The sequence below is a fragment of the Rhinoraja longicauda genome, chromosome 18 (genome assembly GCF_053455715.1).
Source record: "Rhinoraja longicauda isolate Sanriku21f chromosome 18, sRhiLon1.1, whole genome shotgun sequence".
In the NCBI taxonomy this organism is placed as follows: domain Eukaryota; kingdom Metazoa; phylum Chordata; class Chondrichthyes; order Rajiformes; family Arhynchobatidae; genus Rhinoraja; species Rhinoraja longicauda.
Genome location: NC_135970.1, coordinates 43,221,049 through 43,289,503, shown reverse-complemented (window position 1 = coordinate 43,289,503; position 68,455 = coordinate 43,221,049). Strand labels below are relative to the sequence as shown.

At 46.5% G+C, this 68,455-nt stretch overlaps 1 protein-coding gene across 1 annotated transcript; it reads right to left on the bottom strand.

Moving 5' to 3' along the window:
* Positions 1–29,319: 29,319 nt before the first annotated feature.
* On the bottom strand, positions 29,320–40,624 carry olfml1 (olfactomedin-like 1). The gene is made up of 3 exons (XM_078414888.1): positions 40,505–40,624; positions 34,012–34,294; positions 29,320–30,125 (listed from the first exon to the last, which is right to left on the bottom strand). Exons 1-3 carry the CDS (start codon positions 40,622–40,624, stop codon positions 29,320–29,322), a joined length of 1,209 nt encoding a protein of 402 aa, XP_078271014.1.
* Between the last annotated feature and the right edge of the window lie 27,831 nt (positions 40,625–68,455).

Below are 68,455 nucleotides of genomic sequence, written 5' to 3'. Positions count from 1 at the left end.
GGGTGGGGGGGAAATGGGCAGCAACAGTAAGAAATAATAAATTCAGAGAAATTAAGCGGGAGGAAACATTTTCAAATAAAAATAACAACAAAATGTGAGTTGATAGCTGAGATATATTCTGCATTTTAATGGTTTAATTACACACACTGTTCCCCCACGACACTGATTACACTGTGAGAGGCAGGGCCAGCGGCGGCATTGCTTACTAAAATGGCGGCCGTTCCGCTCCTTTGCGGACTCCATCAGTATGGGCGATTTCAACGGAGTGGTCCATCTTGCTCCTCTAGTATCTTTGGCCCAGACCATCATATAAACAAACCCTTTCCATTGACTCCATCAACACCTCACGCTGCCTCGACAAGGCCAGCAGCCCAGACCATCACACAAACCAACCTCCCTTCCATTGACTCCATCTACACCTCACGCTGCCTCGACAAGGCCAGCAGCCCAGACCATCACACAAACCAACCTCCCTTCCATTGACTCCATCTACACCTCACGCTGTCTCGGCAAGGCCAGCAGCATAATCAAGGACGAGTCGCACCCTGACCACTCCTCCCCTCTCCCATCGGGCAAAAGGAATATATGAAAACGCACACCTCCAGATTCAGGGACAGTTTCTTCCCAGCTGTTATCAGGCAACTGAACCATCCCACCAACAACTCCAGAGCGATCCTGAGCTACTATCTAACTTATTGGAGACCATCGGACTATCTTTGATCGGACTTTACCTTGCACTCAACATTATTCCCTTTATCATGTACCTGCACACTCTGGATGGTATGATTGTAATCATGTTTTGTCTTTCTGCTGATGGCTAGCACACAACAAAAAAAGCTTTTCACTGTACCTCGGAACACATGACAATAAAATAAACTCAACTCAACCCAGAGTCACCGTTAGTGTAGGACAATAACTGCAGATGTTGGTACAAATCGAAGGTATTTCACAAAATGCTGGAGTAACTCAGCGGGACAGGCAGCATCTCAGGAGAGAAGGAATGGGTGACGTTTCCGCATGGGCCTCCTCCAGTGGAGGAACAGCACCTCATATTTCGCTTGGGCAGCTTGCAGCCCAGTGGTATGAACATCGACTTCTCCAACTTTAGATAGTTCCTATGTCCTTCTCTTCCCCTCCCCTTCCCAGTTCTCCCTCTATCTTCCTGTCTCCACCGATATCCTTCCTTTGTCCCGCCCCCCTGACATCAGTCTGAAGAAGGGTCTCGACCTGAAACGTCACCCATTCCTTCTCTCCTGAGATGCTGCCTGACCTGCTGAGTTACTCCAGCATTTTGTGAATAAATACCAGAGTCACCATTGCTGATCTCAGATCGGCCTTCCTGAGAGTGAACCCATGGAATCGACAGAGTTGGGAGAATCCCTGGCCATATCCTCAGGACCGGCATAGACCACTGGGAGGAATATTCATGGCCACCTTTAATTTCTCTCCTCTCCAATCTGCGGCACCCACCTGCTTTAAGCTGACCACTATCATACCAGCGTCAAAAAATACAAGGTCACTTGCCTTAATGATGGCCGTCAAACATCGTCGCTGTATCTCTGCACACCAGATAATAATAAACCAACCCAGTAATCAGGGATTAGGAAATTAGAGAATAAGGGGTAGGCCATTTAGAACGGAGATGAGGAAAAACTTTTTCAGTCAGCGAGTTGTGAATCTGTGGAATTCTCTGCCTCAGAAGGCAGTGGAGGCCAATTCTCTGAATGCATTCAAGAGAGAGCTAGATAGAGCTCTTAAGGATAGCGGAGTCAGGGGGTATGGGGAGAAGGCAGGAACGGGGTACAGATTGAGAATGATCAGCCATGATCACATTGAATGGCGGTGCTGGCTCAAAGGGCCGAATGGCCTACTCCTGCACCTATTGTCTATTGTCTATTGACAGCGATTCTGGAAGACATGGAGATGTGGCATTTTGGATCAGGACCCTTCTTCTGACTGAATTTAGTAAGGGGGAGAAAGCTGGATAAGAGCTGAGTGCGGGACAATAACTATGCACGCTCACAGAGCATTTCTGTTCCACACAAATAATCATCCTCGCCATATCCATACACCCATATACCCATACACCCATATACCCATACACCCATACACCCATATACCCATATACCCATATACCCATACACCCATATACCCATATACCCATACACCCATACACCCATACACCCATACACCCATACACCCATACACCCATATACCCATATACCCATACACCCATATACCCATATACCCATACACCCATATACCCATATACCCATACACCCATATACCCATATACCCATACACCCCTATACCCATATACCCATATACCCATACACCCATATACCCATATACCCATATACCCATACCCATACACCCATAGACCCATATACCCATAAACCCATACCCATATACCCATATACCCATATACCCATACACCCATATACCCATATACCCATACACCCATATACCCATATACCCATACACCCATATACCCATATACCCATATACCCATACACCCATATACCCATACCCATACACCCATATACCCATATACCCATATACCCATACACCCATATACCCATATACCCATAAACCCATACCCATATACCCATATACCCATATACCCATATACCCATACACCCCTATACCCATATACCCATATACCCATACACCCATATACCCATATACCCATATACCCATACCCATACACCCATAGACCCATATACCCATAAACCCATACCCATATACCCATATACCCATATACCCATACACCCATATACCCATATACCCATACACCCATATACCCATATACCCATACACCCATATACCCATATACCCATATACCCATACACCCATATACCCATACCCATACACCCATATACCCATATACCCATATACCCATACACCCATATACCCATATACCCATAAACCCATACCCATATACCCATATACCCATATACCCATATACCCATATACCCATACACCCATATACCCATATATCCATATACCCATACCCATACACCCATAGACCCATATACCCATACACCTATATACCCATACACACATATACCCATATATCCATATACCCATATACCCAAATACCCATACACCCATACACCCATACACCCATACACCCATACACCCGTACACCCGTACACCCATACACCCATATACCCATACACCCATATACCCATATACCCATATACCCATACACCCATCGACCCATATACCCATAAACCCATACCCATATACCCATACACCCATAGACCCATATACCCATAAACCCATACCCATATACCCATATACCCATACACCCATACACCCATATACCCCTATACCCTTATACCCATATAACCATATACCCATATCCATACACCAGCGGTAATTTCACATTTCCCAGTTATCCCACCAACCGACAATGTTTTGGGATGTGGGAAGAAACCGGAGCACCAGGGGTAATCCTATGTGGTCTCAGGGGGACAGTGCAAACTGCACAGGATTGGACTCAGGTTGCTGGAGTGGTCAGGCAGCAGCTCTACTAGCTGTGCTGCCATGCCAGGCCTTTTGGGCTGGCATGATTAGCTTCTTTCTGCGCTGTAAATTTCTATTACCTCCACTTCTGGCCTTCCGTACACATCTGGATCAACCCAGAACCAAGCCTCGGATCCCTAACTCTCTTCCCCAAAACCTGAGCACCGACCCCCTCTGACCCCCCTCTCATGTCCTCTGTAACCCAACTCACCCGGCCCTTCAGCTGGCTCATTGCCAAAGCTTTCTGACTGCCGTGGTTTTGAGTGCTGTGAATTATGATGCTATCTTCAAAGCATTATCTAAGGTCAAGCTGTTGTCATTATTTTCTATTCATGAGAAAGTCAGTCAACCAAGGATTCAGCATACTCAGGGTGGCATGGTGGCGCAGCGGAAGAGTTCATAACAAGAGGAGTTGAGTATAGGAGCAAAGAGGTCCTTCTGCAGTTGTACAGGGCCCGAGTGAGACCGCAGCTGGAGTACTGTGTGCAGTTTTGGTCTCCAAATTTGAGGAAGGGTATTCTTGCTATTGAGGGCGTGCAGCGTAGGTTTACTAGGTTAATTCCCGGAATGGCGGGACTGTCATATGTTGAAAGACTGGAGCGACTAGGCTTGTATACACGGGAATTTAGAAGGATGAGAGGAGATCTTATCGAAACATATAAGATTATTAAGGGGTTGGATACGTTAGAGGCAGGAAACATGTTCCCAATGTTGGGGGAGACCAGAACAAAGGGCCACAGTTTAAGAATAAGGGGTAGGCCATTTAGAACTGAGATGAGGAAAAACTTTTTCAGTCAGAGAGTTATGAATCTGTGGAATTCTCTGCCTCAGAAGGCAGTGGAGGCCAATTCTCTGAATGCATTCAAGAGAGAGCTAGATAGAGCTCTTAAGGATAGCGTAGTCAGGGGGTATGGGGAGAAGGCAGGAACGGGGTACTGATTGAGAATGATCAGCCATGATCACATTGAATGGCGGTGCTGGCTCGAAGGGCCGAATGGCCTCCTACTGCACCTATTGTCTATTGTCTATTGTCTATTGCTGCCTTATAGTGCCAGAGACCCGGGTTCTATCCAGACTACGGGTGCTGTCTGTACGGAGTTTGTACGTTCTCCCCGTGACCTGCGTGGATTTTCTCCAAGATCTTTGGTTTCCTCCCACACTCCAAAGATGTGCAGGTTTGTAGGTTAATTGCCCTGGTAAAAATGTAACATTTCACTAGTGTGTGTAGGGTAGCATTAGTGCGCGGGGATCACTGGTCAGTGCGGACTCGGTGGGCCGAAGGGCCTGTTTCGTGGTGTATCTCTAAATTAAACTAAAATACTTGACCTTGAAAATCTCGGTGTTGTAGCAGAAAGAAGTCTGTCCCCATAGTCTTCCAGAATGTCTATAAACCCCAGCCTTGAATTGTTTTAATGGAGCTTAGTTTAACCACGGACTTAAATTCTGTGTTAAAATGCATTCCTGCCAACTAGTCGTAAAGTTACAGGCATGGACCAGGACCAAAAACAAATCTTTAACCCTTTAGTTTCAGAAGAAATTGTTTATTTTGCATGTTCGTTACACCAGATGCACAATGGCCTAACCCTAACCCTACCCTTACCCCTAACCCTAACCCTAGCCCTAACCCTAACCGTGCATTAGGTGCTGTGTGTGTGGAGTTTGCACATTCACTCTGTGATGGCGAGTGTTTCTTTGCTGTGCTCCAGTTTCCTGCCACATCTCAAAGTCTACGGGTTTGTAGGTTCATAAGTTCATAAGTTCATAAGTGATAGGAGCAGAATTAGGCCATTCAGGCCATCGTGTACTCTGCCATTCAACCATGGTTGATCTATCTCTCCTTCGCAACCCCATTCTCCTGTCTTCTCCTCATTATCTTTGACAGCCCTGCTCATCAAGAATCTGTCTATTTCTACCTTAAAAATATCCACAGCCTACCATGGATGAGAAAGTGGGAACTCGTGTGTGCGGGTTGTTGATGATTGACATGGAGTGATGTAGCAGTGCTTGTTTCCATGCTGTGTCTTTAAAGTATTGGTTATATCAGTATAATAAAATATCAGTATTGGTTAATTAACAGAGTTATGGTGAAAAACTTTTGACCATTGATGAAATACCAAACACATCCACATATGATTGCCATCAAGAACCAGACAGTACATCAGAAAAAGGCACAACGTGTTGGAACTAACTCAGTAGGTCAGGCAGCATCTCTGGAGCACATGGATAAGTAACATTTTGGGGTGGGACCCTTCCTCAAACTAACTGTGGGATGAGGGTGGTTGTGGGGTGGGGGTGGTTGTGGGGTGGGGGTGGTTGTGGGGTAGGGGTGGTTGTGGGGTGAGGGTGGTTGTGGGGTGAGGGTGGTTGTGGGGTGGGGGTGGTTGTGGGGTGGGGTGGTTGTGGGGTGGGGTGGTTGTGGGGTGGGGGTGGTTGTGGGGTGAGGGTGGTTGTGGGGTGGGGGTGGTTGTGGGGTGAGGGTGGTTGTGGGGTGGGGGTGGTTGTGGGGTGAGGGTGGTTGTGGGGTGAGGGTGGTTGTGGGGTGGGGGTGGTTGTGGGGTGAGGGTGGTTGTGGGGTGAGGGTGGTTGTGGGGTGGGGGTGGTTGTGGGGTGGGGGTGGTTGTGGGGTGAGGGTGGTTGTGGGGTGGGGGTGGTTGTGGGGTGAGGGTGGTTGTGGGGTGGGGGTGGTTGTGGGGTGGGGGTGGTTGTGGGGTGAGGGTGGTTGTGGGGTGGGGGTGGTTGTGGGGTGGGTAAAGAAAGCTGGGGATGAGGAGGGGATGGATAAACCCTGATAGGCAATAGGTTGATACAAGTGAAGAGTTATTGAAAAAGGCGGATGGATGGACAGAGGCCAGAGATGCAAAGACTGAAGGTATGACACAGAATAATTGAAGTTGCCAATTGTAAAGCGAGAGGAAGGAATGAAAGAAGAAGGGAGGGGACAGGGAAGGGTAGAAATAGGTGCAAGTCCACATGGAGCACAGGGGAGGGGCATACAAAGGGAGGAAGGATTAGGGGGAAGAAAGGAGAGATAATATAGTTATACTTATATAGTTTCCAAAAATTGCAGAATTTGAATTACAGACGTTGGAGATGTAAGCAACCCAAGCAGAATATGAGGTGCTGTTCCTCCAGTTTACGTGTGGCCTCACGCTGGCAATGGAGGAGGCCCACGACAGAAAGGTTAGTATGGGAATGGGAAGAGGAATTAAAATGGTTACCGTCGCCCTTGGCATGTGCAGAAGTGTTTGGTGAAACCGCCGCCCTCTGACCACAACAATAGACAATAGGTGCAGGAGGAGGGCCATTCGGCCCTTCGAGCCAACACCGCCGTTCACCGTGATCACGGCTGATCATACACACATTTCACTCGCTCTTGGAGTCACGGATTTGTACAGCACAGAAACAGGCCCTTCAGCCAAACTTATCCATACTGTCCAAGGTGCCCCAACTAAACCAGTCCCATCTACGCACATTTGACTCTTGTCCCTCAAAATCTTTCCTATCCATATACATGTCCAAACGTTTTTCACATGTTGTTATTGTCTCTCAATTACAACACCCTGTCAACATGCACCAACCACAGTGGTGTTTCAGAGGCATCTAGATAAGCACAAGGTCATGCTGGGAATGGAGAGATATGGATTCTGCGCAGTCAGATGGGGTTAGTTTAATTTGGCACTCTCTCTTTCTCTCCCTCTCTCTCTCTCCCCTTCCCCTCTTTCCTCCCTCCCTCTCTCCCTCTCCCTCTCGCCCTCTCCCCCCCTCCCCCTCCTCCCTCTCTCTTTCCATCTCTCCCTCTCCCCCTCTCCCTCTCTCTCTCATTCTCCTTCTCCCTCTCCCTTTCTCTCTCCCTGCCTCTCATAACTCTATTGAACTTTATTAGCTGCCTCTACAATCTTTGCTTTGCAAGTGAAAGCAAACCCTGCCTGTTTATTTTTCCCTGACGGTCTAACCTTGGAGTTCTAGTATCACCCCTGTAAATCTTATTTTTTTGCCCCCTCTCTCAGGGCCTCTCTATCCTTTTCACAATGAGAGGAACAGAAATATGCACACATCTCCTCTGAGTGTGCAGGTTCAGGACAAGTTTAACATAACGTCTCTGCTTTTTATCCTATCCCTACAGAAATAAACCCTTGGATTAATCAAAACCCACACACTGTTTCAGCTGAGATAAGGGCAGCTGTATGCTCCAAAGCAATCTCTGGACATGGCTGTCTGATGGATAAGGTTTCTAAACATTATGAATAATGGCATCTGTTTATGATCACTTGTGTTTTAAGTTCACAACACTTCAGACAGATGCCACCAACTATTTCATCCTATGGTTTTGTGAAGGCAGTAGATTTTCACATTTGGTTATTCGGGACGGCTGTTCTAACAAACATCCACAACTGTTGAGCTCTCTCTTTTTTCTCTTGCTCGAGTTCAGTTCTGATTGCACAGAGAGAGGGTTGCACAATTAAATATCTGTAGTTTGATTGAGGTTTGCTTCACTTTTCTCAGTGTACTGCTGATGAAAGACAACCTTTTGCAAGCTTTTGCATCGTGTGAACAAGAGAAGAGTACAGAGCAGACAGTAGTTCAACCCTACACACTAGGGACAAGTTACAGAAGCCAATCAACCTACAAACCTGCATAGCTTTGGAATGTGGGAAGAAACCAGAGCACCCAGAGAAAACCCACGCGGTCATGGGGAGAATGTACAAACTCCGTACAGACAGCACTCATAGTCAGGTTGAGCTCGGGTCTCTGGCACCGTGAGGCAGCAGCTCTACCCGCTGTGCCACTATGCCTGATGGTCCTTGGTGATGTTGGTTGCTTGGTGGTGAGGCTGGTCTGTGTGATGGACTGGGCTACATCCACAACTCCCTGCAATTTCATGAGATCTTTGGCAGAGCAGTTCCCAAACAAAGCTGTGATGCTTCTCATTTGGATTATTATCCAGACATTTGGGTTATCGAGCTGGAGGCAAGGGTTCAAATCCCATCGTGGCCACATATGAATTCAATTTAATTAGTCTGGCATTAAAATGGTTTAGTTTAGTTTATTGTTACATGTATTGAGGAGGAGTGAAAAGCTTTTGTTCGCTGTTAACCGATCAGTGAATAGACAAGACATGATTACAATCACCTGATAAGGGAATAACGTTTAGTGTAAGGTAATGTCAGTAAAGTCCAATCAAAGGTAGTCCGAGGGAAGTGTGTTTCAATGTTCCTGCTCTCCGTCAGCTTTCCCTGGTTCAGCGCTAATTAAATTATTCTGGGCAGGTTCTGATGGAAAGATCTTTACTTGGGACAATAACATGGTTTATCTTTAGTGCATCTCCACAGTTGCAGTTGGCCAACGATTCCTGGTTGTACCAATTAGTACCTGTTTGACATCATGAGCTCTTTATTTAATTGATAACAGACATGCCTTGGAGGCAAGAGAGACAGACAACTGGGAGCACACAGATGGTTGGGATTAGATCTGTCCATATGAATCAACAGTGGTAAATGGTTTAAGATGCTCTGTGGATGGTGAACTCACTCTGGGATTTAATCTCTAAAGGCGTTGATGGGATTATCTTCCAGATTGGAGACGCAAGAGACTGTAGATGCTGGAATATGGGACACCAAACAAAGTGTGGGGTGGACTTTGGGCGAGGGATAGGTCAGGTTGACGCACAGAGTCTCTTGCCCAGAGTAGGTGAATTGTGGACCAGAAGACATAGGTTTAAGGTGAAAGGGAAAAGATTTAATAGGAATCTGAGGAGTAACTGTTTCACACGAAGGGTGGAGGGTGTATGGAACAAGCTGCCAGAGGAGGTAGTTGAGGCTGGGACTATCTCAACATTTAAGAAACAGTTAGACAGATACATGGATCGGACAGGTTTGGAGGGATATGGGTCAAACGCGGGCAGGTGGGACTAGTGTAGCTAGGACATGCTGGTCAGTGTGGGCAGGTTGGGCCGAAGGGCCTGTTTCCATGGTGTATCACTCTATGACTATGGCTCTAACTCAACAGATTGAGCTACATGTACGGAGGGAAATGGCCAGTTGATGTTTCAGGTCGAGACCCTTCATGTGTATTGAGAGAGCAGAGGGGAGATAGACAGTAAAGAGAGGTGAAGGGAGGAGAAATGTTGGGGTATGAGTTGGCAAGTGATAGATGGATCCAGTGAGGAGGGGTTGCATTGGTGAGGATCCTTGCAGAGCTTTGATTCATTGTCCAGATCAATCAACAGTTTGGTTGCTTAGCTAAGAGAGCACATCCCCTCTCACAGAACAGAGCAGTTTACTCAAAGCACACTGCTGGAGGAGCTCAGCGGGTCTGGCAGCATCTGTGGAGAGAATGGACAGATTAGATTTCAGGTCGACCTGCCAACTTACATTTGAGACACCTCGCACTCTCTTCACCACTTCAAGACCTTCCAATTCCCAGGCCCCCGTCGCCTCATCGTTTCCATGGATGGCCAACACCTTTGCATCTCAATCCCTACTCCTCAAGGCCCTCTGGTTCATCCTTCGACAGAGACCCAGTCAGTTCTCCTCGACCAATTCTCTCCTCCGCCTGACAGAACTTGTCCTCCCCGTTACAACTTCTGTTTTGACTTCTCTCACTTTCTCCAAGCCACAGCAGTGGTTACCAACAGAGCTATCCTGTGTTTTTGGTGCTTCTGTTGAACAGTCCTTGTTCCAAATATATCCCAACACTAGGGCCCAACTCCTCCTTCACTCTGCTGATGGCCACACCAGGGCTGTCTTCTGCACCTGTGCAGGACTTCATGATTTCATTGACTTTAATTTTCATCGGTCTGAATAAGGGGCCAGACATACTGCAAAGACATTCAGTGCATGTTTGTAGGTTAATTGGCTTGGTATAATTGTAAATTGTCCCTAGTGTGTGTAAGATAGTGTTAGTGTACAGGGATCGCTGGTCGGTGCGGACTCGGTGGGCCGAAGGGCCTGTTTCCACGCTGTATCTCTAAACTAAACTAAACTAAACCCAAAATGTCATCTGTCCATTTCTCTCCACAGATGCTGCCTGAACTGCTGAGTTCCTCCAGCACTTTCTGTTTTGCTCAAGACTCCAGAGCCTACTGTTTCTTGTGTCTCCATAGCAGCTTCTAGAGTCTCCCTACCCTTAACATTGATTTCCTTCCTCATCGATGCACAGTGGTTGCAATATATGCTGCATGTAAAATGCATTGTAGTTGCTTGTCTCTAATGCTTGTATCTCCATCACCTAAGACATGCAAGGACCATCCTTGTGGGATTCCCTCTACATCACCCTAACTGGGAAATTCATTTAGCTTACTTTAGTTTAATTTAGTTTAGTTTAGTTAATTATCATGTGTACCGAAGAACAGTGAAAAGCTTTTTTTTGCTGGCTAGTGAACAGACGATACATGATTACAATTGATCTGTCCACATTGTACAGATACATGATAAAGGGAATAACGTTGAGTGCAAGATAAAATTCAATGAGGTCCGATTGACCATAGTCCGAGGGTCTCTAACGAGGTAGATGGTAGCTTGTTGTTGATATTGTCTTTGTATTGTCTTTCTGCTGACTGGGTAGCACGCAACAAAAAGCTTTTCACTGTACCTCAGTACACGTGACAATAAACTAAATTGAACTGATTGGATGGTTCAGTTGCCTGATAACTTCTGGGAACTGTCCCTGTTCGTGCGAGATATGTTTAATTCCTTTAACTTACATTTTTGAGCTGCTGTGGTAGATTTGAACTCTCGTCACCAAACCTGAAGAACAGCTCTCTATTACATCAGTCCTGCAACACTATAGTACTCTGTAAAGAGCTTTGTGGACTTTATGTGGAATTAAAGGCGTTGGTTCAGTCAAATGTGGTGATCATCTGCCCCCTACTGGAGACTGCATCAACTTCCAACACTGCACATTCACCTCTGGTATTCTATTCCTCTTTGGGAACTCCTGCAAATATCGAAGGACCTTTGAAAATTCTGTAAATGTCAACATATTCCTGGGCTCAACACTAAGTGCTGGAGGAACCTAATGGGTCAGGCAGCATCTGTGGAGGGAATGCACACGGGTTGTTTCAGGTCGGGACCTTCTTCAATTCAGACTGATGGAATTAAGTTTAATTTAGTTTAGTTTATTTTAGTTTAGAGATACAGTGTGTAAACAGGCCCTTCGGCCTACCGAGTCTACAACAACCAACGATCCCCACACATTTACACTATTCTACACACACTAGGGATAATTTTATATTTATACCAAGCCAATTAACCTAGAAACCTGTACAACTTTGGAGTGTGGGAGGAAACCAAAGATCTCGGTGAAAACCCACGCCAGTCAGAAATCCTGTAGTCAGGATCGAACCCAGGTCTCTGCCGCTGTAAGGCAGCAACTCCACCACTGTGCCATGTGCTGCCCCTAGTGGTGAGAATGGTGGGGAGAAACTTGGAAAAGAGGGTTTTTTAAACTGGAGACACGAAAAACTGCAGATGCTGGAATCGAGCAAAACAAAAAGTGCTGGAATGAACAGCAGGTCAGGCAGCATCTGTGGAGAGGGGGACTCAGCAGGTCAGGCAGCATCTGTGGAGAGGGGGACTCAGCAGGTCAGGCAGCATCTATGGAAGGAATGGACTGGGGATATTTGGGATTGGGACTCTTCTTTGGACTGATGGAATAAGGGACGTGAAGACTGGTAAAGAGAGGTACGAATGGGGGCAGAGCCGAGACCTCCCACCTCGACTCCATCCAGAGACCCCGACAGCCCTTTCAGGTGAGGCAGAAGTTCACTTGTACTTCCTCCAACCTCATCTACTGTATCTGTTGTTCTTGGCATGGACATGTATGGTCCTATACATCGGCAAGACCAAGCACAGGCTTGGCGATTGTTTCAGTCTGCCTTGGCCCACGTGATATCTCGGTTGTCAGACATTTTAACCCTTCTCATTCCCAATTGACCTTTCTGTCCTGGGTTTCCCTCACTGTCCGAGTGAGGCCACATGCAAATTGGAGGAACAGCACCTGACATTTTGTTTGGGCAGCTTACAGCCCAACAGATGAATATTTATTTTCCTAATTTCAAGTAGCCTTTGCAGTCCCTCTCTCTCCACCCCTCCCCCACCCCAGTCACCTGGCTAGTTCCACTATTTGCATCCTTCGTTATCACCTCTTCCACAGCCAACAATGGACCATTGTGGGCTCCAGCTTTCCTTGGTCATCGGTGCCGGCTCTGATTTGTTCTCCCTCTGCCCTGGCTCTCAGCCTGAAGAAGGGTCTCGACACAAAATGTAAACTATTTCTTTTCTCCAGAGATGCTGCCCGACCCGCTGAGTTACTCCAGCCTTTTGTGTCTATCTTCCTCGCAAGTGATAGGTGGATACAGGTGAGGGGTGTGACTGGTAGAGAGCTGGAGTAAATGACAAAGGCTAGAGAAGAAAAGGAGACAAAAAGGGTGTTATGAAGGCAGAGATGAAGCTTGTGGGAAAGGTCAATAAGGTCAATAAGGTCAATAAGGTCAATAAGGTCAATCCAATGGAGGGAGACAGAGGAATGAGAAGAGGGGGAAATAAAAGGGATGTGGGCTTGGGGTTGGAAGATGTGTTTTCCATCCGTCACTAAAACCTGTAAAAATCAAAATATTTCCAGGGACGTCCTTATCTTGTCGGCCGGTGGGACCGGAAACCCACCTGAAGGCTCGTCGGACGGCGTAACTGGGAGGGAGGGAGGTGGGGATGTCAGGTGCTAGGAGTGAGCCAGAGGGACAGTGAACTGGCGTAATGCCTCCAGCACCTTCAACGCTGCCTGCAGGAGGCGCTCACTGGACTCAAAGTGGCCGGACGAGGGGACGAGAGGGACGATCGGTTCACGGGACGGCTCCAGTACATCGGGCACACGGGCGACATCTTGAACTTTGAATAATGGCGCCAACAATGGTGGCGTCCACATGCATTATAAATGCAAACACAATTACACGGCACAGTTGCATGTTTTAGTTTAGTTTAGAGGTACAGCACGGAAACAGGCCCTTCGGCCCACCGAGTCCGCACCGACTAGCGATCCCCGCACATTAACGCTCTCCTACACAAGCACACACACACTAGGGACAATTTACATTTTTATACAAAGCCAATTAACCTACAAACCTGTATGTCTTTGGAGTGTGGGAGGAAACCAAAGATCTCAGAGAAAACCCACGCAGGTCATAGGGAGAACGTACAAACTCCATACAGACAGCAACCGTAGTCGGGATCGAACCCGGGTCTCTGGCGCTGCAAGTGTTGTAAGGCAACAACTCTACCGCTGCGCCACCGTGCCGACCCATATGTGGGAAATAAAGCACCATTGAACCATTGAGGGTGGTGAAGGTGTGGAATTCTCTGCCTCAGAAGGCAGTGGAGGCCAGTTCGTTGGATGCTTTCAAGAGAGAGCTGGATAGAGCTCTTAAGGATAGCGGAGTAAGGGGGTATGGGGAGAAGGCAGGAACGGGGTACTGATTGAGAGTGATCAGCCATGATCGCATTGAATGGCGGTGCTGGCTCGAAGGGCTGAATGGCCTACTCCTGCACCTATTGTCTATTGTCTATTGTCTATTGAACTATTGAAAATACTGATGCATGGAATTTGTACAAACATTAGTTTATTGCTGAGAACATTAGCAAACTCCTGGGAAACGTGTAAATATCGGTACACTGTCTGTGACTGAACAAAATCAACATATTATTGGAAATCTTCTGCAAAGGTTGGCGATCTACTGTTAGTATTAGAGTATTGCTGCTGTTATTAGAGTATTGCAACACAGAAACAGACGCTCTGGCCCCATGCTGACCCAGATGCCCCATTTAAGTTAGTCCCATTTGCTTCTGTTTGGCCCATCTCCCTCTTCCTTTCTTGGGGTATCGGCGGGTGAGGGGAAACCTGATAGAAGTTATAAGGATCAGATGGGGTAGACCAGACATGTCCAAAGTCCGGCCCGGGGGCCAATCGCGGCCCGAGGTCAGATTTTATACGGCCCGCAGCTACCGTCTTAAAATGTATTATTTATGGCTCGCCAGCGCTGTCTAACAGAATGAAAAAATCATACAGATTCAAAATGAAATTCCTCTTTTCACATCATGGTGGCAGCACCACTCTGTAACTCTGTCTGGCAGTGTGAACCATGGTGTGTGTGTCCCCTTGCTGCCATGGCTACTGTAAATAAAAAGAGGAAAGTTTGTACTGAGGGCAGCCGCTTCCAGGAAAGATGGAAATTGCAGTATTTTTTCACTGAAAACCGAAACAAATGTGTTTGCCTAATTTGTCAAGAGTCTGTTGCCGTATTTAAGGAATTCAATGTAAAGAGGCACTACGAAACAAAACATGCGAATGCATACGACAGGCTAACAGGAAGCGATCGTGCTGAAAAAGTAAATCAACTCCATGCTGCCTTGGCCTCACAACAACGGTTCTTCTCGAGGGCCCTTGAGTCAAATGAAAACATCACCAAAGCAAGCTACGAAGTGGCCATGTTAATCGCTAAACATGGCAAACCGTTTACAGAGGGTGAGTTTATTAAAGACTGTGTCATGCAAATGGTGGAGAGCATTTGTCCTGAGAAGAAGCAAGAATTTGCTAATGTTTGCTTGGCTCGTAACACTGTGGCACGGAGAATTGAAGACATATCATCAGAAAATGCTGAGCTTGTTCGGCTCCACATATTTGTGTGAGCAGATATTTTCAATTATGAACTTCAACAAGAACCACTTCAGGTCAAGACTCAGTGACTCCCACCTGCGTGATATTTTACGCATCTCAACCACTGCTTTCAAACCAGACCTGGCCTACATACTGAAGTCAAGATCTCAGTATCACCCTTCTCATTAATGTCAGTACCTGTTTCTTGGCCATCTGAAATGAATAAATTCTAGTTTCTGAGTATTTTGTGTCATTGCAAATAAAAAAGTTATATAACTGGATTTGTATGTAACTTTTATGGTTCAAAACGTCTGGAGAGGAGGCATTGGCCCTTGGGTATTTTCACATTATCAAATCTGGCCCTCTTTGAAAAAAGTTTGGACACCACTGGGGTAGACAGTCAGAACCTTTTCCACAGGTGGAAATGTAAAAGACTAGAGGGCACAGGTTTAAGTTGAGAAGGATACATTTCAAAGAAATTGTGTGGTGCAAATCTATTAGAGTGGTGGGTATCCGAGCTGACAGGGGTGGTGGTGGAGGCAGATACAATAATGGTGTTTCAAAGGCTTTTAGATAAGCACATGGATGTGCAGTGAATGGAGGGATATGGTCAGCTGTAGGAGGTGTTTCCGAGCCACAAAGGCGGTCGGGGCAGGAGGGGGACATCGGTTCACGGGTCGAGTCAGTCGAGGTTGAAGGAGGAGGTTCTGCAGCTTACCTGGATCCAGTGCATTGACAGCGTGGACTTTGGACTTATTGCAAAATGGCGTCAAAACATTGTGAACTTGTGCATGTATGATCTATGCAAAGAGAATTTCACTGTGCAGTGCATTTTGTGTCTATCTCAGGTTTGTAGGTTAATTGGCTTTGGTAAGATTGTAAATTGTCCCTCGAGCCTAGGATGGTGCTGGTGTATGGACCGATCTCTGGTCAGCGTGGACTCGGTCAGCCAAAGGGCCTGTTTCCGTGCTGTATCTCCAAAGTCGAAAGTAAGTAAGCGAATACTGATGCCAAGGTGGTACCTGGGGACAGGGTCTGGGTTGTGAGTTGCAACGAGTGTTTTTCTGCCCATATTTAGTGCATTTTTATGAAGTTGTCTGATAGTTACAAACACCTGGGCCCTATCATGTCCAACACATGTGGTAAGGATTCAAGACGATATATTATTTTTGTAACTCATTAAAATTTACAAGGCTTTTGAAATTTCCATGTTTGTTTTATGTTTGATACGGCGGATGGAAAAATCTACAAAAGAATTCTCCAGCGTTAATGGACAATAAAAATCTTACTGAGCTTCCACCGCCTGCAGTGACAATGATCAAGTCCATGTTTGTGTCTCTGGTAACTGTGTTATAATCCCAATTAAGATGTTAACTAGAAAAAATGGCATGAAATGAAGGTGCCTGAATAATAGTTCCCAACCATCGGGAGAGCTAAATAGTGTCAGAAAAATAAGGAGACATCCTCTTGTACCTGCTCCACCGTTCTGTCAAGTCGTTGATAATCCAATGGCTTACTGGTCTCAGAGATGCCCAAACCCTTGGCTTCTCTTACTCTTTGCCTCCAAGACCATTGACTACCAAGACCATTTGTTGATCTCAACTTAACTATGGTATTTGTGCGTCCACAACCTAGACAGGGCGTCAAAAATAATGATAAGGATGTTGCCTTGACTGGGTAGCTTGAGTTGTAAGATATTTGATCATGTGCATGGATTGGAAAGGTTCAGAGGGATATGGACCAAACTCATGCAAATGGGACCAACGTAGATAGGTATGGCTGGCATGGACAAGTTGGGCTGAAGGGCAGTTTCCATGTGTATGAAAATCACATGTAAAAAATTATATGTAAAATTATGAGAAGCACAGATAGGCCAAGGCAGCCAGGGTGGAAACGTCAAAGGGTAGAGGGAATAACGTTAAGGTGAAATGGTCAAAGTTTAAAGGAGATGTAGAAGGCAATTTCTTTACCCGTAGGTTGTTGGGCGTCTGGAACAAGTTGACAAAGTGGTGGTGGCAGCAGGTATAATGGTGCAATGGAAGAGGCTTTTAGACAGGGATAAGGACATGGATGTGCAGAGAAGGTATAGGTCACGTGCAGGCAGAGGCATTTAGTTTAATTTGGCACCATGTTCAGCACGGACATTGTGGGCCGAAGGGCCTGTTCCTGCACCGTACTGTTATTTGTCTTTGAATCTATGATTCTTTTAGTTCCAAAGGCTCACTGTTCTCTGCAAAGAAATGTTGTTACATCTCAGTCCTGGCATTAAAATACCAATTAATGTTAGTGCGCTGGACTAGTGCACCGGCCAGTGCTCCGGACAGTGCACTGGTCAGTGCACCGCACCGGACAGTACTCTGGTCAGTGCACCAGTCAGTGCACCAGTCAGTGCTCCAGTCAGTGCACCAGTCAGTGCTCTGATCAGTGCACCGGTCAGTGCTCCGGACAGTGCACCAGTCAGTGCACCAGTCAGTGCTCCGGTCAGTGCGCCAGTCAGTGCACCAGTCAGTGCTCCGATCAGTGCACCGGTCAGTGCTCCGGACAGTGCACCGGTCAGTGCTCCGGACAGTGCACCGGTCAGTGCACCGCACCGGACAGTACTCTGGTCAGTGCACCAGTCAGTGCACCAGTCAGTGCTCCGATCAGTGCACCGGTCAGTGCTCCGGACAGTGTACCGGTCAGTGCACCGCACCGGACAGTACTCTGGTCAGTGCACCAGTCAGTGCACCAGTCAGTGCTCCGGTCAGTGCACCGGTCAGTAAACCGGACAGTGCACTGGTCAGTAAACCAGACAGTGCACCAGTCAGTAAACCGGTCAGTGCGCCGGTCAGTGCACAGGTCAGTGCGCTGGACTAATGCACCGGACAATGCGCCGGTCAGTAAACTGGACAGTGCACCGGTCAGTGCACAGGCCAGTGCGCTGGACTAGTGTGCAGTAACTGCCCTTACTTCAGGAGACTGAACCAGGGGGCAGTCAAGGGTTCCATCCACGCCGACTGTCTACCCCTCTTCCATGGTTGTGTCCACGCCCCAGTGTCCCAGGAACGGGAGCACACCGTGTCCACAGCCACCTTGGACATCTTCTGGGAGCAGTGGTGACTTGACTGCATCTTAGACAGAGAGTAAGCACGTCTTAATTTGAATGTCAGTTGCATGTGCATTTTTGAATTGGGCCAATTTTCTGGAGTATTGTTTTAGTTGACTTTTAAAGCAGGTAATAAATCTGCTTCTGTTCACGAAAAGGGGAGCGGGTTACGAGGAGAAGGCAGAAGAATGGGGTTAAGAAGGAAAAATAGATCAGACACGATGCAATGGTGGTGCATCTTGTTCGGCCAAATGGTTTAACTTCTCCTTTGTCTTATGATCTTACGGCCTTGGTTCCTGGTCCCATGTTCTTTTACTCTCTAGGAGTGCTATAATGAAGTCTGCTTCCTTGCACCAAATTCATCTCCATCGTACTTGGGTTACCCTCTACGACCAAGGTCCTCCTTCACCTGCTGTAGGTCCCTTCACTATCCATTAGGCCATTGGAGACCCTGGAGGCTGCAGATGCTGGAATCTTGAGCAAAGAGCAAACTGCTGAACTCAGCGGATCATAAGTGCTGGGAGCAGGGGATTTGAGTATAGGAGCAGGGAGGTTCTGCTGCAGTTGTACAGGGCATTGGTGAGACCACACCTGGAGTATTGCGTATAATTTTGGTCTCCTAATCTTAGGAAAGACATTCTTGCCATAGAGGGAGTACAGAGAAGGTTCACCAGATTGATTCCTGGGATGGCAGGACTTTCATACGAAGAAAGACTGGATAGACTCGGCTTGTACTCGCTGGAATTAGAAGATTGAGGGGGGATCTTATAGAAACTTACAAAATTCTTATGGGGTTGGACAGGCTAGATGCAGGAAGATTGTTCCTGATGATGGGGAAGTCCAGAACAAGGGGTCACAGTTTAAGGATAAGGGGGAAGTCTTTTAGGACCGAGATGAGAACGTTTTTTTTCACACAGAGAGTGGTGAATCTGTGGAATTCTCTGCCACAGAAGGTAGTTGAGGCCAGTTCATTGGCTATATTTAAGAGGGAGTTAGATGTGGCCCTTGTGGCTAAAGGGATTAGGGGGTATGGAGAGAAGGCAGGTACGGGATACTGAGTTGGATGATCAGCCATGATCATATTGAATGGCGGTGCAGGCTCGAAGGGCCGAATGGCCTACTCTTGCACCTATTTTCTATGTTTCTATGTTTCTAATTCGGCCTTTCAGTCCATCAAGTCTACCCAGCCATTCAATCATGATTGATCTTTTCTCCCCTCTCAACCCCATTCTCCTGCCTTCTCCTCATAGCCCGTGACACCCGTACTAATCCAGAATCTATTAAACTCTGCTTTAAAATATCCATTGACTTGGCCTCCACTGCTGTCTGCGGCAATGAATTCCACAGATTCACCACCTGCGGACTAAAGAAACTGCTCCTCATCTCCTTCCCAAACGTATGTCATTTTATTCTGCGGCTCTGGCCTTGGGTATTGGACTCACCTGATTCTCCCGCTACATCTCCACGTCCACTCTACCCAGGCATTTCACTATTCATTAATTCAGGCAACATCTATGGAAGGAATGGACAGACTCTTTTGTGTTGTGACCGTTGTCCTCCAGAAGCAGCTGAGGTAAGTCAGAGAGCAAGGTTTCAATTGCAAAAAGGCAAACATGTAAATGCTCACAGCTAGTTGTCATGCTCTTAATTGTTTTATTGACAGTGACAAAAAAAGATAAAAGGATTTGCATTAGCTAAAGCATACTTCACATCCTCAGAACATCCCAGAAATTTGTACAGATCTACAGGTGTATAGTAGAGAGCTTAGCGACTGGTTGCATAATGGCCTGGTTCGGCAACTCAAATGTTCAGGAATGAAAGAAACTACAGAGAATGGTAGATGCTGCCCAGTCCATCACGGGCACTGATCTTCCCACCACTGAAGCGATCTACACGAGGTGCTGCTTCAAAAAGGCAGCCAATATCATCAGAGACCCACACCACTCTGGCCACATTCTTATCTCACTGCCCACCACTGGGAGCTTGAAAATTGTGACCACCAGGTTCAAGACCAGCTTCTTCCAAGCAACCATGAGGCTACTGAATACTGTGCAACAATAACTGCAGCAACTATGATGTGCAGGAAGGAACTGCAGATGCTGGCTTACACTGAAGAAAGACACAAAATGCTGGAGTAACTGCAGGCAGCATTTCTGGAGAAAAAGAAAAGGTGACGCTTTGGGTTGGAGGGGTTCCAATAGTAGCCACTAGAATCTGACGGATTGCAAAGCACCTGGGATGTCCTGAGGCCATGACGGTCACAAAACAAACTTTGATTCTTTCAGTCTGAAGCAGGGCTCCAGTCTGAAGAAGGGCCCCAGTCTGAAGAAGGGCCCCAGTCTGAAGAAGGGCCCCAGTCTGAAGAAGGGCCCCAGTCTGTAGAAGGGCCCCAGTCTGTAGAAGGGCCCCAGTCTGAAGCAGGGCCCCAGTCTGTAGAAAGGCCCCAGTCTGTAGAAGGGCCCCAGTCTGTAGAAGGGCCCCAGTCTGAAGCAGGGCCCCAGTCTGTAGAAGGGCCCCAGTCTGTAGAAGGGCCCCAGTCTGAAGCAGGGCCCCAGTCTGAAGAAGGGCCCCAGTCTGAAGAAGGGTCCCAGTCTGAAGAAGGGCCCCAGTCTGAAGAAGGGCCCCAATCTGAAGAAGGACCCCAACCTGAAACATCACCTATTATTTGTCTCCATAGATGTTGCCTGACCCATTGAGTTACTCCAGCATTTTGTGTCTAGCTACAGCAACTAAGATCTTCTATGGATTGTGTCTTTGGTTCCACCACAGACTTTGGTTTTGGCCATTTGTGGTTACCAAGCATCATGGTCATTAAGTATTTTTGATCACATATTATCTGTATGCTGTTGTGATAATGTGCTTGTTAAGCTGCAATTAGTGGGAATTTCCTTGTTCCGTTATCAGTACTTATGACAATTAAATTTCTCTTGACCCTTGACTCTCGAAAAGCATGAACAATGAAACACAGATGTTGTTGCTTTGCAGGTGAACCCATTCAGGCCCAGCTAGATGCAGCGGGAGGCTCATGACAAGTTATATCATATCATATATATACAGCCGGAAACAGGCCTTTTCGGCCCACCATGTCCGTGCCGCCCAGCGATCCCCGTACATTAACGTTGCTGGTTCATTGTTGACTCCGGCAGCATTGATGGAGCGATGAGCATCAGATGGATCACGAAGGCTCCCAGCTCTTTCTTTGAATAGTGGCATGGGGGCATGAAGATCAATCAAAGGATGGCACTCCTTACAATGCCAGATGAGTTCAATACTGTCTCATCCCAAACACAACCCATCCGTTTGCCACTTGGTGCCTGGAATCAGATAAACAACAGCCTAGCCATCAAACAACTCCCCAATAGACAGCACACACTTTAAATTTGGCATCATGGCTGGCACGAATACAATGGGCTGAATGGCCTGTTCCTGAGCTGTATTATTCTGCGCTCTATGTTCAGATCTCTGTAGGGGTGGTGCAGCGGTAGAGTTGCTGCCTTACAGCGCCAGAAACCTGGGTTCAATCCTGACTACAGTTGCTTGTCTGTACGTTTGTACATTCTCCCCATGACCTCATGGGTTTTCTCCGGGTGCTCCGGTTTCCACCCACACACCAAAGATGTACAGGTTGTAGGTTAATTGGCTTTGATAAAAATTGTAAATTGTGCCTATTGTGTGTAGGATAGTGTTAATATGCTGGGATCACTGGTCAGCGCAGGCTCGGTGGGCCGAAGGGCCTGTTTTCGCACTCTATCTCTAAATTAAACTAAACAACATTTACCCAAGGTTTTAAATCTCTGCAGCTCCAAATGATTGGGAGATTAAATAAAAACCTACTCTCCGCCCACTAAACCTAGAGGGTCACGTATGATGGTTCTTTGTTAGATTAGGATTTTCTTTTCTTTTGCTCTTGTCCACTTTATATAATTTTCTGAAACTAAACAGGAAATCCTGAAAGCACTCAGCAGACCAGGCAACATCTGCAGAGAGAGAAACCTTAGTCATTGTCTCGACGGCAGTTAACATATTTACAGTTAGTTGTCTAGGCAGGAGGTCAGCTTGACTAATATGGACCATGGAGGCTTCTTGAGATTCGCCAAAAACAAAGTAAACCATAAAAATGCAGATGCTGGAAACCTGAAATAAAATCAGATGCTGCTGGAAATTCTAAGCAGGTCAGACAGCATCTGTGGAGAAAGAAACAAGTAACAGTTCAGACCAAAGACCATCTAAAGAAAGATCTTCAACCTGATATGTCAACTCTGTTTCCATCTCCAAAGATGCTGCCTGACCTGTGAATGTTTTCAGATTTTTAAAAAAAAATTACAAGAAATTATAAAGTGGACAAGAACCTAAACTAACTTAAAGAACCCTCATTCATGACCCTCTGTAGGTTGGAGTACGCAGAGAGAGAGAGATCTAAAACATTTGGGTAAGTGAGTTCAGTGAGTTCAGGGTTCAGTGAGTTCAGGGTTCAGTGAGTTAAAGGTACAGTGCTTTTTAGTAAAGGTACAGTTTAAAGGATTAAGAGGGATTTGATTTAATTTGGGGGTAAGACATGTCAGGTGAGATCGGCCCCGTGGAATGCTCATCCTGCAACATGTGGGAGATCAGGGATATTGTCGGTGTCCCTGATGACTACGTGTGCAGGAAGTGTGTCCAGCTGCAGCTCCTGGCAAACCGCATTGAACGGTTGGAGCTGCGGTTGGACTCATTCTGGAGCATCCACGATGCTGAGAAGGTCGTGAATAGCACGTATAGTGAGTTGGCCACACCACAGGTAAAAGATAAGCGGACAGAAAGGAAACGGGTGGCCACTAGCCAGCGTAGCAGTAGGCAGGTTGTGCAGGAGTCCCCTGTGGTCATCTCCCTCCTAAACAGATATGCCATTTTGGATACTGTTGGGGGAGATGGCTCATCAGGGGAAGGCAGCAGCAGCCAAGTTCATGGCACCGTGGGTGGCTCTGCGGCAAAAGAGGGGAGGAAAAGAGTGGAAGGGCTATAGTAATAGGGGATTCAATTGTAAGGGGAATAGATAGGCGTTTCTGCGGCCGCAAACGAGACTCCAGGATGGTATGTTGCCTCCCTGGTGCAAGGGTCAGGGATATCTCTGAGCGGCTGCAGGACATTCTGGAGGGGGAGGGTGAGCAGCCAGTTGTCGTGGTGCACGTTGGCACCAACGATTTAGGTAAAAAACGGGATGAGGTCCTACAACGTGAATTTAGAGAGCTAGGAGATAAACTTAAAAGTAGGACCTCAAAGGTAATAATCTCTGGATTACTACCAGTGCCACGTGCTAGTCAGAGTAGGAATAGGAGGATATTTCAGATTAATACGTGGCTTGAAAAATGGTGCAAGGGGGAGGGATTCAAATTTTTAGGACATTGGAACCAGTTCTGGGAGAGGTGGGACCAGTACAAACAGGACGGTCTGCACCTGAGCTGGAATGGAACCAATGTCCTAGGGGGAGTGTTTGCTAGTGCTGTCGGGGAGGATTTAAACTAATGTGGCAGGGGGATGGGAGCAGGAGCAGAGAGACAGAGGGGTGTAAAATGAGGGTAGAAGCAACAGGTAGCAAGGTGAAAAGTAAAAGTGGTAGGCAGACAAATACAGGGCAAAACATTCAGCTCAACATCCAGGGCTATTCTATATTCAGGCGGGATAGACAGAAAGGAAAAGGAGGTGGGGTAGCGTTACTGGTTAGAGAGGAGATTAAAGCAGTGGAAAGGAAGGATATTAGCTTGGAGGAAGTGGAATCGATATGGGTAGAGCTGCGAAACACTAAGGGGCAGAAAACGCTAGTGGGAGTTGTGTACAGGCCACCTAACAGCAGTAGTGAGGTTGGGGATGGCATCAAGCAGGAAATTAGAAATGCGTGCACTAAAGGTGCAGCAGTTATAATGGGTGACTTCAATCTACATATAGATTGGGTGAACCAAACTGGCAGGGGTGCTGAGGAAGAGGATTTCTTGGAATGTTTGAGAGATGGTTTTCTAAACCAACATGTCGAGGAACCAACGAGAGAACAGGCCATTCTAGACGGGGTATTGAGTAATGAGGAAGGGTTAGTTAGCAGTCTTGTTGTGCGAGGCCCCTTGGGCAAGAGTGATCATAATATGGTAGAGTTCTTCATTAGGATGGAGAGTGACAAAGTCGATACAGAAACAAGTGTTCTGAACTTAAAGAAAGGTAACTTTGAGGGTATGAGGCGTGAATTGTCCAAGATAGACTGGCGATTGATGCTGAAAGGGTTGACGGTGGACATGCAATGGAAGGCATTTAAAGGTCGCATGGATGAACTACAACAAGGGCTTAATTAGGAAAGGGAAAATAGACTATGAGGGAAAACTGGCAAGGAACATAAAAACAGACTGCAAAAGCTTTTATAGATATGTCAAGAGAAAAAGATTAGTTAAGGCAAATGTAGGTCCCTTGCAGTCGGAAACAGGTGAATTGATCATAGGGAACAAGGAGATGGCAGACCAATTGAACAAATACTTTGGTTCTGTCTTCACTAAGGAAGACATAAACCGTCTGCCGGAAATAGCGGGGGACCGGGGGTCTAATGAGATGGAGGAACTGAGGGAAATCCAGGTTAGTCGGGAAGTGGTGTTAGGTAAATTAAATGGATTAAAGGCAGATAAATCCCCAGGGCCAGATAGGCTGCATCCCAGAGTGCTTAAGGAAGTAGCCTCAGAAATAGTGGATGCATTAGTGATAATTTTTCAAAACTCTTTAGATTCTGGAGTAGTTCCTGAGGACTGGAGGGTAGCTAATGTAACCCCACTTTTTAAAAAGGGAGGGAGAGAGAAAACGGGGAATTATAGACCAGTTAGCCTAACATCGGTAGTGGGGAAAATGCTAGAGTCAGTTATTAAAGATGTGATAGCATCACATTTGGAAAGTGGTGAAATCATCGGACAAAGTCAGCATGGATTTACCAAAGGCAAATCATGTCTGACGAATCTTATAGAATTTTTCGAGGATGTAACTAGTAGAGTGGATAAGGGAGAACCAGTCGATGGGTTATATCTTGTCTTTCAGAAGGCCTTCGACAAGGTCCCACATAGGAGATTGGTGTACAAACTTAAAGCACACGGTATTGAGGGTTCAGTGTTGAGGTGGATAGAAAATTGGTTGGCGGACAGGAAGCAAAGAGTAGGAATAAACGGGTCCTTTTCGGAATGGCAGGCAGTGACTAGTGGGGTACCGCAAGGCTCAGTGCTGGGACCCCAGTTATTTACAGTGTATATTAATGATTTGGACGAGGGAATTGAATGCAACATCTTTAAGTTTGCGGATGACATGAAGCTGGGTGGCAGTGTTAGCTGCGAGGAGGATGCTAGGAGGCTGCAGAGTGACTTGGATAGATTAGGCGAGTGGGCAAATGCATGGCAGATGCAATATAATGTGGATAAATGTGAGGTTATCCACTTTGGCGGCAAGAACAGGAAAGCAAAGTATTACCTGAATGGTGACCGATTGGGAGAAGGGGAGATGCAACGTGACCTGGGTGTCATGGTGCACCAGTCATTGAAAGCAAGCATGCAGGTGCAGCAGGCAGTGAAGAAAGCGAATGGTATGTTGGCATTCATAGCAAGAGGATTTGAGTTTAGGAGCAGGGAGGTTCTGCTACAGTTGTACAGGGCCTTGGTGAGACCGCACCTGGGGTATTGTGTGCAGTTTTGGTCTCCTAACCTGAGGAAAGACGTTCTTGCCTTAGAGGGAGTACAGAGAAGGTTCACCAGATTGATCCCTGGGATGGCGGTACTTTCATATGAGGAAAGACTGGATAGACTGGGCTTGTACTCGCTGGAATTTAGAAGACTGAATTTAGAAGATCTTATTGAAACATATAAAATTCTTAAGGGGTTGGAGATGCTAGATGCGGGAAGATTGTTCCCGATGTTGGGGGAGTCCAGAACCAGGGGTCACGGCTTAAGGATAAGGGGGAAGTCTTTTAGGACCGAGATGAGAAAACATTTCTTCACACAGAGAGTGGTGAGTCTGTGGAATTCTCTGCCACAGAAGGTAGTTGAGGCCAGTTCATTGGCTATATTTAAGAGGGAGTTAGATGTGGCCCTTTTTGCTAAAGGGATCAGGGGGTATGGAGAGAAGGCAGGTACAGGCTACTGAGCTGGATGATCAGCCATGATCATATTGAATGGTGGTGCGGGCTCGAAGGGCCGAATGGCCTACTCCTGCACCTATTTTCTATGTTTCCATGTTTCTATGTGATCCGAACATAGAACAGCGGAGCACAGGAACAGGCCTTTCGGCCCACGATGTCTGTGCCGGCCATAATGCCAATCTAAATTGTTTATATTTTGGCAGGTGGCCTCTATTCCTCCATTGCCCACCTGTTCATATGGGGGGGAAGACATTTTTACGCAGAGATTGGTGATGATCTGGAATTACTGGGGTGGTGGAAGCAGACTCGATCTAGGCTTTTCAAATGGAAAGTGGATGGGAACTGAAAGAATCGATCGGCAAGGTTCTGGGGAGGAAGCTGTGAAAAGGCCTCTCTGCTGGGAGCTGAGAGGGACATAAAGTCACTGAGCAGTAGGTACTGCCTCACAGCGCCAGAGACCCGGGTTCCATCCTGACTACGGGCGCTGTCTATACGGAGTTTGCACGTTCTCCCCCTGACCTGCGTGGGTTTTTTCCAAGATCTTAGTTTTCCTCCAAGACTCCAAATATGTACAGATTTGTAGGTTAGTTGGCTTGGTATAATTGTAAAACAATTGTCCCTAGTGTATGTGTGTAGGATAGTGTTAGTGTGCAGGGATCGGTGGGCCGACACCCTGTTTCCTCGCTGTATCTCTAAGCTAAACTAAATTAAGCTAAACAGTCCAGTGTAGAACTGACCCTTCGGCCCACAACATGATGCTAAGTTAAACTAATCCCCTGCCTTCACATGATCCATATCCCTCCATTCCCTACATGTGTCAATCTGAAAGCCTCTGAAGTGGCCTTGCCCTATCTGCTTCCACCACCACCCTGGTAGGGCGTTCCACACCCACCACTCTCTTTATAAAAAGCCTGCCCCTCACATCTCCTTTAAACTTTACCTTTCCCACCCTGGTTCTGACTGTCTACCATATTTATGCCTTTATCGACATCCACGCATGGTGCATGGAGCATGGTGCATGGAGCATGGTGCATGGGGCATGGTGCATGGTGCATGGTGCATGGGGCATGGTGCATGGAGCATGGAGCATGGAGCATGGAGCACGGAGCACGGAGCATGGTGCATGGGCATGGTGCACGGGGCATGGTGCATGGTGCGTGGTGCACGGGGCATGGTGCATGGTGCATGGTGCATGGTGCATGGTGCCTGGTGCATGGTGCATGGTGAATGGTGCGTGGTGCGTGGTGCATGTGGCATGGTGCATGGTGCATGGTGCATGGGCATGGTGCATGGAGCATGGTGCATGGTGCATGGTGCGTGGTGCGTGGTGCATGGTGCATGGTGCATGGTGCATGGGGCATGGTGCATGGGGCATGGGGCATGGGGCATGGGGCATGGGCATGGTGCATGGTGCATGGTGCATGGGGCATGGGGCATGGGGCATGGGGCATGGGGCATGGGGCATGGGGCATGGGGCATGGGGCATGGGGCATGGGGCATGGGGCATGGGGCATGGTGCATGGTGCATGGGGCATGGGGCATGGGGCATGATGCATGTTGGAGAAAGAGGACAGAACATAAACCATTTGGCTCAGAGCCACATTGGCTCATGGTTGCTTATGTCACCCAGTCACATCTTCCAAACTCGGAAACAAACAAGCATCTTGCTGGTCAGCTTTGATAGATTGAGATAGAAAGATACAGTATGGAAACAGGCCCTTCGGCCCACCGGGTCCGTGCCAATCATTGACCACCCATTCACACGAAACGTGAATTAATTCATCAGGATTAATTAAATAATCCCATGAATCACATCTTATTCTCCCCACATTCTCATCAGATTCTACCACACACGTAACACACTGGGGGCAATTTGTAGAGACCAGAAAACCACACGGTCACAGGCAGACCATGCAAACTCCACACAGAAAATAGCGCGAGGACAGGATCGAACCCTGGTCTCTGGTTCTGTGAAGCAGTGGCTCTCCCAGCTGTGGCACTGTGCCGGTAGTGACTCTCCCAGCTGTGGCACTGTGCCAGTAGTGGTTCTCCCAGCTGTGGCACTGTGCCAGTAGTGGCTCTCCCAGCTGTGGCACTGTGCCAGTAGTGGCTCTCCCAGCTGTGGCACTGTGCCAGTAGTGGCTCTCCCAGCTGTGGCACTGTGCCAGTAGTGGCTCTCCCAGCTGTGGCACTGTGCCAGTAGTGGCTCTCCCAGCTGTGGCACTGTGCCAGTAGTGGCTCTCCAGCTGTGGCACTGTGCCGGCCACAGTGTAAATCAGCTATAGGGAGGGACTTCCATGATCTAGACCCAGTGAGTTTGAGGAAATGGCGTTATGTTTCCAGGTCAGGATGGTGTGTGACTTGCAGGGATCCTACAGGCAATGGTTCTCTCGTCTGCCTCTTGCCTTTGTCCTTCATGCTGGTAGATCTCACGGCTTTGTGACGAGCTTTTGGAGTAGTCTGGGTGAGCAAACACTGTGAACCAGGGATGGTGGGAGTGGTGGTTGGAGCGTTGCTTAGCCTTGGATGGTGTCAAGCTTCTTGAGGGTTAAACGCAAAGTGCTGGAGTAACTCGGAGGGTCAGGCAGCATCTCAGGAGGACATGGATAGGTGACGTTTCACAGAGTGCTGGAGTAACTCAGCGGGTCAGGCAGCATCTCAGGAGGACATGGATAGGTGACGTTTTGGGTCACGTCCCTTCTTGGTACTCCCAAGGGTTGTTGGGTGGGGAGGAGAGTATTGTATCACAGTCCTGCCTTGTGCTCGGTAGGCAAGGGATTGAATTAGAGATATAAAGCTGTCAACCAATGAACAATTTGCAGGGATTGCGGGTTTGGGAAGCTAGACAAGTGAATGTCAGAAGCATGTTTGGCATTGGTCACTAATTTAGGGCCACTTCACATAAGCGCATATAAAAACAAGATGGAAGCTATTTGAAACTGGGAGGTTGCTGAAGTTTCTTCTTGGTGTTGAGCTTGTAGATGGTCTGGTAGCCATCATCCCAGGCATAGAGTTGCCGCTCCCGCGGGTTGTAGTGGATCATGGAGTGCTTGCCGTAACGCTTGGGAAAGTAGAGGGTGGGGAGGTCGGCACTGGTCACCATATCGGCAACGTCGTAAAGGCACTGGATGTGGGACCGACCGCCTTGGTGGGTGTTGTAGACCACGTAGAGGGTCCCGCAGAACATGAAGGCTGCCTCGGCCCCCTTGCTGGAACAGGAGGTGTCCCAGGTGTGCTCCACTGCCAGGTTGCTCAGGTCCACCTTGGTGAGCATGATGGTGCCATCACCGTTGTTCTCCGGCTCGGCGTGGATGGCCCAGAGGCCGAGCTCGTCCAGCGCCAGGTCGATGAAGGTGTGGGGCGTGAGCTGGTACGCAGGGATCTGCCCGGCCCCCTGCAGGAGCATGCGGTCAATCGCAGTCCCATTCCGCAGGTCGTACTTGATGATCTGGTTGGGCGTGCCGTTAGAGTGGAAGTAGAGGAAGCCATTGTGGACCACGTGCCCTGTCCCTTGCCAAGCCAGTGGCAGCATAACCTTCTTGGGTGCCTGCCTCCCCGTGCTCTCCATGAAGGCCTTGATGCCGGCAAACTCCATGAACGAGTCGCCACTCGTCCCACTGAAGAAATAGATCTTGTGGAAGTCCCGCACTGGGTCCTTTATCCAGGAGCCCTGGGTCTCGCCCGCCTTCTTCACGATCTTCAGAGACCTGAAGCTGGTGAGCATGCTGTCACAATCTGCAGGGAGCGTGGGCAGAGGGGATAACAGAAAACACTATAACTTTTCTTGATAATAAGATTAGAGGGGGGACCTCATTGAAACTTACCATTCAGTGAAAGGCCTGGATAGAGTGGATGTGGAGAGGATGTTTCCACTAGTGGGAGAGTCTAGAGGCCATAGTCTCAGAATAAAAGGACGTACCTTTAGAAAGATGAGGAGGAACTTCTTTAGTCAGAGGGTGGTGAACCTGTGGAATTATATCATATATCATATATATACAGCCGGAAACAGACCTTTTCGGCCCACCAAGTCCGTGCCGCCCAGCGATCCCCATACATTAACACTATCCTACACCCACTAGGGACAATTTTTACATTTACCCAGCCAATTAACCTACATACCTGTACGTCTTTGGAGTGTGGGAGGAAACCGAAGATCTCGGAGAAAACCCACGCAGGTCACGGGGAGAACGTACAAACTCCTTACAGTACAGCACCCGTAGTCAGGATCGAACCTGAGTCTCCGGCGCTGCATTCGCTGTAAAACAGCAACTCTACCGCTGCGCTACCATGCCGCCCTGAAGGCTGTGGAAGCCAAGTCAGTGGATATTTGGCGATCTTTTCACTCAGAGAATAGTCTGAACAGGAACAATCTGCCAAAGGAAGCTATAAAAGTGGATATAATTACGACTTTCAGACTTTGTAGAGATTCATGGACAGGAAAGGGTTAATGCAGACCAATGGGACTGGTCAATAGGTCAACGTGGTCAACATGGACACGGTGGGCCGAAGGGCCTTATTCCAGCTGTGAAGCTCTATGATTCTAAATGGTGCAAGGTTTTAAAACCAGCATAACAGCTGGATTGATGCCCCATGGGTAAAGTCTTTTCGTGTTTCGTTTGACCTCACAGCACATTGGGTTAGTGGGCGAACCAGTTCCAGGAACTGCAATTTAATCCAGCTGTTAGCACAAGCTGGGGCCGTTCTGAGTGCTCCACCACTGTTGGGAATTGAAAGTGGATTAACAGAAGGATTAATATTTGCCTGCATAACTGTACGAGTTGAAACTCCCAGCTGTGTACAAATCCAAAGATGAAACATGTCCAACTTGCTTTCCAAGCAGAACACAAAATGTAGGAGGTTCTCAATGAGTCAGGCAGTGCCTGGGGAGGGAAATGGACAGATGATCTTTCGGGTGTGAACTTTCTTCTGATTGATGGAGAAGGGGGGAGAAAATTGGTAAAAAATGACACAAAGTGCTGGAGTAACACAGCGGAATAGCCTGATCTCTGGATCTCTGGGGAACAGGCATGTGGTAGGTTGATAAAGGGGGTTTTGATTGTCAGATGGGTGAAGTTAGTGACAAAGCCTGGGAGTGAAAAGGAGACAAAAGAGTATCAGACAAGGAAGTGAAATGTGAAGCCAGAAGAGGGAATGGGTGGAAGGGGACAGGTGGAGGTGAAAGAGGGGAGTGAAAAGGGAAATAGAAACATAGAAACATGGAAAATAGGTGCAGGAGTAGGCCATTCGGCCCTTCGAGTCTGCACCGCCATTCAATATTATCATGGCTGATCATCCAACTCAGTATCCTGTACCTGCCTTCTCTCCATACCCCCTGATCCCTTTAGCCACAAAGGCCACATCTAACTCCCTCTTAAATATAGCCAATGAACTGGCCTCAACTACCTTCTGTGGCAGAGAATTCCACAGATTCACCACTCTGTGTGAAAAAAAATGTTCTCATCTCGGTCCTAAAAGACTTCCCCCTTATCCTTAAACTGTGACCCCTTGTTCTGGAAAATGGGAGACTTGGAGATGTGAGATGAGCTTACAAAGGAGGGGAAAGGAGTAGGAGTGGTAGGAGATGGTGGAAAGATGAGACATGATAATGATTGAGCCATCCACAGTGTACAGATACACAATAAAGGGAACAACATTTAGTGCAAGGTAAATCCAGTAAAGTCCGATTAAAGATAGTCCAGGGATCACCAGTGAGGTAAATGGTGCCTCAGGGCCACTTTCTAGTTGTTGTAGGATGGTTCAGATGCCTGATATCCGCTGGGCAGAAACTGTCCCTAAATCTGGAGGTGTGCACTTCCACACTTCTGTACCTCTTGCCTGATGGAAGAGGGGAGATGAGGGAGTGACTGGGGTGAGACTGGTCCTTGATTGTGCTGCTGGCCTTGCCGAGGCAGCGTGAGGTGTAGATGGGATGAGACTGGTCCTTGATTGTGCTGCTGGCCTTGCCGAGGCAGCGTGAGGTGTAGATGGGATGAGACTGGTCCTTGATTGTGCTGCTGGCCTTGCCGAGGCAGCGTGAGGTGTAGATGGGATGAGACTGGTCCTTGATTGTGCTGCTGGCCTTGCCGAGGCAGCGTGAGGTGTAGATGGGATGAGACTGGTCCTTGATTATGCTGCTGGCCTTGTCAATGCTACTTAAGACAGACCGAGGTAAGGAGATGCTGGAGGAGGGATATCAACCCTGTCAAGGTTTGTAGATGGATGGATCCCCATTGGTACAGGTAGGGGATGGAGGGAGGGGGAAAGATTTGTCACTGGTCCAAACGGTTGCTTCACTGTGACAAGAAAACAATCCTGATCAGACTAATTAAGACTAAGTTGTAATTGTCATGTTTACCAAGCTACAGTTAAAAGCTTTGCTTTGCATGCTATTTAATCAGATCAGATAACACTACACATAAATATATATTCACAAAATGCTGGAGTAACTCAGCGGGTCAGGCAGCATCTCAGGAGAGAAGGAATGGGCGACGTTTCGGGTCGAGACCCTTCTGAAGGACAGATCATCTGATGGGAAGGAAACATTTACCAAATCCCAACATATTTCCTCATCTGCAATGTCTCCGTCCAGATCAAATGCCAATGGATGGCCCGGTGGCGCACGGTGGCACAGCGCGGTGGCACAGCGTGGTGGCGCAGCGCGGTGGCGCAGCGCGGTGGCGCACGGTGGTGCACGGTGGCACAGCGCGGTGGCGCAGCGCGGTGGCGCACGGTGGCGCACGGTGGCACAGCGCGGTGGCACAGCGCGGTGGCACAGCGCGGTGGCGCAGCGCGGTGGCGCACGGTGGCACAGCGCGGTGGCACAGCGCGGTGGCGCACGGTGGCGCACGGTGGCACAGCGCGGTGGCACAGCGCGGTGGCACAGCGCGGTGGCGCAGCGCGGTGGCGCACGGTGGCACAGCGCGGTGGCACAGCGCGGTGGCGCACGGTGGCACAGCGCGGTGGCACAGCGCGGTGGCACAGCGCGGTGGCACAGCGGTAGAGCTGCTGCCTTACAGATCCAGCGCTGTATCCTGATTATGGATGTTGTCTGTACAGTGTTTGTACGTTCTCCCCATAACCTGCATGGGATTTCTCCGAGATCTTCGGCTTCCTCCCACACTCCAAGACGTACAGGTTTTTTAGGTTAATTGTCTTGGTATGAATATAAAATTGTCCCCAGTGTGTGGGGTAGTGTTAGTATGTGGGGATCACTGGTCAGTGTGGACTCGGTGGGCTTGTTTCTGCGCTGTATCTCTAAACTAAACTAAACTAAACTAAACTTAATCAAATGACTCTCAACATTGGCACTAGACAAGTTCCCAGACCACTGGTGCTTTGTTAGGTTGCAACACACGATTACAGCCAAGGGAAACTGGATCATGCAACTAGTGTGAACGGGCGATCAATGATCGGCGTGGACTCGGTCTGTTTCCATGCTCCATCTCAAAACTAAACAGTGTTAAGACAGCAACAAAACAGGAAGAAACCCCAGCAACATCTTCTGTGGAAACCAAGGACCAGGGACAGATGCTTTGACACTCTCTCAACTCGTTGTCAGATAGTGGACAGTTTCCTTGAGGGAAAGTTATCTCGATGGGGGAAATGGAGGAGCACATCTCACCTGAAGTCATGCGGAACTTAGCTCTCCTCTTCTCTTCCTGTTGGATTTGCGCCTCAGCCAGCTTGCCATCGATCTCCACACACGGTGGTGTAGGCTGCTGAGACTCCAGGTAGTCGATGTCCTTCTCCATCCTCTCGATCCTGAATCCCATAACTTCCATCTCATTCTTGAACTCGGTTTTGTAAATGCTTAATCCTTCCAAGCGGAACATGATTTCTTTCCGGAAGTCTCTGAACTCCCTGACATACTTGTTCATGTCTTGGTTGCATTTCTCCAGCCTGTCCTGTGGATTAAAGAGAATTCATGAGGCAATGCCTTTAGTTGTGACTAGCCATGTGAAACATCAAATGATCCTACAAGCTTACAAGGGGTGTGATGCTGAAGCTCTGTTAGGTGCAGGTCAGGCTGCATTTGGAGTATTCTGAGCAATCCTGGGCGCCATATTTGAGGAAGGTTGTGCTGGCGCTGGGTCCAGAGGACATTTACTAGAATGGTCCCAGGAATAAGTGGGTTAACATATGATGAGCGTTTGTCAGCACTGGGCCTGTACTCGCTGGAGGTTAGAAGGATGAGGGGGGGAACTCATTGAAACTTAACAAATAGTGAAAGGCCTGGATAGAGTGGATGTGGAGAGGATGTTTCCACTAGAGGGAGAGTCTGAGACCAGAGGTCATATCCTCCGAATTAAAGGACGTTCCTTTAGGAAGGTGATGAGGAGGAATTTCTTTAGTCAGAGGGTGGTGAATCTGTGGAAGTCATTGCCCCAGACGGCTGTGGAGGACGTAAATGCATAATTTTAAGGCAGAGATACGTAGATTCTTGATTAGTGCGGGTGTCAGTGGTTACAGGGCGAAGGCAGGAGAATGGGGTTGAGGGGAAAGATAGACCAGCCATGATTGAATGGCAGAGGAGGTCTGATGGGCTGAATGGCCTACTTCTGTTCCTATCACTTATGGACATGAACTTATTCTGCACAACAGTTGTATTGTCATCAGAGATAGCCCGAAGCGACTTCACCCAAAATATGGAGAGTAGCTATGTTGGTCATTGAGTCACATGGCAAGGGAACAGACGCTTCCAACCACCGTGAACATGCCGATCAACTTGGAACACTGGGCTCATCCCAATTGCCTGCATTTGGCCTTATCCTCTGAACACTTGTCTAAATATCTGTCCAAATGTCTTGTCAAAGTTGTAATTGTGTCCACTTTTATAGCTTCCTTGGGCTGCTCATTCCAGATACGGACTACTCTCTGTTTGAAAAGGTTGCCCCTGATGACCCTCAATTACAGGAAGGATGTGGGGGCTTTGGTTGACAACTCTTCCTGGATTAGAGGGTATGAGCTATAAGGAGAGGTGGGACAAACCTGTATTGTTTTTTCTGGTGTCGATGGCTCAGGGGAGACTTGAATGAAGTATATAAACTAATGAGAAGCAGAGACAGGGTAGATCTTTCTCTCAGGGTGGAAAGTGAAAGACTATGGGGCATAGGTTTAACATGAGAGGGTCAAGGTTTAACATGGAGTGGTGGGTGATTGGAACATGCTGCCGGGGATAGTGGTGGAAGCAGACACAATAGTATTGTCCTCATTGGTGACCCTCTGACTATCCTTGATCGGACTTTGCTGGCTTTACCTTGCACTGAACGTTATTCCCTTATCATGTATCTGTACACTGTAAATGGTTCGGTGGTAATCATGTGTTGTCTCTCCGTAGACTGGCTAGCAGGCAACAAAAAGCTTTTCAATGTACCTCGGTACACGTGACAATAAACTAGATGGAACTGATCTTTGGTCTTTGCAGATAAGGAAGGATATTTGGCCATTCCCTCCATAGATGCAGCCTGACCCACCGAGTCCCTCCAGCACTTTGTGTTTGGTTCCTGATTTCAGATCTGCAGTTTCTTGTGACTATCTTTGGATTCACTTTGGATAAAAGGCGCATGGATGTGCAGGGATATGGATGATGTGCAGGCAGAGGAGATTAGTTTTAGTTGATATCACATCTGGTGCGGACATTGTGGGCCGATTAACCTGTCCCTGTGCTGCACTGTTCTATGTACACATCACATTCCATAATCATCTTTAACTTCTTGATCTTCTGCAGTCATGGTAAGTGCTGAGTGCGAGCAACTGGTTTGCACAGCAGTATGTTTGTGTAGTGGTCAAATTACTCCAAGGATAGTTTGCACTCTGGTCTGTTTAAGCAGGGTCCAGACCCCACCAGAGCAACATGGGGAATTCAATTTTGAGCTTTTAAATGAATCTGGAATTTCAATAATAACATTGCGGTCTCAGTAACTGTGTCCATGAAACTGTTGGATTGCAGTAAAAACTCATCTGGTTCACTAATGTTCTTCAGGGAAGGAAGTAAGGCGAGACTGTAAACATTGCCACTGCCAGCGACGATCACATGCTGGGAACAAATGGGAATGAAGGAAAGTAACCCTTTCTCGGTTAGAAACTTGATCAAAACAACTGCCAGGTGCGAAGAAATGAATCATTGATTCACCAGTGAAAAACAAAGTGCAGGAAGAACTCAACGGGGCAGGCAGCATCTGTGGGTGGGGTGGGCATTTCGGGTCGGGACCCTTTTTGAGTCTTCCGTCGACCCAATACTTCACCTGTCTGTTTCTCTCCACAGAAGCTGCCTGATCCATTGAGTTTCTCCAGCAGTTTGTGTTTTGCTCAAGTTTACAACAAACTTTCTTTAGTTCCTGACCTGAAACATCGTCTGCCTATTCCCTCCACAGATGCTGCCTGGCCAACTGAGGAATTGGAAGTACTCCCTTGAGTTTTAAAGAATGAGAGGTGATCTCATTGAAAGCTATATAATTCTCACAGAGCTGGACAGGAGAGATGTGGGGCTGATGTTTTGTCCCTCTGGTTGGGGTGTCCACACCAATAATCACAATCACAAATTCAGAAACCAAGCCATTCAGGAAAAGGATAAGAAGTATTCTTTTCATCCAGTGAAACTTTGAAATTCTCTTTCTCGGAAACCTGTGGAGGCTCAGCCACGAGAAAATCAAAGACAGAGACCAACAAATTTATGGATATTAAGGGCAAGGGGGATAAATTCACTGAAAATACTAGTCAGAATCCTACAAAATGATGGAGCAGGTGAGCCGTCTCTATGTTTCATCTTCTTACATTGTCAGGTGCTTGTAAAAGATGCCATAATACTACTTTGAAGACAAGTTGTGGCCATTAACCCTGATGTTTATATCAACACTTATTCCTCAACTAATGTTATCCGGTTGTTGTCACACAGCTCTTTATGGGATCCTACTCTGCCCAGATTGGCTGCAGCATTCACCTTTGGGTTGAGAATAAAATGCTTTCCTTGTGTGTTGATGAATAAATGAATAAAGAGTGTCTCTGCCAAGATTGGCATTTGTTGCCCAATGCTTGATGTCAACTGTGAATGGTCAGTGGTACAGTTAATCGTAAACCAGTATTGATGGAGAACTTTGGGGAACATGATCAAGGGTGGCATAGTGGTAGAGTTGCTGCTCACAGCACTTACAGTGCCTGAGACCCGGGTTCGATCCCGACTACGTGCTGTCTGTACGGAGTTTGTACGTTCTCCCCGTGACCACGTGGGCTTTCTACGAGATCTTCGGTTTCCTCCCACACTCCAAAGACGTACAGGTTTGTAGGTTAATTGGCTTGGATTTATATTCTTGGTAATAAATGTAAATTGTCCTCGGTGAGTGTAGAATAGTGTTAATGTGCAGGGATTGCTGGTTGGCACAGTATCGGTGGGCCGAAGGGCCTGTTTCCGTGCTGTATCTCTAAACTGAACTAAACTAAACCTGATTCTTCCAAGCATTGGCTATTCAGTTTAGTTTAGTTTAGTTTGGTTTAGTTTAGAGATACAGCATGGGTTTGTGGACTGGTGCCAGCGGAACTGCCTCCGGAACTACGCAGGGAAAACCAGGGAGATGGTGGTAGATTTCCACAGGCGCAGCCAGGTCCCCCCGACACCAGTGAACATCCAGGGAATGGACATCGAGAGGATGGATTCTAATAAGTACCTGGGTGTCTACCTCAACAATAAACTGGACTGGACTGAAAACACCGATGCGCTATACAGAAAGGGCCAGAGCAGACTTTATCTGCTGAGGAGACTCAGGTCCTTTGGAGTGCAGCGGGCACTCCTAAGGACCTTCTACGACACTGTGGTTGCATCGGCCATCTTCTATGGAGTGGTCTGCTGGAGCAGCAGCATCTCAGCGGCAGAAGGGAAGAGACTCGACAAGTTGGTCAGGAAGGCCAGCTGTGTCCTGGATTGCCCCTTGACTCAGTGCAGGTGGTGGGAGAGAGGAGGATGATGGCAAAACTAACATCGCTGCTAGACAACGACTCCCACCCCATGCAGGACAATGTCACTGCACTGAGTAGCTCCTTCAGTGCCAGACTCCTTCACCCCAAGTGCGTGAAGGAGAGATATAGGAGGTCCTTCCTTCCCGCTGCTGTGAGACTGCACAACCAGCACTGCTCCCAGCGGACGAGTCAACAGTAACAGCTAAGGAGTACACAGTAAACTGATGACAATCTATCCCTGTCTTTACTTTTATTTATAATGAATGATCGCTTGCTCTCCACTTTGCTGCTGTAACACTGTAAATTTCCCTGGTGTGGGACAAATAAAGGAATATTTTATTATTATTATTATTATTACACTAGGGATAATTTTACATTTATACCACCTACAAACCTGTACGTCTTTGGAGTGTGGGAGGAAAGCAAAGATCTCAGAGAAAACCCACACAGGGAGAACGTACAAACTCCGTACAGACTAACACCTGGAGTCAGGATCGAACCTGGGTCTCTGGCGCTGTGAGGCAGTAATTCTACTGCTGTGTCATTGTATCACCACCATTCATCCAACCATGCCCCTTCCCCGATTATTCCCATATATTTCCCCTTCCCTACAACCAAAAAAGTTCTCTATGAAAATCTTGTTATTGGACCCAGTACATTGTTGCAGTCATAAAGAAAGCTCGTCAACGCCTCAACGTCCTCAGAGAAGTCAGGAGATTCCGTATGTTGTTGAACATTTCATTGAAATTCTGCAGGTGTACGGTAGAGAACGTACTGACTTTTAGCATCATGGTCTGGTTCGGCAACTCGAGCGCTCAGAAACAAAAGCTACGGGGAGAGTGGTAAATATTGCCCGGTCCATCACGCACACTGACCTCCCACTATTGAAAGGATCTGTAGGAAGTACTACCTCAAGAATTGGTATCTATACTGCATGTCGTTGTAGATATCCTTTTATAAAAAGGGTATCAAGGTATTGGAGAGTTCTAGACATAGTCCAGTCCATCGCATGTACTGACCTCCTCACCATCAAAAGGATCTACAGACCGTTGTGCCTCAAAAAGGCATCCAATATCATCAGAGACCCCCACCACTCTGCCCACGCTCCCACCACTACCATCGTATAATCAGAGACCCACACCACACTGCCCATGCTCCCACCACTACCATCATATCATCAGAGACCCCCACCACACTGCCCATGCTCCCACCACTACCATCATATCATCAGAGACCCACACCACACTGCCCACGCTCCCACCACTACCATCAGGAAGCAGGTACAGGAGATTGAGAACTGTGCATTCAGGTTCAAGAATATCTACCTTCTAGCAACCATCAGACTCTTAATGAATGAATAGGTTTATTGGCCAAGTATGTGCACATACAAAGAATGTGCCTTGGTGCTCCGCTCGCAAGTAACAACACGAACATACAGTAAACAATTAAGAATAAAGCATAAAATATTAAAACATGAAGAATACACATTACGGTTTAAACACGTGAGTGAAATAAAACAGAGCAAAAAGAGACCACAGACTTTTGGTTATTGAGTAGAGCTACTACTCACGGATAAAAACACAACACAACACTGACCACAACCTCTCTCAGCAACTATGATCTACAATAGACTTTGTGTTGGTTGCACGACATACTTTGGTTTTGCCCCATTACAGTCTGGTTTCCTCGTATTACTGATAATCAATTTATTGTACTATTGATTATTGTATATTGTATCTGGTATTGGATTCACAGTTCTGTAAAGTTGCAGCAAGTAATAATTTCATTGTTACATTGCCAGAACATATGACAGGGAAAAACTCCTGACTCTTGAAACTGTTCCACCATCTAATCAGACAGTAACGCCCAAATTACCAAAGGTCGATGTAAGAGAATGCTTCTTCATCTTCCTTCTGGTTTGGAAGCCAATGGTTATGATCCTGTGTCCTCTGCTTGGTAAACCTTCATCACCAGCTTGATGAAAATCCCTTTAAAATAAATCTCCCCCCCCCCCCTCCTGCTTTGCCTGGAATGAGAAATGCTATTGCTGCTGTGAAATATCACGATTAAGCAGAAGAAAGTCGCAAACGCCAAATGAAAGAGCACCGCGCAACAAGGAATACCTTTCTTATTTCAGCCTCTGTTCCAAGACACAGGTCACTCACCTCAAGGAGCATGATGCGCCTCTCAATATATTGCATCAGTAATGCATCTTGAGTCATGCGTTGGTCTTGTCCAAACACTTGAGTTAGAAGCAGCAATATCAACAGCCTTGGAGATACCATGATTGGGACCTTCTCCCAGAGACACACGAGAATATAATGAAGTGCCAGCCCCTGCTGTTTGTTTAGGTTGAGGATTCTTAGTTTTCGCTTGACTTGCACGCAGCCAAGTTGCAGAACTTTGACATTTGTGCAGGAAATACAAAACAGCAAATGGATTTACAAGGTTCAGTTTCCCAGATGCTGAAAGCCAGTGCTGGATGACTTAAGCAGACTGACCTCCCCTGTTCTGTGTGAACCGTGCATTTGTTCATAGAGTCAAAGCTTTCTTTCACCACACCATAATTGTTTCCATGTGCCTGGGAATGACTCATGCAGACCCCAAACTGGCCAAATAAAACAGCAAAAGCCACAAAAAAAGAAATAAAGGTATCTTAATTACACTGCAGGGACACGGACTAAACCAACACTGCCTCTATAATGGGGCGAAACCCATGGAAAATGGTTAAAATTACCCACATTAAACAACACAATCTATTATTCAATCAACTCCTGCTAATTGCTTTGAAACATTCTCCTGTTTACTATTGTGGTCAACAGGGGGAACACTTTGTGAAGACTCCTCAAGGCTGTGTTCCCTAGTGTGTGTATGGTGTACGTGTGTATGTGTATATGTGTGTGTTGGTGTGTGTGTTGGTGTGTGCGCATGAGTGTGTTTATGTGTGTGCGTGCATGTGTATATGTGTGTGTTTGTGTGTATGTATGTATGTATGCATGTATGTATGCATGCATGCATGCATGTATGTATGTATGTATGTATGTATGTGTGTATGTATGTATGTATGTATGTATGTATGTATGTATGTATGTATGTATGTATGTATGTATGTATGTATGTATGTATGTATGTATGTATGTATGTATGTATGTATGTATGTATGTATGTATGTATGTATGTATGTATGTATGTATGTGCATTAAGAGGTGACCTAATTGAGATTTTTAAGAAGTTTAAAGAAGAGGAAGGTGAGGTGGTGCACCTGAGCCCACAGTATGGGTGAGCTGGTCTTAATGTTTGAGGCAGGCCATTTGTGCAGCACCTATTTGCACAAGGGCTGTGGAAATCTGGGAATCTCCCCCTGAAAGAGCTGTAAATAAGGATTTTAAATCAGAGAGTCAGAGAGTCTGTAGCTCAAAAACATGCCCTTTGGCCCACCAGGTCCATGCCAGCCCATCTACATTCATTCCGTTGCCTGCATCCTCTACACAGCATCCGGGCGGTAGGTTTAAAAACCCAGCGCGGGGCTTTGTTCACACAGAGGCCCAGAAGCGGTTGGAGGCGGTTGGAGGCGGTTGGAGGCGGTTGGAGGCGGTTGGAGGCGGTTGGAGGCGGTTGGAGGCGGTTGGAGGCGGTTGGAGATAAAAACGTTCCCTCACACTTCAAAAGAAGTCTTCTGGAGGAAGCCGCTGATTGGTGGAGGTGAACTAGAGGAAGCAGCTGATTGGACGTAACCCCGGGGTTGTAATTCTGCTTTTTGTTCGTACTTTTAGTTAAGGGTTCAGTGAGTTCAGGGTTCAGTGAGTTCAGGGTTCAGTGAGTTAAGGGTTCAGTGAGTTAAGGGTTCAGTGAGTTAAGGGTTCAGTGAGTTAAGGGTTCAGTGAGTTAAGGGTTCAGTGAGTTAAGGGTTCAGTGAGTTAAGGGTTCAGTGAGTTCAGGGTTCAGTGAGTTAAGGTTCAGTGAGTTAAGGGTTCAGTGAGTTAAGGGTTCAGTGAGTTAAGGGTTCAGTAAGTTAAGGGTTCAGTGAGTTCAGGGTTCAGTGAGTTCAGGGTTCAGTGAGTTAAGGGTTCAGTGAGTTAAGGGTTCAGTGAGTTCAGGGTTCAGTGAGTTAAGGGTTCAGTGAGTTAAGGGTTCAGTGAGTTCAGGGTTCAGTGAGTTAAGGGTTCAGTGAGTTAAGGGTTCAGTGAGTTAAGGGTTCAGTGAGTTAAGGGTTCAGTGAGTTCAGGGTTCAGTGAGTTCAGGGTTCAGTGAGTTAAGGGTTCAGTGAGTTAAGGTTCAGTGAGTTAAGGGTTCAGTGAGTTCAGGGTTCAGTGAGTTCAGGGTTCAGTGAGTTAAGGGTTCAGTGAGTTCAGGGTTCAGTGAGTTAAGGGTTCAGTGAGTTAAGGGTTCAGTGAGTTAAGGGTTCAGTGAGTTAAGGGTTCAGTGAGTTAAGGGTTCAGCGAGTTAAGGGTTCAGTGCTTTTTAGTAAAGGTACAGTTTAAAGGATTAAGAGGGATTTGATTTAATTTGGGGGTAAGACATGTCAGGTGAGATCGGCCCCGTGGAATGCTCATCCTGCAACATGTGGGAGATCAGGGATATTGTCGGTGTCCCTGATGACTACGTGTGCAGGAAGTGTGTCCAGCTGCAGCTCCTGGCAAACCGCATTGAACGGTTGGAGCTGCGGTTGGACTCATTCTGGAGCATCCACGAGGCTGAGAAGGTCGTGAATAGCAAGTATAGTGAGTTGGCCACACCACAGGTAAAAGATAAGCGGACAGAAAGGAAACGGGTGGCCACTAGCCAGCGTAGCAGTAGGCAGGTAGTGCAGGAGTCCCCTGCGGTCATCTCCCTCCTAAACGGATATGCCATTTTGGATACTGTTGGGGGAGATGGCTCATCAGGGGAAGGCAACAGCAGCCAAGTTCATGGCACCGTGGGTGGCTCTGCGGCAAAAGAGGGGAGGAAAAAGAGTGGAAGGGCTATAGTAATAGGGGATTCAATTGTAAGGGGAATAGATAGGCGTTTCTGCGGCCGCAAACGAGACTCCAGGATGGTATGTTGCCTCCCTGGTGCAAGGGTCAGGGATATCTCTGAGCGGCTGCAGGGCATTCTGAAGGGGGAGGGTGAGCAGCCAGTTGTCGTGGTGCACATTGGCACCAACGATTTAGGTAAAAAACGGGATGAGGTCCTACAAGGTGAATTTAGAGAGCTAGGAGATAAACTAAAAAGTAGGACCTCAAAGGTAATAATCTCTGGATTACTACCAGTGCCACGTGATAGTCAGAGTAGGAATAGGAGGATATTTCAGATGAATACGTGGCTTGAAAAATGGTGCAAGGGGGAGGGATTCAAATTTTTAGGACATTGGAACCAGTTCTGGGAGAGGTGGGACCAGTACAAACAGGACGGTCTGCACCTGAGCTGGAATGGAACCAATGTCCTAGGGGGAGTGTTTGCTAGTGCTGTCGGGGAGGATTTAAACTAATGTGGCAGGGGGATGGGAGCATGAGCAGAGAGACAGAGGGGTGTAAAATGAGGGTAGAAGCAACAGGTAGCAAGGTGAAAAGTAAAAGTGGTAGGCAGACAAATACAGGGCAAAAATCAAAAAGGGCCACTTTTCAACATAATTGTATAAGGGGTAAGAGAGTTGTAAAAACAAGCCTAAAGGCTTTGTGATTCAATGCAAGGAGTATACGTAATAAGGTGGATGAATTAAATGTGGAGATAGTTATTAATGATTACGATATAGTTGGGATTACGGAGACATGGCTCCAGGGTGACCAAGGCTGGGAGCTGAACATCCAGGGATATTCTATATTCAGGCGGGATAGACAGAAAGGAAAAGGAGGTGGGGTAGCGTTACTGGTTAGAGAGGAGATTAAAGCAGTGGAAAGGAAGGACATTAGCTTGGAGGAAGTGGAATCGATATGGGTAGAGCTACGAAACACTAAGGGGCAGAAAACGATAGTGGGAGTTGTGTACAGGCCACCTAACAGCAGTAGTGAGGTTGGGGATGGCATCAAGCAGGAAATTAGAAATGCATGCACTAAAGGTGCAGCAGTTATAATGGGTGACTTCAATCTAAATATAGATTGGGTGAACCAAATTGGCAGGGGTGCTGAGGAAGAGGATTTCTTGGAATGTTTGAGAGATGGTTTTCTAAACCAACATGTCGAGAGGAACCAACGAGAGAACAGGCCATTCTAGACTGGGTATTGAGTAATGAGGAAGGGTTAGTTAGCAGTCTTGTTGTGCGAGGCCCCTTGGGCAAGAGTGATCATAATATGGTAGAGTTCTTCATTAGGATGGAGAGTGACAAAGTCGATACAGAAACAAGTGTTCTGAACTTAAAGAAAGGTAACTTTGAGGGTATGAGGCGTGAATTGTCCAAGATAGACTGGCGATTGATGCTGAAAGGGTTGATGGTGGACATGCAATGGAAGGCATTTAAAGGTCGCATGGATGAACTACAACAAGTGTTCATCCCAGTTTGGCAAAAGAACAAACCAGGAAAGGTAGTGCATCCGTGGCTAACAAGGGAAATCAAGGATAGTATTAAAACAAAAGATGAAGCATACAGATTAGCCAGAAAAAGTAGCATACCAGAGGACTGGGAGAAATTCAGAGTCCAGCAGAGGAGGACAAAGGGCTTAATTAGGAAAGGGAAAATAGACTATGAGGGAAAACTGGCAAGGAACATAAAAACAGACTGCAAAAGCTTTTATAGATATGTCAAGAGAAAAAGATTAGTTAAGGCAAATGTAGGTCCCTTGCAGTCGGAAACAGGTGAATTGATCATAGGGAACAAGGAGATGGCAGACCAATTGAACAAATACTTTGGTTCTGTCTTCACTAAGGAAGACATAAACCGTCTGCCGGAAATAGCAGGGGACCGGTGGTCTAATGAGATGGAGGAACTGAGGGAAATCCAGGTTAGTCGGGAAGTGGTGTTAGGTAAATTAAATGGATTAAAGGCAGATAAATCCCTAGGGCCAGATAGGCTGCATCCCAGAGTGCTTAAGGAAGTAGCCTCAGAAATAGTGGATGCATTAGTGATAATTTTTCAAAACTCTTTTGATTCTGGAGTAGTTCCTGAGGATTGGAGGGTAGCTAATGTAACCCCACTTTTTAAAAAGGGAGGGAGAGAGAAAACGGGGAATTATAGACCAGTTAGCCTAACATCGGTCGTGGGGAAAATGCTAGAGTCAGTTATTAAAGATGTGATAGCATCACAGTTGGAAAGTGGTGAAATCATCGGACAAAGTCAGCATGGATTTACCAAAGGCAAATCATGTCTGACGAATCTTATAGAATTTTTCGAGGATGTATCTAGTAGAGTGGATAAGGGAGAACCAGTCGATGTGTTATATCTGGACTTTCAGAAGGCCTTCGACAAGGTCCCACATAGGAGATTGGTGTACAAACTTAAAGCACACGGTATTGAGGGTTCAGTTTTGAGGTGGATAGAAAATTGGTTGGCGGACAGGAAGCAAAGAGTAGGAATAAACGGGTCCTTTTCGGAATGGCAGGCAGTGACTAGTGGGGTACTGCAAGGCTCAATGCTGGGACCCCAGTTATTTACAGTGTATATTAATGATTTGGACGAGGGAATTGAATGCAACATCTCTAAGTTTGCGGATGACACGAAGCTGGGTGGCAGTGTTAGCTGCGAGGAGGATGTTAGGAGGCTGCAGAGTGACTTGGATAGATTAGGCGAGTGGGCAAATGCATGGCAGATGCAATATAATGTGGATAAATGTGAGGTTATCCACTTTGGCGGCAAGAACAGGAAAGCAGAGTATTACCTGAATGGTGACCGATTGGGAGAAGGGGAGATGCAACGTGACCTGGGTGTCATGGTGCACCAGTCATTGAAAGCAAGCATGCAGGTGCAGCAGGCAGTGAAGAAAGCGAATGGTATGTTGGCATTCATAGCAAGAGGATTTGAGTTTAGGAGGAGGGAGGTTCTGCTGCAGTTGTACAGGGCCTTGGTGAGACCGCACCTGGAGTATTGTGTGCAGTTTTGGTCTCCTAACCTGAGGAAAGACGTTCTTGCCTTAGAGGGAGTACAGAGAAGGTTCACCAGATTAATCCCTGGGATGGCGGGACTTGCATATGAGGAAAGACTGGATAGACTGGGCTTGTACTCGCTGGAATTTAGAAGACTGAGGGGGGATCTTATAGAAACATATAAAATTCTTAAGGGGTTGGAGAGGCTAGATGCGGGAAGATTGTTCCCGATGTTGGGGGAGTCCAGAACCAGGGGTCACAGCTTAAGGATAAGGGGGAAGTCTTTTAGGACCGAGATGAGAAAACATTTCTTCACACAGAGAGTGGTGAGTCTGTGGAATTCTCTGCCACAGAAGGTAGTTGAGGCCAGTTCATTGGCTATATTTAAGAGGGAGTTAGATGTGGCCGTTTTTGCTAAAGGGATCAGGGGGTATGGAGAGAAGGCAGGTACAGGCTACTGAGCTGGATGATCAGCCATGATCATATTGAATGGCGGTGCAGGCTCGAAGGGCCGAATGGCCTACTCCTGCATCTATTTTCTATGTTTCTATGGTTCTATGTACACATAGCCTATTTAACCTCATCTTAAACGTGGTAATTATGTCTGATTTCACCACCTCTTTTAGCAGCACAGTCCAGATAACAACAGTTCTTTAAGTAAAATAATCTTAACCCTTCAAACTCTGTACTATCAGCTTAAATGATGCCTACTTTTGTTGATACCTCTATCACAGGAAAAGGATTTTGACCATCTATATGTCTCATAACCTTGCAACTTCTATCAGATTACCTCTCAGCCTCCTTCACTCCAGGGAAATTAAGCCCAGCCGATCCATTCTCATCGCACAACTAAAGTCCTCTAATCCAGGCATTATCCTGGTGAATCTCCCCTGTGCTCTCCAACACAATCATGTTCTTCCTACAGTGAGCGATCACCATGGCACACATTACTCCAACAGTGTTTTGTAAAGTTAATTATTACACATCCAAAATGGATGGATAAGGGTCTGGTGTGGAACCACTAAAATCTAATTCTATGTTTGACTATATTGAAGCTTTGGCCAGAAAAGAACGTTAATGCCTCTACTTCCAAAGGAAAAGTGGTGTATCTCCAATGATTTACCATTTCCACAAATCCACCATATGTGCAGCTGTGTACAATGGGCCCCATGGTTTTGTTAGAAACATTGAAAATAGGTGCAGGAGAAGGCCATTCGGCCCTTTGAGCCAGCACCGCCATTCAATATGATCATGGCTGATCATCCAAAATCAGTACCCCGTTCCTGCTTTCTCCCCATATCCCTTGATTCCGTTAGCCCTAAGAGCTGTATCTAACTCTCTATATTCTGTATTCAAAATCTAATGATTTTTATGGCTTTCATGCAAAGACATCCACAGCTTCGGAAAATAGTGGGTTAACCTGATGTGGAGACCAAGACCCACTAGTCCCACTCCCTCCAAACCTCCCTCATTGTAGCTTCCTCTCCCACCTCAACCCCTCTCCCCACCTTCACTATTGTCTATTGTCTCTCCTCTCCTCTTCAGACGTAGAAGTTCCGTTTGCTTGTGCCAGGTCTGTTGTTCAGGTTCAAGTTCAACTCTGTTATCACATGCGCAAAGACAGTGAGGGGCAGGTACAATAAAACTTGCAGCACCATCACAGGCACATAGACTCAGAGAGACAAAAGTAACTCACATCAATGGGACATAAATTATAACATTGTAAAAGAAGACTGTGCAAAAAAGAAGACATCAGTGAGGTAGAGAGTAGTTCAGCACCACACACAAGCAGAGAGCAGAGCTGAACTACCATCCACCTCTGATATCCAACACCACACACAACCAGAGAGCAGGGCTGAAATACCATCCACCTCTTTGATGACCCTCGGACTATCTGGCTTTACCTGCACTAAACATTCTTCCCTTATCATGTATCTGTACACTGTGAATGGATTGATTGTCCATGTACTGTCTTTCTGTTGACTGGTTAGCATGCAACAAAAGGCTTTTCACTGTACCTCAGCAAACTAAACTAAACTGAACTGAACTAAAAACATACAAGTCTATGGTGGGGCAAAAGGTGGGTTTTAATATTCCAATGAACAACAAATCATTGAACACAGTAAGGAAAGGAACGCCACACGGATAAATGACTAAAGGGCCTGTCCCACTTTAGGTGATTTTAAGGCGACTGCCGGTGACTAGGCTGTCACCGACAGTTCGCCGGGTGTCGTGGGCATGATCATGAGGAGTCTTCCAAGAATCGTAGTGGATCTCAGCGCGTCGCTGAGAAATTATCCAGAGTGAAATTTCTTGGCGACAGCTGGCTTGTCGCCAGGTATCGTTGCTTATTGTGGGCGCTGTCTGTCGCATGCTGTCCCCAGGTTTGATAGGTTCTCTTAGATGCATTTAGAAGCAAGTAATATTAAAATAAGTAAAGTCATTTCAAAATACCATAAAATGCTTGTGTTTAACCAATTTATTTACCGTCAGGACATTTGACAGGTAGATTGGAGGCTGCAGTTTGACGGTCAGGTAAGCGTGGGAATTTCGCGATGTTTATGGCCATCAGCCATTACATTTAAAGTGGGCTCCCAACCCGGATATGCAACCCTGAAACCAGATATGCATCTCCCGTACAGTTTCAAAGAATGCCCACACACTTTTTACAAAAATCCACTTAACCACTTTTAAATTTTTTTTTTTTAATACAGTAAACTGTATCAGTAAACTGGAACTCAATCCAGTTTATGCCTTGTTACCACGAAGCTTGGTTTTTAAGTAACCCGGGCAAGATGTTATAGTTCAAAACTCTCAAGTACTTACCGACTTGTCAGTGATTTCAGCGAAAATCAGGACGCCGGAGAAGCATTGACAGCATGGGAATTTTGCGATGTTTCCGAAGACGGTGTAATCTCGACCTGACTCGGCATTGTCGTGGTCATTGTGGTCATTGTCGTGATCATTGTGGTCAGTATTGTGGTCATTGTGGTGGTCATTGTCGTGGTCATTGTGGTGGTCATTGTCATGGTCATTGCCATGGTCATTGTCGTGGTCATTGTGGTGGTCATTGTGGTGGTCATTGTCATGGTCATTGCCGTAGTCATTGCCATGGTCATTGTCGTGGTCATTGTTGTGGTCATTGCCGTGGTCATTGCCATGGTCATTGTCGTGGTCATTGTCGTGGTCATTGTCGTGGTCATTGTGGTCAGTATTGTGGTCATTGTTGTGGTCATCGTAGTCATTGTCGTGGTCATTGTCGTGGTCATTGTCATGGTCATTGCCGTGGTCATTGCCATGGTCATTGTCGTGGTCATTGTGGTGGTCATTGTCGTGGTCATTGTCATGGTCATTGTCGTGGTCATTGTCGTGGTCATTGTGGTCAGTATTGTGGTCATTGTTGTGGTCATCGTGGTCAGTGTCATGGTCATTGTGGTGGTCATTGTCATGGTCATTGTCGTGGTCATTGCCATGGTCATTGTCATGGTCATTGTCGTGGTCATTGCCGTGGTCATTGCCATGGTCATTGTCGTGGTCATTGTTGTGGTCATTGCCGTGGTCATTGTGGTCAGTATTGTGGTAATTGTTGTGGTCATCGTGGTCATTGTCGTGGTCATTGTCGTGGGCATTGTCATGGGCATTGTTGTGGTCATTGTCGTGGTCATTGTCGTGGTCATTGTCGTGGGCATTGTCATGGTCATTGTCATGGTCATCGTCGTGGTCATTGTGGTGGTCATTGTGGTGGTCATTGTGGTCAATATTGTGGTCAGTATTGTAGTCATTGTCGTGGTCATCATGGTCATTGTCGTGGTCATTGTCATGGTCATTGTCATGGTCATTGTCGTGGTCATTGTCGTGGTCATTGTGGTCAGTATTGTGGTCAGTATTGTAGTCATTGTCGTGGTCATCGTGGTCATTGTCGTGGTCATTGTCGTGGTCATTGTTGTGGGCATTGTCGTGGGCATTGTCGTGGGCATTGTCGTCGGGTAAAAGAAAAGTTTGGCGATCTGCTACGACTTTGAAAATCGCCTAAAGTGGGATAGGCCCTTAAAAATCTGCAGATGCTAAACATCTGAAATAAAAGCAGAAAATGTTGGCAACAGTCAACAGTTCAGGCAGATTCTGTGGAGAGACAAATAGAATTAATATTTGGCAAAAATATTATAGTTACAGTTTAGTTTACTGTCATGCATACCGAGGTACAGAGAAAAACATTTGTCGCGTGTTAACGAGTCAGCGGAAGACTATAGATGATTACAATCATGCCATACATAGTGCACAGATACATAAAAAAGGGAATAAGGTTTAGAGGAAGATAAAGTCCAGTGAAGTCTCCAATTAAAGATAGTCCAAGGGTCGCCAATGAGGAAGATGGTAGCCCAGGAGCTCTCTAGTTGGTGATAGGATGGTTCAGTTGGTAACAGCTGGGAAGAAACTGTCTGTCTGGAGGTGTGTGTTTTCACACTTATGTATCTCTTACCTGATGGGAGAGGGAAGAGGGAGTGACCGGGGCGAGACTCAGCTCCATCCAAGACCGCAGGAAATAGCAGAGAAATGTGGATGCAGCCCAGACCATCACACAAAACAACACAAAACGTCACCTCCCAATGTTCTCCAGGGATGCTGCCCAATCTGCTGAGTTATTCCAGCACTTTGTGTCCTATTTTTACATCTTCAAAAAGCTGCCTAAAGCTGGTGATCAATAAAGTAAGTTATTGGAGTGTTTGAAAAGAGATGAAGGGGGATTGGGAGAACATTCCAGGGCAGATCAATTTAGTAATAAAACACCTTGTTACAATGTGCTTTAAACATGAATAATGAGATTGTAGAGAACTCAATACTGTATCTCATTTACTGACGACCTCAACTCTTTTAAAGCCTAGAAACTAGAAGCCATGATTGCAAAGAAACACACTCTCAGAAGCAGTAGAGTCGGCAGGGGCAGCACTCTGGCGCAGGGGTAGAGTTGCTGCCTTACAGCACTTGCAGCGCCAGAGACTCGGGTTTGATTCCGACTACGGGTGCTGTCAGTACGGAGTTCTCCCCGTGACCGCGTGGGTTTTCTCCGGGATCTCCAGTTTCCTCCCACACACAAAGACGTACAGGTTTGTAGGTTAAGTGGCTTGGTATAAGTGTAGATTATCCCTAGTGTGTGTAGGATAGGGTCAATGTGCAGGGATCACTGGTCGGTGCAGACTCGATTGGCCGAAGGGCCTGTTTCCACGCTGTATCTCTAAACTAAACTAAAGTCATAGAATTATAGTCGAACAGCTTGGAAACAGACCCTTCAGCCCAACTTACCTATACTGACCAACATGCCCCATCTACACTAGTCCCACCTGCCTGTATTTGGTCCATAACCCTCTAAACCTTTCCGATCCATGTACCGATGTTTCCAATGTATAGCTTGGCTCTCAATTTCAGTAAGGTAAAATGGTTACCTGTCTCCAAAAGTTGTCTGTACATAACACAACTAATGTCCATGAAAGCAGCTGTTAAGTGGTACATTAATATTTACCATGACTGTTTGGTGTAGTATGTGCCTGGGTACATCATCGCGCCATTTAGAGACATGATTTGTTTGTTATTAAATGCCATCCGGTGATGTGAGAGAATTGCTCCCCCCTCTCACAGTCTGCCCTTTTAAGAGATGTCCCCATACACACTTGGATAACTTACAACCCAACGGTAGGAACATTGAATTCAACAATTTCAAGTAATTTCTCTTCTCGTACCCATACTGCAGTACCCCAGAGTGCATACACTTCTTCTACACCCCTCCACCCCATCACCCTGCTCCTTTCCCCTCCTCCCATTTCCCATCCTTGATTCCCATATTTCCCTTTTAGTTTCCCCTCATAACCTTTCCCCTGTCCCATCCATATTCCTCCCTCTGGCTTTACATTTCACCTCTCCTCTTCGTTCCTTATCTGGCCCCCTGCTATCTCCATGTCACCTCTAGCCTTCATCGCTTGCAAGATAAAGTCAAATAAAGTCTGATTAAAGATAGTTCCAAGGGCTCCAATGAGGTAGATGGTAGGTCAGGACCACACTCTAGCTGGTGAGAGGTTAGTTCAGTTGTGGGGTACAGCTGGGAAGAAGCTGTCCTTGAATCTGGAGGTGTGTGTTTTCACACTTCTGTACATCTTGCCTGATGGGAGTTGGGGGAAGAGGGAGTGACCGGGGTGAGACTGGTCCTTGATTATGCTGCTGGCCTTGCCGGCAGCGTGAAGTGTAGATGGAGTCCATAGAAGGGAGGTTGGTTTGTGTGATGGTCTGGGCTTCGTCAATGACTCTCTACATGTATTGCAGACTTGGATGGAGATGTTCCCAAACCGTGTTGTGATGCATCCCAATAATATGTTTCTACAGCACCTCTATAGATGTTGGTGAGGGTTGTCGGAGACATGCCGAACTTTCTACACCTTCTAAGGAAGTAGAGTTGATGTGCTTTCTTAGCCATTGCTTCGAGGTTCTTGGACCAGGACAAATTGCTGGTGATATTTACTCATGCGAACTTGAAGATTTTTGAACCTGAAAGTTGCATTCCTTCACGGAGGCCTTGGGCACGTCCTTGTACTCCTGTCCGCTGTCCGCCAGGTTAACTACTCACCTGGCAGAGCGTGGAGCACCATGTGTGTGTCAGGAGCACAGTGTGGACACGTGTGTGTCAGGAGCACAGTGTGGACATGCGGGAGTCACCAGGCCAACTAGCTCCACAAAGCTGAGCTCTTCGGCACCCTCCCTGCTTAACCCAGACAAACATTTAATTGTGTCATTTATAGATAGGAATGGCACAGGATGCAAGCATCTTGTTGACTACCTAACATGTTGTTCCTTACTGCGATCATCCATCATCAGTGCTGCCTGATTAAATAGATCAGCTGGTATCCTCCCCAGTCTAACAACCTGCAAATGTTAGGTCTCAGGGGCAAGCAAAATTAATAAAATAAAGAAAGAAAGGCTTGGCCAGGTGACATGATATTTATCACTTGCAATGCGATACGTTCAGTTTCCAGGATTGGTATTCTTTAACATGGATCAGTAGTGCAATGTAATTAATGCAATATATTAATAAATATATAATTTCACAGTAAATGTTTTATGGAGCAATATTTAGCAATGTAAGAAGTTTTGCAGCTTTAGAAATAACTCCTGCTCGACTGTAAAATAGATGCAAAATGCTGGAGTAACTCAGTGGGTCAGGCAGCAACAATGGAGAAAGGAATAGGTGACGTTTCGGGTCAGAACCTTCTTCAGTCCCGAGACATCACCTATTCCTTTACTCCAGAGATGCTGCCTGACCCGCTGAGTTACTCCAGCATTTTGCATCTATCTACGGTTCCTACCTACACATTTCCTCCGCTCTGCCATCACTGACTGGAACTTCAATGCCCAATATCTACAAAATGAGTGCAATTCATATCACACATTAGTTTCCGAATACCTCGGATAATTTATGGTATATATGTTGTTTTGTGGCATTTAATGTGCCGACAGAGCGCAGCAAATAGGAATTTCATTGTTCCGATTCCAACACGTACGATAAGTAAACACTCTCGACTCTCCACTCTCGGTCTAGTTATGAGGGAGTAGAATTCTTATAATCGATGGCAATTCTGTTTTAACCAAGTGTTAATTAAAGGGCGGGGAATGAGTTGACAGGGCCAGAGACCCAGGTTCAATACTGACTGTCTGTATGGAGTTTGTACGTTCTCCCTGTGACCTGCGTGGGTTTTCCCCAGGTGCTCCGGTTTCCTCCCACACTCCAAAGACTTACAGGTTTGTAGATTCATTGGCTTTGGTAAAAGTTGTAGATTGTCCCTAGAGTGTTGTGTGTGCTCATGTATTTGGCATGGACTCAGTGGCTGAAGGGCCTGTTTCTCTGCTGTACCTCTAAGCTAAACTAAACTAAATATGGTATGTCAGAACCACTCTCGAGTTGGTGATAGAATGGTTCATTTGCCTGATAACAGCTGGGAAGAAACTGTCCCTGAATCTGGAGGTGTGCGTTTTCACACGTCTGCACCTTGTGCCTGATGGGAGAGGGGAGAAGAGGGAGTGACCGGGGGAAGAGGGAGTGACCGGGGGAAGAGGGAGTGACCGGGGTGACACTCATCCTTGATTATGCTGCTGGCCTTGCCGAGGCAGCGCAAGGTATCTGAAGTGACAATCCACACTGTGGAAATACATGTTCCCACTCTTCTTTCTCCCTTTGCTGTGTAGTATGTAGCTGATTTAACAGTAATAACATTAACACTGCGTTTTTTCCATTTGGATTCATCACCGACATAAACCATTAACAGGCAAATTTAAAAATAAATCACCAGTCACACCAATAGATGTGCAGTGCAACTGATTAAATTAAGACCAGGACCAACTCGACAACACTTCTTACTCACTGAACATGTGCCTTACTCAGGGTCTATTTGCTTTTTTAGACTTTAGAGATACAGTGCAGAAACAGGCCCTACGGCCGACTGAGTCCACACTGACCGGCAATCACCCCGTACACTAACACTATCCTACACACTGGGGATATTTTACAATGACCTAAGCCAATGACCTGCACGTTTGTATGTCTTTGGAGTGTGGGAGGAAACTGGAGAATCTGGAGAAATTACACACAGTCACTGGGAGAACGTACAAACTCTTTACAGATCGGGTCTCTGGCGTTATAAAGCAGCAACTCTACCTCTACCATTAGCTCAGCGAGACCACTTGGTCGGCATGGATTAGGTTGGGCTGAAAGTCCTCTTTCCTTGCTGTCTAACCCGAAAACGCAATAACGGTAATTCAACACAGGCCTCACGTGGTTAGCAGCTGTGTAGTGGTGGGAACAGCATGCCAAGGGCTCCCATCTACGGGGCACCGGCTGTAAATCCCACCCTGCCAGGCTTCCAGGGCTGGAAGGTGATAGTTAACCTACTAATGAGAAAAGTATGTGACCAAGAAAGAGAATCCTGCTGCATTCACACTGCTGTCTCCACAAGAGTCCCCACAAAGACATGCTATCACTAATGCATCACTATTACAAAACACAGCAATGCTGTGAACGTGCCCCATGAAACCACAACATTAAGCCCATGCTTTATATTACACTTTCAGACCATCGAGCTGTCTGAACAGAAAGCTTCCTTGCTTATACCACCTTGGCAAATTAGCCTCTTCTGAGCTCTTGTTCTGAAATTCATTATGATGCAAACTTAAATCAGAGATTTCCTTTCAAGTGTAGACTGCATGAAGCAGTGGATTTATGTGGAAGGCAGGCTAAGAGTACTGGAGTAACTCAGCGGGTCAGGCAGCATCTGTGGAGAACATGGATAGGTGACGTTTCACAGAGTGTTGGAGTAACTCAGCGGGTCAGGCAACATCTGTGGAGAACATGGATAGGTGACGTTTCGGGTCGCGATCCTTCTTCAGACTGAGTCAGGGGAGAGGGAAAACTAGAGATATGGAAGGGTACACGGAGCATGTAAGGTGTGAAAAGGACAGATCAAAGCAGACAATGGTGCCACGCACAATTTCAGGACCTCGAACAACTGAGGTATTTCTGAAGTCTAGCGAGTCTTGGTGCGAGTCTCATCTCGTTTTTGGTTTAGTTTGGTTTAGTTTGTTATTGCCACATGCACCAAGGTACAGTGAAAAGCTGGAACTGAATCAGGAAGCATCTGTAGAGGGACCCAACCCAAAACCTCACCCATCGTTTTCCTCAAGAGATGCTGCCTAACCCGCTGAATTACTCCAGCATTTTGTGTCTATCCTCAGTATATACCAGCATCTGCAGTTCCTTTCTACACATTTGTGGAGGGAAATGGGCAAAGGTCGTTTGGGGTAGGGACCTTTCTTCAATCTATTGATTGGCTTTGTTCATTTCCCTGCACTGACCTGACCTGCAGAGTTCCTCCAGTAATCAGTTGTTTTTGCTGAGGATTCCAGCATCTGTGGTCTCATGTAACCCCACAGCCAACATCATCGTTGGTTTACTTAACCAGGCAGTGCTTGAGAAACCAGTGAAGCAAGTCCGTGAGGGGCTGCACGTTATGCAGTAACATTAATTAGACCCCCATTCACATTTTCCTCTCATTCTGGAGAGGATGGACACCAGGACCACAGGCATTTAGACAATAGACAATAGACAATAGGTGCAGGAGCAGGCCATTCGGCCCTTCGAGCCAGCACCGCCATTCACCGTGATCATGAATGAATGAATGAATAAGTTTATTGGCCAAGTATGCAGATACAAGGAATGTGCCTTGGTGCTCCGCTCACAAATGACAACACAAACATACAGTTAACAATTAAGAATAAAGCAATATCAAAACAATAAGGATACACCATTACGGTCTAAACATGTGGGTGAAAATAAACCAGAGCAAAAAAGAGACAACAGACTTTGGTTATTGAGTAGGACTATCACTCGTGGGAAAAAAGCTGTTTTTATGTCCGGCTGTGGCTGCTTTGACAGTCCGGAGTCGCCTTCCAGAGGGAAGTGCTTCAAAGCGTTTGTGGCCAGGATGAGAGGGGTCAGAGATGATCTTGCCCGCTCGCTTCCTGGCCCTTGCAGTGTACGGTTCGTCAATGGGGGGGGAGGTTGCAGCCAACAACCTTCTCAGCTGTGCGAACGATCCGTTGCAGCCTCCGGATGTCGTGATTGGTGGCTGAGCCAAACCAGACCACGATGGAGAAGGTGAGGACGGACTCAATGATAGCAGTATAGAATTGGACCATCATTGCCTGTGGCAGATTGTGTTTCCTCAATTGCCGCAGGAAGTACATCCTCTGTTGGGCCTTTTTGACTGTGGAGTCGATGGTGGCCCCCCATTTAAGGTCCCTGGAGATGATGGTTCCAAGGAACGTAAATGACTCCACAGATGTGACTGTGGTGTTGTTGATGGTGAGTGGGGGGAGGGGAGGGGGAGCTCTTCGAAAGTCTGCAATTAGTTCCACTGTCTTGTGAGCATTGAGCTCCAGATTGTTGCGATGGCACCAGGACGCCAGCTGTGTCACTTCCCCTCTGTAGGCAGATTCCTCCCCATCCTGGATCAGTCCAATCAGGGTAGTGTCATCCGCAAACTTGAGGAGCTTGACAGAAGAGTCTGTGGAGGTGCAGTCATTGGTGTAGAGAGGGTAAAGGAGAGGGGAGAGTACGCAGCCTTGCGGTGCTCCTATGCTGAGGGTCTGCGGGTCCGAGATATGCTTTCCCAGCCTCACATGCTGCTTCCTGTCCATCAGGAAGTTGATGATCCACTGAGCTAGATAGAGCTCTTAAGGATAGCGGAGTCAGGGGATATGGGGAGAAGGCAGGAACGGGGTACTGATTGAGAATGATCAGCCATGATCACATTTAATGGCGGTGCTGGCTCGAAGGGCCGGATGGCCTCCTCCTGCACCTATTGTCTATTGTCTATTGACAGAGGGGTTCAGGCACAGTCTGCTGGGAGAGTTTGTTGTGTAGTAGCTCTGGCACAATGGTGTTAAAAGCAGAGCTAAAGTCCACAAACAGAATCATGGCTGATCATCCACAATCAGTTCTCCGTTCTGATTTAAGGTCAAGGTAAGACCGTACTCTTAAGAACTTTGTAACTTAGTGGGTGCTGGAAACGTGGTGACTCTTTGTGAAGTCCCTCGGTGAAGTCCACTATTACACTACAATTGTGGCACTTTTGTACTTATCTATGATTGTGCTTATCTATAGTGATCTTTCCTGAATTACCTGCAAAACAAATAATTTCACTGTACCTAGGTATATGTGACCACACAATATTAATCTTCCCATCAAAATTGTTTTTCAGTGGGATGTGTGGACAATGCCTATGGTCTGGCTTTCTCTCTCTGGGCTGGATTAGAAGACTAAAGGTTGGTTTAGTTTAGTTTAGAGATACAGTGTGGAAACAGGCCCTTCGGCCCACCGAGTCTGTGCCGACTAGCGAGCCCTGTACACTAGCACTTATCCCACACACTAGGGACAATTTACAATTTTTACCAGAGCCAATTAACTTACAAACCTGTACGTCTTTGTAGAGTGGGAGGAAACCGGAACACCCGGAGAAAACCCATGCAGTCCCGGGAGATCGTACAAACTCCATTCAGACAGCACCCGTGGTCAGGATTGAACCCATGTCTCTGAAGGTATAGGTTTATGGTGAGAGGGGCAAGGTTTACAGGGGATGTACGGGGGAAGTGTTTACCCAGTGTGGAGAGTGGGTGCTGCCAGGGATGGCCATGGGAAACAGTGGCATTCAAGAAGATTTTGGATAAGCCCATGGATAGGGAGGGATTGGAGGGATATAGATCACATGAAGGCAAGCAAGATTAGTTTAGCTTGGCATTATGTTCGGCATAGACCTTGTGAGCTGAAAGGCCTGTTCATGTGCTACACTGATCCATGTTCTCTGTTAGCTGGGTGCTATCTGTCCTCCTTATATCTAGCCATCCCTTCCAGAGGTTATCTTCAGAGACAGGCCACATGCTGATGAGGAACAGCTAATGATAATTTCCCATCAAACAGTTTAATGCTTTGCCCCCATACTTGAACCCTCAGAATATCAAACGGTTTCATTCCTCTCAGCCTTCAGAAGGAATTTGATAAATAATTTGTTTCATGAGAGAGAACTGTGACTTCTGACTTTGCAATTTTGGTATCGTTCGTGACCATCTCAGATGTGGAACATTACGAAGATGTTGCCAGGGCTAGAGGGTCTGAGTTACAGGGAGAGGTTGAGTAGGATGGGACTCTGTTCCTTGGAGTGCAGGTGGATGAGGGGTGACCTTATAGAAGTGTATAAGATCATGAGAGAAACAGATCGGGTAGATGCACAGAGTCTTTTGCCCAGAGTAGACAAATCGAGGACCAGAGGACATGGGTTTAAGGTGAAGGGGAACAGATTTCATAGGAACCTGAGGGGTAACTTTTTCACACAAAGGGTAGTGGGTGTATGGAACAAGCTGCCAGCGGAGGTAGTTGTGGCTGGGACTATCCCAACATTTTAGAAACTGTTAGACTGGTATGTGGATTGGACAGGTTTGGAGGGATATGGGACAAATGCAGGCAGGTGAGACTAGTGTAGCTGGGACATGCTGCCTGTTCAGCTGAGTTACTCCAGGAGTTTGTGCCTATCTTTAGTTTGGTTCTGTCTGGCTGACCTTGTAAAAGGACATGGGAACCAGTGTGAAGATGTGCTCATGACTTGTTTTCCTTGTCTGAGCTCTGACCGCTGAAAGGAGATGGCTGTTGAAATTACTTCCCTCCAAACCATTCTCTGCAAGAGGCGAGCAAATAAACATTGTCAGTTGACAAACTACACAGGTATCGGTGGGGAGTTTGTAATGTCTGACTGAAAACTACTTGTAACCGATAACAATTACTTATCTGAAGGGACAGAGTGCAATTTACTGCCCCTTTACAAGAAAAAAGGTGGAGGCTTTGAAGAGGTTTACCAGAATGCTGCCAGGATTAGGATCTACATGGAGAGATAGTGAGAGAGGGTAGTGATAGAGAGATAGTGAGAGAGGGTAGTGATAGAGAGATAGTGATAGAGAGATAGTGAGAGAGAGATAGTGATAGAGAGATAGTGATAGAGAGATAGTGATAGAGATAGTGAGAGAGGGTAGTGATAGAGAGATAGTGATAGAGAGATAGTGATAGAGATAGTGAGAGAGGGTAGTGATAGAGAGATAGTGAGAGAGGGTAGTGATAGAGAGATAGTGATAGAGAGATAGTGATAGAGATAGTGAGAGAGGGTAGTGATAGAGAGATAGTGATAGAGAGATAGTGAGAGAGAGATAGTGAGAGAGGGTAGTGATAGAGAGATAGTGATAGAGAGATAGTGATAGAGATAGTGAGAGAGGGTAGTGATAGAGAGATAGTGATAGAGAGATAGTGATAGAGATAGTGAGAGAGAGATAGTGAGAGAGGGTAGTGATAGAGAGATAGTGATAGAGAGATAGTGATAGAGATAGTGAGAGAGGGTAGTGATAGAGAGATAGTGAGAGAGGGTGTTGCAGGACTCTCATCAGAGAGAAAAGGAGAACCTGTTCAAAGTAGGCCCAACCTTGAGGAGATTCCGCAGTGGAGCAGGAAGGAACCACAGATACTGGTTTATACCAAAGACAGACACAAATTGCTGGAGTAACTCAGCGGTTCAGGCAGCATCTCTGGAGATAAAGAGTATGTGACGTTTTGGGTCTGAAGAAGGGTTCCAACCCGAAATGTCACCTTCCTTTTTCTCAAGAGATGCTGCCTGACCTGCTGACCTAGTCCAGCATTTTGAGTCTATCTTTGGCATAAAACCAGCATCTCCAGTTCCTTCCTACACCTATAAGGAGGGATTGGGCAAACTTGTTTTCACTGGAGTGTCGGTTGTTCCTCCTCTTCTTCCGTGTCCATCATCCGTGTTCCAAATGTTACATCACTGTCTTCGTCCGTCCTGATAAGGGCGCAAGCTTCCGGCGACAGTCAGTATGAGCTGTCACTTGTACGGTAGATGGTGGTGGCAGAATTAGCTCAGGACACTTCCAGTTTCCAGCCCCACCATGTGGACACCTGCTATGGGGCCCTGTCGGTTGTTGATGGGACCTGATAGAGGTCATAGCTTTAAAGGAATGGGGGAGGTTTTAACGGAGATGTGTGGGGCGAGTGTTTTACAGAGAGTGGTGGGGGCCTGGCACGTGCTGCCAGGGGTTGTGGTGGACACAGATACGATAGTGGGGTTGAGGAGGCTTTTAGGAAGACACGTGAATAAACAGAGAATGAAGGAATATGGACTAGATATTGACAATGAAGAGTGGTTTTAGCTGGCATCTTGTTCGGCATGGACATTATGGACTGAAGGGTCTTTTCCTGTGCTTTAGTTTTTAGCGTAGAGATACAGTGCGGAAACAGGCCATTCGGCCCGCCAAGTCTGTGCCGACCGGCGATCACACCGCACACTAACACTATCCTACACACTCGGGACAATTTACAATTTCTACCAAAGCCAATGAACCTACAAACCTGTACGTCTTTGGAATGTGGGAGGAAATCAGAGCCCACACAGTCAAGGGGTTAACGTACAAACTCTATACAGACAGCATCCGTAGTCAAGATCGAACCCGGGTCTCTGGCGCACCAACTCAGCAGCTCTACCCACTGCACCACCGTGCCACAACTCAGCAGCTCTACCCGCTGCACCACTGCACCACCGTGCCACAGGGCAGCAACTCAGCAGCTCTACCTGCTGCACCACCATGCCACAGGGCAGCAGCTCTACCCGCTGCACAGCTTGAAGCTGGCAGAATATTTAGTTAAACGTTTAATACATTTACTCCCAAATATGAATGAGCAATGTAACAATGTTCAAAAACATCCGCATATCTTCAATTCATTTCTTTTGAGGGACATAAATAAATAAAGACCACTGCTCCAAATGGCACATGAATGATTAATTTCAGGTTATTTTTAGCATGTGTTACTGACAGGTCAAATATGCTTTAGAAGATCGGGTTATAAAATATATTGCAAGATATGTAAAAATAAAAGTGACTGTGTCCTTTTGAGAGAGAGGGTTAGTTTGATCATTTGATTATTCACATGGGAACATAGTACAGTACGGCACAGGAACAGGCCCTTTGGCCCACAATGTCCGTGCTGAACACAATGTCAGATTGCATTCATCTCTGCCTGCACATCATCCATATCCCTCCATTCCAGCCTATTCAAAAGTCCCTTAAATATCGATATCACATCTGCCTTCACCACCTCTCCTGCCAGCACATTCCAGGCACCCACCACTCTGTGTAAAACACCTTCCCAACCTATATTTCGCAGTTGATGATAAGATAAAAACCTTCAAAACAATGCCTCAGAATGGAGGCAAATACACAGTGATACTGCTGTGATAGTTGTGTGATGATACCATACACAGTGATACTGCTGTGATAGTTGTGTGATGATACCATACACAGTGATACTGCTGTGATAATTGACCATTGTGTCATCATGATCTTCTGTCAGATTAGAAATCAACAACACTCTTTGGGGGCGGCACGGTGGCGCAGCGGTAGAGTTGCTGCCTTACGGAGCCAGAGACCCGGGTTCGATCCTGACTACGGGCGCTGTCTGTACGGAGTTTGTACCTTCTCCCCGTGACCTGCGTGGGTTTTCTCCGAGAACTTTAGTTTCCTCCCACACTCCAAAGACATACAGGTTTATAAGTTAATTGGCTTGGTATAAATGTAAATTGTCCCTAGTGTGTGTAGGATAGTGTTAATGCGCGGGGATCAATGGTCGGTGCGGACTCGGTGGGCCGAAGGGCTTGTTTCCAAACTCTATCTGTAAACTCAACTCTTGAATTCAAATCCCATCTGACAACTAAGAAATAAATTCAATTCATGAAATAAATCTGTAGGAAAGATGACGTTAAGCTGGAAAGATTGCAGGGAAGAATTATGTTGATGTTGCTGGGATTTGACGGTCTAAGCTGCAGAGAGAGGGTTGCAGGCTTGGACTCTATTCCTAGGAGCGCAGGAGACTGAGGGGTGATGTTGTAGAGGTGAATAAGATCACGAGGGGTATAGATAGAGTCAATGCATACAGTAAATGTTCCCGGGATAGGGGAATGGAGATCATGGGCTTAAGGTGAGAGGAACAAGATTTAATAGGATCCCGAGGGGCAACGTTTCCACTCAGTGGGCGGTGGTTATATGGAATGGGCTGCCCGACGAAGCAGTTAAGGCAGATACAATAACAATATTTAAAAGACACTTGGACAATACCATAGAAAAGACATCGGAATATTAGCCAAATGACTAGTTTACTTTACTTTTCAGCTTTAGAGATAGTAGGAAACAGGCCCTTTGGCCCACCGCGTTTGTGCCGACCAGCGATCCCTGCACACTAACACGATCCCGCACACTCGGGTCAAGTTTTTTAAACAACTTACCGGAGCCAATTAACCTACAAACCTGTACGACTTTGGAGTGTGGTAGGAAACCGGAGCACCCAGAGGGAACCCACGCGGTCATAGAGCCAACCTACAAACTCCGTAGAGATAGTGCCCAGTCAGGATTGAACCCCAGCTTCTGGCGCTGTAAGGCAGCAACTCTACCTTTGAGCCAGTCATAGTGCTATACCAATAGTGACAATGCTATACCAATAGTGACAGTGCTATACCGATAGTGACAGTGCTATACCGATAGTGACAGTGCTATACCGATAGTGACAGTGCTATACCGATAGTGACAGTGCTATACCGATAGTGACAGTGCTATACCAATAGTGACAGTGCTATACCGATAGTGACAGTGCTATACTGATAGTGACAGTGCTATACCAATAGTGACAGTGCTATACCAATAGTGACAGTGCTATACCGATAGTGACAGTGCTATACCGATAGTGACAGTGCTATACCAATAGTGACAGTGCTATACCGATAGTGACAGTGCTATACCAATAGTGACAGTGCTATACCAATAGTGACAGTGCTATACTGATAGTGACAGTGCTATACCGATAGTGACAGTGCTATACCAATAGTGACAGTGCTATACCAATAGTGACAGTGCTATACCGATAGTGACAGTGCTATACCTATAGTGACAGTGCTATACCAATAGTGACAGTGCTATACCAATAGTGACAGTGCTATACCGATAGTGACAGTGCTATACCGATAGTGACAGTGCTATGCCGATAGTGACAGTGCTATACCGATAGTGACAGTGCTATACCGATAGTGACAGTGCTATACCGATAGTGACAGTGCTATACCGATAGTGACAGTGCTATACCGATAGTGACAGTGCTATACCGATAGTGACAGTGCTATACCGATAGTGACAGTGCTATACCGATAGTGACAGTGCTATACCGATAGTGACAGTGCTATACTGATAGAGTTATAGTGCTATACCAATAGTGACAGTGCTATACCAATAGTGACAGTGCTATACCGATAGTGACAGTGTTATACCGATAGTGACAGTGCTATACAGCACGGAAATAGTTCAGATGGGGCATCTTGGTCACTATGGATGAGTGTTGCCAAAGAGCCTGTTTTCATGCTCTATGACTCTATGACCTTAAAAACATTAACCCTGACCATGAAACTGGTTTGGTGGAGACTCCATTGGGTCACTGTTGGTGTTGAAGGAATGGAGTTGACTGCCCAGACCCTGTGTAGCAGGCACTGGGACTGACTTGTAACTCTGAAAATGTGAGTGCGGGAACAATTAGAGATGAACAATAAATACTGGCCCTTTTAATTAATTGAAAGCCATTAAAATTACAGAGCATTAAATATTTCCAATAATTCATAAGTCAGAAATGGTGCTACCGCCTGACTGTAAATTGCTTTGCGTTACTTAGTTTCTCGTGAAAGCAATCTTTAATATCCGGTCAACCAGAGATCAAATTCGGATCCATTAGTCAAATGGAATTTGCAACACACAGCCAATTCAGGAACACATTCAAATGGTTTGTGGTAAAAGGCCTCTACCTCCCAGGGAGGTGGTGCACTGGGATAGACAAACGTTGGAGGTTTCTGGAGGGAGTGAATGAATGGATTTATTGTCACATGTGACAAGCCACAGTGATATATCTCTCACTAAAGTTCAGTGTGTGTATATATACACATACAAATACACATATATATACCATACCATACACATACAGCTGGAAACAGGCCTTTTCGGCCCACCAAGTCCGTGCCGCCCAGCGATCCCTGTACATTAACACTATCCTACACACACTAGGGACAATTTTTACATTTACCCAGCCAATTAACCTACATACCTGTACATCTTTGGAGTGTGGGAGGAAACCGAAGATCTCGGAGAAAACCCACGCAGGTCACGGGGAGAACGTACAAACTCCTTACAGTGCAGCACCCGTAGTCAGGATCGAACCTGAGTCTCCGGCGCTGCATTCGCTGTAAAGCAGCAACTCTACCGCTGCGCTACTGTGCCGTACCGAGCATATATATGATCTATATATAGATATAATCTATATATATATAGATGTATACACTCACATGCGTACACACAAAAAAACAAAGAATAATAGTACAACAATAACAATAATAGTCTATGAAGTTCAGAACTTATTTGAGGTTGTAGTGTTTAATAGCCGAATGGCTGTTGGGAAGAAGCTGTTCCTGAACCTGAGGGATACAGAGTTCAGGAAGGCCGGGTGAAAGGAGTGGGCACGAGCGTGTAGAGTCATAGAGTTATACATACAATGTGGAAATAGGCCTTTCCTGGATAAATCCTTGAAACACCCAAGAGCTCCAATTGGTCTGAAACACTTTCTCTCATCCAGCAAGAGGCAACAAGCCTTCTTTATGTTGTGAATTGCTCTCAAATCCATTGTATCTCGATAATCAATAACTGAAACATTTGACGGAGCTATTTTTGATTTCCTTTTCCCAGGCTCTGGGCTGAAGGTAATTTCTTTGTCCCTGGAGAATTGTGGATTTGCGTCAAGTCAGGTTTATTGTTATATGCACAAGAATGGCGAGGTAGACTTACAATGGAAATCTTGTTTACAGCAACATCACGCATACATCGACTCTGACAACACACACAAAAACATACTGTACATTGTCTACATATTCTACAAGAAAATGAAAAGAAATGGTGTGCACAAAGAAAAATACATAAGTGCTAAACACAATTAGAAAACACATCCATGGTAGTACAAGAGCTGGTCCCTAGTATGTAGCTGGTCCCTAGTATGTCCCTAGTATGTCCCTAGTATGTCCCTAGTATGTCCCATGGTAGTACAAGAGCTGGTCCCTAGTATGTAGCTGGTCCCTAGTATGTCCCTAGTATGTCCCATGGTAGTACAAGAGCTGGTCCCTAGTATGTAGCTGGTCCCTAGTATGTCCCTAGTATGTCCCCAGTATGTCCCTAGTATGTCCCATGGTAGTACAAGAGCTGGTCCCTAGTATTCTATTATTTAATTCCATTTAGTTTAGTTAAGTTTAGTTTAGTATAGAAACATAGAAACATAGAAACATAGAAAATAGGTGCAGGAGTAGGCCATTCGGCCCTTTGAGCCTGCACCGCCATTCAATATGATCATGGCTGATCATCCAGCTCAGTAGCCTGTACCTGCCTTCTCTCCATACCCCCTGATCCCTTTAGCAAAAAGGGCCACATCTAACTCCCTCTTAAATATAGCCAATGAACTGGCCTCAACTACCTTCTGTGGCAGAGAATTCCACAGACTCACCACTCTCTGTGTGAAGAAATGTTTTCTCATCTCGGTCCTAAAAGACTTCCCCCTTATCCTTAAGCTGTGACCCCTGGTTCTGGATTCCCCCAACATCGGGAACAATCTTCCCGCATCTAGCCTCTCCAACCCCTTAAGAATTTTATATGTTTCTATAAGATCCCCCCTCAGTCTTCTAAATTCTAGCGAGTACAAGCCCAGTCTATCCAGTCTTTCCTCATATTTAAGTCCCGCCATCCCAGGGATCAATCTGGTGAACCTTCTCTGTACTCCCTCTAAGGCAAGAACGTCTTTCCTCAGGTTAGGAGACCAAAACTGCACACAATAGTATAGTTTAGTTTATTGTCACGTGAAAAGCCTTTTGTCGCCCGCTGTGCAGTCAGCGGATGATTATAATCAAGCTGTCCACGGTGTACAGGATTGGGGTCGTGCAGGTTCATTCCATAACCTGATGGCCGAAGGAAAGTAGCTGTTCCTGAACCTGGCAGCATGGACTTCAGGCTTTGGTCCCTCCCGCCCGATGGTAGCAACAAGAAGAGAGTGTGTGTCTCTCACATGTTCTCCAAACATGGGAACCTAAAAGACACAGTGGCGCAGAGGTAGAGTTGCTGCCTGTCTCACTGAGTTACGCCAGCATTTGGTGTCTGTGTTCAGTGTAAACCTGCATCTGCAGTCCCTTCCTACACAAAGACATAACACCTTTCAGTTTAGTGAAGGCTTTTGTGTTTCTTTGATTGTGTTGATTTGTAACAATTGTGTCTGAGACTGCAACCATGGCACCATCGCAAACGATCTAAGTACAGACAAGCAAATGGACGGATAGAAGGTGATCTGTGTACAGATGAGGGAGTGGTGCATGTGTCACACTGAGTCACTGTGTGAGAATTGTGCATCGGCACATTCACAGACAGGCAATACCTCCTGCTTTCACAGAACAGGTCCAACTTCACACTGAATATTTGGGTTAATTCTAAGCAATTGCAAGAAACCTCCTTTACCGACCAAGCTTTGTAGGTGATTTTGAATTGTGCCAAATGCAATACCTGCCAAAGTTGTAGGAACAAACCACCTGTCCACACATCGAAGATAGACACAAAGTGCTGGAGTAACTCAACGGGACAGGCAGCATCTCTGGAGAGAAGGAATGGGTGACATTTCAGGTGGAGACCCTTCTTCAGACTGACAGTCAGGGGAGAGGGAGACATAGAGATGTGGAAGGGTAAAGAGTGAAAACACAGTCCAAAGTGGACAATGATCAAGAAAATGTAGAATGGTACATTGACAGCTGGGGAGAAGGTGTCAAGGCACGTAATCAGTAATATTTAATCGGGAGGGCAATTAAACCAGTCGATAAACTAGGATGGGGAGGGACAGAGAGAGAGAAAGCAAGGGTTACTTGAAGTTAGAGATACACACAACTGAGTTGTAAGCTGCCCATGCGAAATGTGAGGTGTTGTTCCTCCAATTTGCACTGGGTCTCACTCTGACAGTGGAGGAGGCCCAGGATAGACACATCAAGATGGCTTTGTGAAAATGCAAATGGCTGCTTCCCAGTACTAACTGAAGCAGATTGAAGTGAAAGACTTGAGTTTATGGACCAGTGTTGTCTGTATTGTAGAGATTAGTTGAGGTGTATATTGTGTTCGCAAGATTCAAGAGTCAAGTGAAGAGTGTTTAATTGTCAACTTTACTGACAGCAAAACGATGAATTTCTTACATGCAGCATCTTACATATAACATATAACATATAACATATAACATATAACATATAACATATAACAACTACAGCATGCAGCATCTTAACCAGCTTGCAAATGTAATAATGGACAGATCAATGTAATAATGGATAGATCAATAATACAATAAAATATTACCAACAATACGAGGTAACTAAATGGTGCAAAACCAA

What these genes read in the sequence shown, in the direction of transcription:
- olfml1 (XM_078414888.1), bottom strand. Translation starts at nt 40,624, where the DNA reads ATGGTATCTCCAAGGCTGTTGATATTGCTGCTTCTAACTCAAGTGTTT. An exon ending in GGCGCATCATGCTCCTTGAG is followed by an intron (nt 34,295 to 40,504) that starts GTGAGTGACCTG and finishes TTTAATCCACAG; the next exon opens with GACAGGCTGGAGAAATGCAA. An exon ending in TAAGTTCCGCATGACTTCAG is followed by an intron (nt 30,126 to 34,011) that starts GTGAGATGTGCT and finishes CGCTCCCTGCAG; the next exon opens with ATTGTGACAGCATGCTCACC.